The 72,089-nt window shown below is 40.0% G+C and overlaps 1 long non-coding RNA gene across 1 annotated transcript; it reads left to right on the forward strand.

Annotated features, from left to right (window-relative positions):
• The first annotated feature begins 26,523 nt into the window (after positions 1 to 26,523).
• On the forward strand, positions 26,524 to 49,265 carry LOC128639776 (uncharacterized). Its single transcript, XR_008399256.1, has 3 exons — positions 26,524 to 26,607; positions 41,179 to 41,257; positions 49,144 to 49,265. It is a non-coding gene; the product is annotated as an uncharacterized LOC128639776 (long non-coding RNA).
• Positions 49,266 to 72,089: the final 22,824 nt, after the last annotated feature.

The following is a 72,089-nucleotide window of genomic DNA, read 5'->3' on the forward strand; positions in this document are numbered from 1 at the left end:
TACAGTTAACATCAACTAGGGCTCTGCAGGAACTATTGGATGATCTCAAGACAGTTCCAATAATGCTAGTGATCATAATTTCATTAAGCATATTTTTCCCCTGATTTTTGGTGTGCTTGGTAATCGTCTTTAGTTCTTATTTTGTGGGTTATAACAATTCTAACTGTGCCACACTTTTCAATCAATCACAATTTTTTTTAACTAAACACATGCCAACCATAATTCAGTGCGAAGTTTATTTCAACATAGATACAATTATCATTCGTATTAACAACCAATGAGAATTTATAACACATTTTACTAATTGCACAACAAAAAAAAATATAAATCTCATATTAGTATTAGTATTGAAAAATATTGCTATGATGGCATCATGCTTTACCCTAGAAAAATATTAATTGTTTGTGGCCACCTTAGAGCCACTATATATCTACCTATTGGTAGGAGGGAGAAGAACCCACATTAAATGGATGTCATGTGGAGTGACATCACAGATATTTTTAACTTGACATTGCAGAATGAAAAATCTGTTCCGCAATGTCGGAAAAGAATTTCCAAAATCAAAAAGAAGATTTTAATAAAGAAAAAATAATTACTCAAATTTAAAAAACTAAAAGCTAAGAACATAATTGAAAAATTTCAGCGACCAAAATTTAAACAGTATGAAAAAGATTTCCTGAATCTTTTGAGGTCGGAAAATCCATTTTCCGACATTTCACAACAGATTAATATTTGTTTTGAGGGTCCATAACATCGCTTTAATTTGGGTTTTGTGTCCCCCTCACATACCACAAATATTGGACAAAATGTACACGGTGAAGATGAGCATTCAACAGGCAAGAACCTTTTTTTTTTTAAATGTCCATTTTCAAATTATGTACAGATCGTTTGGCTACAAAATATGTTTAACTTGCATTTCAGACACTGGATTATGGCAAAATTTTTCAAGACTCATTTGTGCCAGAAATGCCAGATTTCACTATAGTGATATCTAATTCCTCCGGTAACATCATATCTAATTAACTATTTACAATGTAAAATGTCAAACATTAAGAAATAAAAATATAAATGAATTTACAGACATAGACATATATTTATATTTTTATTTGTGATTGCGGATTTTTAGTAATTAACACTTTGTTTAAAAAATTATATTTACATAGATGAAAACATATCTGAGCAGAAAGAAATCACAAAGGATGAAGGTATGCAAAATATTAACTATGAAAAACTATATCCTACTACCTTTAAACTACTTACTCTTAACTCTTAACTAGTTACTAATATCTATGAACTACTAGCTAATCTATACTATCAAAATCCTTCTAATAATAAATAATTCAGGGTACTTTTCCATTACCGGAACGCAACTTCCAGCAAATCACAGCATAGATTTTTTTGTCTGATATTGCCAAAGTACTGTAGAAGCTGAAATTCGCACATCTCTACTCTCTGGGGGATTCAAGGGGGGTGAAACGTCAATCCACAAGTTTCACTCAGGGTGGATGCCATAGTATGGGTACAGAGCACCGCCGATCCTCTGGCATCCACCCCAAGTGAAACTTGTGGATTGATGGCTGGCACGTATGACTGTGTTGCGACAGAGTTGTACACGAGCAGGTGAACAAGCATAGTCAGGATCCATATTTGAATAGCCAAATAGCGAAGCCAATTATTTAATCAAAAGAGCAGTGCTACACAATGGTGATCAAAAAAGCAAGAACGGCCTGATAGGCCAAGTTGGTCATCTGGGACATTACCTATGTGAGCACCTTAGTAATGATTCTTGACCCTATGCAGATAAAATGTATTGAAAACATAGACGTCCAATTATCTAACCAGAGGTGGGAGCTGTGGTGAAAAATCTTGATATTTTCTTGATATCGCGGGCATGTGCATATTTCCAAGCAATTTGTATTATGAGTGCAGAATAACATTTTTCGTGGCCAATTGAAAAGATAGGATGCGTAATTTTTCCAAACCTTGCAAAGCTAAATTCACGATAATCTAGCCACCGCTGAACTCGTAATACGACTGGGTGCTAAAACTACGAAGCAGGCTTGTGAACGCGTGTGTAAAACCTTGCACAGTCTATAGCGCATCACTCATAATCTAGCCCTAGATGTTTGATTTTTAAATATTTAATTTCCTGCACATGCTCAGTCCACATTTTAATAAACCATATTTTTTCGTTGAATATAAAGTTACAAATAACGCTAAGTTCATTAAATTTGAATTTAAATTTGCAATGAAGAGAATTATGCATGTTAATTGTAAAATTCATTAGAATGCTATGAAATTCTTAATTGCACGGGTCACAAAAGAATATTATTGGTTTAGTGAAAAAACTCCATTCAATGATATTAAGCAGTCATCATCAGTACTGTATTCATTACCTGTTTTGGTTTACTTTTACTTTGCCTCCATGAAAATCCTTGTGAAAACCACTGTAAAGGCTCTTGCATAATAATATAACAAACCAAAAGGGGAAAAAATCGCTGGTCTATGTCAACACTGAATTATGTGATCAGGTGGCAAAAACAACAACAACAAAAACAAACAAACACAAATGTCCAAAGGAAAAGTCCCACTTTGTAGGTTTAATGGTGAGAGTACCTTAAACAGACAGGACCCCTTCACAGGCTCTGGATCAGCGAGAGAAACCTCTTCGGGCTGCTGGCATCCGCGGCTACAGTGCTCTCAGCATAAAGCCTTGCTGTCCAGCTCGCATCCAGACTGACCACCTAGGTCACAAGAATCTGTATCCTCGCTTCTTGCTACAGCCTCTTTAAAGTCGGACCCCTTCACAGGCTCAGGATTACCTTGAGAACATCTGCAACACTTGTATCCACAGCTCCTACGCTTACAGCATGGAAAAGCCGGGTTCTCCGCTCACACCCGATAAGTCCGCCCAGGTCACGAGGTAAGGGAAAGCGTCACTCACCACCACAGATCCGTCAAATGGAGCCACAAAAGAAAACAGTCACATATGGAAGTACTGCTGATCTAAATCAGGCTGAATAAAGTTCGTCCACCAAAAGGAAGAAAAGCAGCGATTTGTAAAACATCACTTTTATTTAACAAAGTTAAAATCCCATATATGGGCTGGGATCAGGTAAAAAAAAGACAGTATACGTGTTTCAGCGTGAAGCCGTACTCACTACTGTTAAAAGGCATATAAACATACCTGTTTAAAAAGGGTGTGCTAAACACCCATTGGATAAAAGGTGACACACCTATTATATAGACGTAATACCTGAAAAATGCTAGTAATTACTTAAGCATAAAATAAATTTTGCATCCTATCAACAATAATTCTACTAAATATACAGAGGAAACAATGGTAAGGTGTAAATACAATGAAATTCATATAATGGGAAAAGAACAAACCCCATGATAGTTGAAATATACAACAAGTTATAGAATGAATAAATAAAAAACTGAAAAACAAATAACAACAAACAAAATATGCTAAAGCGAAACAAGGATCTAAGGATAACCTGCATACTAAATAGTGAAAAAGTTACTAGGCTCAAAAAATAGCCGTTATTAATATTATTGTTAGAGAATGAGCCCTATTAGCTATAGAGATATATACATATAACATATGCACACACATATAAATATATATATCTATCCTATATTATAAAAGGCCAAGTGTTTGTCTGAAGCCGTCATGCGCAGTAGAGACAAACACTTGGCCTTGAGATAGGGAGCGCGAGGTACACAAACAGCTGTGAGGTCTGGGGAGCGCGAGGTAAGCTGATTGAAACAGCCTGTGGCAAGAGATATGGAGCACGAACTACTCAACAGCTGTGAGGTGTGCTGCGTGAGAAGCGGCCACGCGCTCCCCAGACCTCACAGCTGTTTGTGGCCGACGGGAGCGTTGCGATGGGGGCGTGGCTGGGCATCGCAATGGGCGTGGCCGGGCGGGTGCCGTCGCGACGGGGCGTGACCGGGCGGGGTCCCGCGATGTGAAGACTTCAAGACAGAAACACCAACAGAAAAACACTCCGCGCTAAATAGGCTGCCCTCCAAATTACAACCTCCTGTATACTGGCTACCACTAAATAAATAACAGTCTCAATGTAGGCCAGTGGTTGCCGTCTGCCCTCCAAATTACAACCTCCTGTATACTGGCTACCACTAAATAAATAACAGTCTCAATGTAGGCCAGTGGTTGCAGTCTGTTAGTATCAACACAATTGTTCAGATAAAGTACCTCCGTTATACACAGCCTGTCCTCCAAGGAAATAACAGGCTGGCTCCAATGCTGTACCCTAGAGTTTTTCCGTCAGATAGCCAGATCCACTGTGGCTCCAACACAAGACAGGAGCTCCGGTGTTAGCGTCCTCGCTTGCAAAGATCCTCTGAGACGCCCAGTGATGACGTCACGGCCACGCAATATGCGGCACTTCAAGACAGAACCAGAGAGGGAGCAGGAGAGGGGGGAGAAGTGCCAAAGAGGGGGGGAGAGAGAGCCAAAGGGGTGAGAGAGAGCCAAAGGGGGGAGAGAGAGCCAAAGAGAAGGGGGGGGGGAGCCAAAGAGAAGGGGGGGGGGAGCCAAAGAGAAGGGGGGGGAGAGCCAAAGGGGGGAGAGAGAGCCAAAGAGAAGGGGGGGGGAGAGCCAAAGAGAAGGGGGGGAGCCAAAGAGGGGGGAGAGAGAGCCAAAGAGGGGGGAGAGAGAGCCAAAGAGGGGGGGGGGGAGAGCCAAAGAGGGGGGGGGGAGAGCCAAAGAGGGGGGGGGAGAGAGCCAAAGAGGGGGGGAGAGAGTCAAAGGGGGGGAGAGAGCTAAAGGGGGGGAGAGCCAAAGAGGAAAGAGAGACAAAGAAGAGAGCAAAAGAGGGGAGAGAGACAAAGAGGGGGGAGAGAGAGCCAAAGAGGGGGGGGCAGAGCCAAAGAGGGGGGGCAGAGCCAAAGAGGGGGGGCAGAGCCAAAGAGGGGGGGGGCAGAGCCAAAGAGGGGGGGGCAGAGCCAAAGAGGGGGAGGGAGAGCCAAAGAGGGGGAGGGAGAGAGCCAAAGAGGGGGGAGAGAACAAAAGAGGGGGGAGAGAGCCAAAGAGGGGAGAGAGAGAACAAAAGAGGGGGGGAGAGCCAAAGAGGGGGGGGGCAAAGGGGAGGGGAGAGCCAAAGAGGGGGGAGAGAGAGAGCCAAAGAGGAAAGAGAGCCAAAGAGGAGAGAGAGCCAAAGAGGGGGGAGAGAGAGCCAAAGAGGGGGGAGAGAGAGCCAAAGAGGGGGGAGAGAGAGCCAAAGGGGGGGGAGCCAAAGGGGGGGGAGCCAAAGGGGGGGGGAGAGCCAAAGGGGGGAGAGAGCCAAAGGGGGGAGAGAGCCAAAGGGGGGGGGAGAGAGCCAAAGGGGGGGGGGAGAGCCAAAGAGGGGGGAGAGAGAGAGCCAAAGAGGAGAGAGAGCAAAAGAGGGGAGATAGCCAAAGAGGGGGGGGGAGAGCCAAAGAGGGGGGGGAGCCAAAGAGGGGGGGGAGCCAAAGAGGGGGGGGAGAGCCAAAGAGGGGGGAGGAGAGCCAAAGAGGGGGGGGGAGAGCCAAAGAGGGGGGGGGAGAACAAAAGAGGGGGGAGAGAGAGCAAAAGAAAGGAGGGAGAGAGCCAAAGAGGGGAGAGAGAGAGCAAAAGAGGGGAGAGAGAGAGAGCAAAAGAGGGGAGAGAGAGAGCAAAGGAGAGGGGGGAGAGAAAGCAAAAGAGAGGGGGGAGAGAAAGCAAAAGAGAGGGGGGAAGAGAGAGCAAAAGAGAGGGGGGAGAGAGCAAGGGGTGGGACCGCTGTACTGCAAAAAATGGCCCGTGTACACAGGCTTTAGTACTAGTATGTATATAAATGAATACACAACGTAAGAAATGGATGGACGGGTGGGAGCACTGAAAGAGCTAAAAGGGAGGGGGGGAATGCAAACTCAATTTAGACCTACTCCCAAAAGTTGATAAAGTCATATTCTGCATTAAGGCTACCTGGTAGACAACTTAAATATCCATAACATCTCTCTTTTGTCTAAGAGTCTCTGTATATCACCACCCCGTTTGGGGTCGGGTATCTTATCTATAGCTAGCCACCTAAAGCTTGAAACATTTTTGTCATATACTTGAACAAAATGTTGTACTATAGGTGAGGTTGATTTGCATACATTAATGGTCGACAGATGTTCCCTGATGCGAGATCTAATCTCGCGAGTCGTAAGTCCAACATATTGAACATTGCATAAAGTACATGTTATTAGATAAATAACATTGTTGGGCGTACAGTTTAGGCAATAGCTTATATCAAACGACTGTAACAGTAAGATGTAGTAACAGTAGATGTAAAAGTGTCAGAAATGACGATATAGTCACAAGCCTTGTACCTGTTGCTCCCACACCTAAACATCCCTTTGCTGGTCAACCAAGAACTAGTTGTGGCCCGAAGACTATTAAGTACTGTGGGGGACAAATAATTGCCCAAGGATTTATTTCTTCGATAAGAACATGTAATGCCATTAGCCACACAAGTCTATGAGTTTGTCCTCGGCCACAAGAAGTTTAAAGTGCTTTCTCACAATATCACATATTTGAGTGTATTCAGAACTGAAGTCTGTTACAAAAGTGACCTGTTTGTTGTCATGTGTAGTGTTAATTTTAGGTCTTTCTGATAGGAGAGTTTGTCTGTCTATTTCCTGTACTTTACGGGCGGCCCTTTTAATGACCTTCTTGGGATAGCCTCTTTTTTCTAAACGGCCTACCATGTCTCGTTTATGTTCAAGAAAGGCCTTCTCGTTTGAACAGTTCCTTTTAGCCCTAATCAACTGCCCTTTAGCTATAGAATAGGATACATGTCTGGGGTGGCAGCTACTGGCATGTAACACAGAATTACCCCAGATGGGTTTTCTGTATATGCTTGTTTCCACTTGTCCCTCTTCAGTGCCTCTTAATGTTATATCCAAGAAATTAATGGCTATCTCTTGTGTTTCTATACATATAGATATATATATTTATATGTGTGTGCATATGTTATATGTAAATATCTCTATAGCTAATAGGACTCATTCTCTAACATTAATATTAATAACTGCTATCTTTTGAGCCTAGTAACTTTTTCACTATTTAGTATGCAGGTTATCCTTAGATCCTTGTTTCGCTTTAGCATATTTTTTTTGTTGTTTTTTGTTTTGTTTTTCAGTTTTTCATTTATTCATTCTATAACTTGTTGTATATTTCAACTATCATGGGGTTTGTTCTTTTCCCATTATATGAATTTCATTGTATTTATACCTTACCATTGTTTCCTCTGTATATTTAGGAGAATTAATGTTGATAGGATGAAAAATCTATTTTATGCTTAAAGGGACATGAAACCCCAAATTTTTCTTTAATGATTCAAATAGAGAATACAATTTTAAACAACTTTCTAATTTACTTATATTATCTAATTTGTTATATTCTCTTTGTACCATTTGTTGAAGGAGCAGCAATGCACTACTGGTTTCTAATTGAACATATGGGTGAGCCAATGAAAATCGGTATTTATATGCAGTGACCAATCAGCAGCTAGAACCTAGGCTCTTTGGTGCTCATGAGCTTGCCTAGATAAACCTTTCAGCAAAGGATAACAAGAGAAGGAAGCAAACTAAATAATAGAAGTAAGTTAGAAAATTGTTTAAAATTGTATTCTCTATCTGAATCATGAAAGAAAAATTTTGGGTTTCATGTACCTTTAAGTAATTACTAGCATTTTTCAGGTACTACGTCTATATAATAGGTGTGTCACCTTTTATCCAATGGGTGTTTAGCACACCCTTTTAAACAGGTATGTTTGTATGCCTTTTAACAGTAGTGAGTACGGCTTCACGCCGAAATGCGTATACTGTCTTTTGTTACCTGATCCCAGCCCTCATATGGGATTTTAACTTTGTTAAATAAAAGTGATGTTTTACAAATCGTTGCTTTACTTCCTTTTGTTGGACGATCTTGTATAACAGTTTCTTATAGGTTTAATGTGTTTTATGCGTTTAACTAGATGTTTATAAATACATTTCTCATTCATATGATTTCTCAAATATGTTCTGTGTCTCTTCCTTCGGATTTCAAATTGCTTTGAAAATTATAATCAAAACAAAACTAAAATAACAAAAACAAACTTGAATTGCTTTACAAAATGTTTGTGTGGAATAAACCATTTTAGATAGTGAGCCTTGATAATGGAATCCAATTAACTCACATTTGTATTTCTATAGGGTAATTTGTCAAAGGGAGATTTATATGAGCATGTTGATAGTCTGAATGCATTGAATGAAAAAATAGATAGTGCATAAAATAGAATCTTGAGAAATGTTAAATGTGTAATTCTCACTGCTAAATAATTCCTGTTCTTATTATTAAAAATAAAAAACTTGTTTGTAGCCCATCAATGACTCAAGTAGGGACAATATGTTACTGTACCTGTGTGTTGGATTTAATAGTGCATGTTCTTCCCAGGCATCTTGCACTGGGAGGGGATGTTAGAATCAGGCACTGCACAGATGCTCAGACTACAGGTGAAGGAGACGTCAACTCAGATCAGACAGGGAAATGACAAGATCCTGGGGCAGTTGCTCTACAGAAACTACTGAAGTGCTCATTTTACAATCCCTGTGCCAACTGGCTCATTTCCTTCTGCTGAAAGCAGTGACGCAGTATCAAACCCATACAGTAGCATTTTCCATTTCTTTTTCAAAAGAATTACTAAAACATAGGTTAAAAATCTATTTAGATAGAATGCAATACCTACATACAAGCAGATAGACAGACAAACAGACAGATATAGACATAAAGAGTAGACAAACAAGCAGACAAGCAGACAGACAGATAACTAGATAGATCAGTGATTTTAGCTAGGTATAAGTAATTTTCCATCATTAAAAATCAAATTGATTGTTTATTACAACATAATTTTGGCAACATTAAGGAGACAAAAAAAAAGTATAAAGTTACCTTAATTGAACATAGTGATTAAAAAAATGCATAGAAATAAATTTAGAAATGAGTAAACAAAAAAAGAAAAATAAAGGAAAACTATTTAAGGTCAGACTACATGCAGCGGCAGCCACTATGAAAAATGATGTGACAGGAGACTTAACATTGTTACTAGGGTTGTCACCCAGCCAGTATATGATCCAACTTTTAGCCCAATCAAGCTATTTGTGTGCTATATGCAGGTCACTAAATAAATTATACTTAACGGTACTCGTTCCTACAAGCTAGTAGGGTGTCACTGGCCTGAGCTGTTATAAATGGGACATCTTAAGCCTGGCATTGACCCTGTTACTGTGATATACCTCTGCTGTTCATATCCCTAAAAAGCATTTACCCCTAACCGCCACTCTCAATGGCTACCAAACTACAATTAATCTTAACCGCAACCCTATCTACTTGTAAGCCCTAACAGCAACTGCCCCATTGCAATTAGTTAGATGTACAAGCCAATCTCCCCCATAGAACCCCCCAAACCCCTCCTATGCAACTAGGCCACCACAAAGCCCTCCGCATGATCCCTCCTACTGAACCCATCCCTTCTAAATGATCCACCCACTGCTAACCCCCATCTACATGTACAAGTAGCCTGTAATCAATCTAACTACCTACATGTCCCCCCTATCTGTAGACGTGATTATTAAATCCCCTCCCCCAAATATCCCAAGACAACCGTCTAGATATAAAAAAATCCTTAAAGTGCTCTTACCTGGAATTTATCATTATTCAGCATCTTCATTTTCATCCTTGCTGTGGTCTGGTTCTTCTTTGAATTTCCCCCTATGGTTAAAAAAAATAGGAGTGTTCATTGGTGAACCCAAAGTTAAGCAGATTCAATGGAAAATTAAACCAGTTACTTTTGCTTAGAAGTGGCTACAGTGCTTGAGTTGCTCAAATGTTGAGCTACTTGAGTATGATGGCTGTTATTGATAGGGGCAGGGCAGTTGCCACTATCATTAGCAGGTTACATAAAATCTAGGTTACAATGCATGTGATGACATGAATACTGAACACTTTATAAACGGCTAGATTATGAGTTTTGCGGTAAGAGCGGCTTGGTGCTAACTTGCAAGTTATTGTCACCGCTCACCTCCCTGTAGCGCTGCTATTACAGTTTTTCATAAACCCGGCGTTAGCAGGCAATAAGTGAGTGTAGAGCAAAATTGAGCTCCATACCGCACTCCAATACCAGCGCTGCTGTGAGCTGGTTTTACGTGCTCGTGCACGATTTCCCCATAGACATCAATGGGGAGAGCCGGCTGAAAAAAAGCCTAACACCTGCAATAAAGGAGCGTAAAGCTCCGTAACGCAGCCCCATTGATTCCTATGGGGAAAGAAAATGTTTACACCTAACACCCTAACATGAACCCCGAGTTTAAACACCCCTAATCTGCCGCCCCCGATATCGCCGAAACCTACATTACACTTATTAACCTCTAATCTGACGCCCCCGACACCGCCAGAACCTACATTATACTTATTAACCCCTAATCTGCTGCCCCCAATGTTGCTGCCACCCACCTACACTTATTAACCGCTAATCTGCCGCCCCCAATGTCGCCGCCACCCACCTACACTTTTTATCCCCTAATCTGCCATCCACAATGTCGCCGCCACCTACATTACACTTATTAACCCCTTAGCTGCCCCCAATGTTGCTGCCACCCACCTACACTTATTAACCGCTAATCTGCCGCCCCCAATGTTGCCGCCACCCACCTACACTTTTTATCCCCTAATCTGCCATCCACAATGTCGCCGCCACCTACATTACACTTATTAACCCTTAATCTGCCGCCCCCAATGTCGCCGCCACCTACATTGCAGTTATTAACCCCTAATCTGCCGCCCCAAATGTCGCTGCCACCCACCTACACTTATTAACCCCTAATCTGCCGCCCATAATGTCACCATCCCACCTACACTTATTAACCCCTAATCTGCCACCCCAATGTCGCCGCCACCTACATTACACTTATTAACCCCTAATCTGCCGCACCCAATGTCGCCGCCACCTACATTACAGTTATTAACCCCTAATCTTCCGCCCCCAACGTCGCCGCCACTATACTAAAGTTATTAACCCCTAACCCTAAGCCTAACCCTAACGTAACCCTAACCCTAACACCACTAACTTGAATATAATGAAAATAAATCTAAATAATATTACTATCATTAACTAAATTATTCCTATTTAAAAATAAATACTTGACAAGCAATAGACCAGGCAGGACTTAAAGGCGCTTTAGTTGAAATCAAAGAATAACTTTATTGGAAATCTTTAAAAGCATCCATAACGGAGCCTGACAGCTCCAAGACAAAGGTGTCTTAAGCGTTTCGGCTCTGGTTAGCCTTACTCATAGACATAAATATGACCCGGAACCACCAGCTTAAATAGCTAGTGTTCAGGGTCATAGATTGAAAGCAGCTGTCAGTACTGGATGAAAACGTCACTTAACATAATATAAGATACAGACATAGAAGGTAACAGTTGAGTGTTAAATGGTCAATTATTACATGCTGCTCTGTTATAAACTTAAACGTTTGAATTAGGTCTCAAATGTGGAAAAATAAATTCAATGTATTGGCATTACCACTAACCTGTGTTAACAGGCAGACTCATGTTACTGGGTGCTCTGTAGTCACAACATGACATTATATAAATCTGGGCAGGCAATAGTGCGTTTTAGGATCCAAAAGGGCTTGCTATAGGGCATGCGCTGAAAATGAAGATTATTTAATAAATAATAATATATACATGTATATATGCTATTGTATATACTTATATTCTCATGGTGGGTAACCTGACTTAATGCAAATACAGGAATGTAATAATTACTGCAGTCATATGATGCAGACCCCTAAAAATGGGATAACAATCAATATTAATTAATAAAAAATGTTTAGAAATTTACAAGTATAAACATTCTTATATTGTTAGTCAGCTAAATTGAATATGTATACACCTTCATAAAGCTTTATAACCTAGCTCTGTTGCCTCATTTAATATAATGTGAGTAAAAAAGCACTCCTATGGTAGTATTTTGTGTAGACAAAATTGAAGGAACCTAAGTGCACACAGTAATGTTGGTTATCTATAGACCTGAGCTGTTGTACTAAGGAAAATAAGCCATATGGCCTTCTGGTTTTTAGTTGGAATATCCAGAACGCTTCTTTGTAAAGGAGTTTACTTGTGGTATCCCCACCTCTCTCTGGGGTTCTAATTGGTTCAATGATCTGCCAGATAAAGTTATTAACATTTTTTCCATGTACATTGATAAAATGTCTGGCCAGGTCGGATACTTCTGCACCGTTCTCAATATTGTTAAGGTGCTCCCTGATACGTGAACGTACCTCTCTGGTGGAGCACCCTACATATTGCCTGTCACATTGTGTGCACTCCACCAGATAGACCACATTAGAGGAGCGACAATTGGTGCAGCTTGATAGATCAAACCCTCTTTGGGTAAACTTTGATTGGAAGTGTTTAGTTACTCTAGTGCGGCCACATGCAATACACTTGGCAAAATGGCATTTATAATGGCCTTTAACACTGAGCCAACTACTAGTTGTAGCTGGTTGTTTCCTTAGCATGCTTGGAGATAGCATGTTAGACAAAGTACAGCCCCTTCTGGCAGAAAATTTGCAACCCCTGCTTACATAGGCCTAGATTTAGATTTGGGCGGTAGCCGTGAAAACCAGCGTTAGAGGCTCCTAACGCTGGTTTTAGGCTACCTCCGGTATTTGGAGTCATTAAAAAAAGGGTCTAACGCTCACTTTTCAACCGCGACTTTTCAATACCACAGATCCCCTTACGTAAATTGCGTATCCTATCTTTTCAATGGGATTTTTCTAACTCCGGTATTTAGAGTCGTGTCTGAAGTGAGCGTTAGAAATCTAACGACAAAACTCCAGCCGCAGAAAAAAGTCAGTAGTTAAGAGCTTTCTGGGCTAACGCCGGTTCATAAAGCTCTTAACTACTGTACTCTAAAGTACACTAACACCCATAAACTACCTATGTACCCCTAAACCGAGGTCCCCCCACATCGCCGCCACTCGATTCATTTTTTTTAACCCCTAATCTGCCGACCACCACCTACGTTATACTTATGTACCCCTAATCTGCTGCCCCTAACACCGCCGACCCCTATATTATATTTATTAACCCCTAACCTGCCCCCCACAACGTCGCAGCCAGCTACCTTCAATAATTAACCCCTAATCTGCCGACCGCAAAGCGCCGCCACCTATGTTATACTTATGTACCCCTAATCTGCTGCCCCTAACACCGCCGACCCCTATATTATATTTATTAACCCCTAATCTGCCCCCCTCAACGTCGCCTCCACCTGCCTACACTTATTAACCCCTAATCTGCCGAGCGGACCGCACCGCTATTATTATAAAGTTATTAACCCCTAATCCGCCTCACTAACCCTATAATAAATAGTATTAACCCCTAATCTGCCCTCCCTAACATCGCTGACACCTAACTTCAAACATTAACCCCTAATCTGCCGACTGGAGCTCACCGCTATTCTAATAAATGTATTAACCCCTAAAGCTAAGTCTAACCCTAACACTAACACCCCCTAAGTTAAATATAATTTTAATCTAACGAAATTAATTAACTCTTATTAAATAAATTATTCCTATTTAAAGCTAAATACTTACCTGTAAAATAAATCCTAATATAGCTACAATATAAATTATAATTATATTATAGCTATTTTAGGATTAATATTTATTTTACAGGTAACTTTGTATTTATTTTAACCAGGTACAATAGCTATTAAATAGTTAAGAACTATTTAATAGCTAAAATAGTTAAAATAATTACAAATTTACCTGTAAAATAAATCCTAACCTAAGTTACAATTAAACCTAACTCTACACTATCAATAAATTAATTAAATAAAATACCTACAATTACCTACAATTAAACCTAACACTACACTATCAATAAATTAATTAAATACAATACCTACAAATAACTACAATGAAATAAACTAACTAAAGTACAAAAAATAACAAAGAACTAAGTTACAAAAAATAAAAAAATATTTACAAACATAAGAAAAATATTACAACAATTTTAAACTAATTACACCTACTCTAAGCCCCCTAATAAAATAACAAAGCCCCCCAAAATAAAAAAATGCCCTACCCTATTCTAGATTACTAAAGTTCAAAGCTCTTTTACCTTACCAGCCCTGAACAGGGCCCTTTGCGGGGCATGCCCCAAGAAGTTCAGCTCTTTTGCCTGTAAAAAAAAACATACTATACCCCCCCCCCAACATTACAACCCACCACCCACATACCCCTAATCTAACCCAAACCCCCCTTAAATAAACCTAACACTAAGCCCCTGAAGATCTCCCTACCTTGAGTCGTCTTCACCCAGCCGAGCCAAATTCTTCATCCAAGCGGAGCAAGAAGAGGTCCTCCATCCGGTAGAAGTCTTCATCCAAGCGGGGCAGAAGAGGTCTTCCATCCGATTGAAGTCTTCATCCAAGCGGGATCTTCTATCGTCATCCATCCGGAGCGGAGCGGCAGGATCCTGAAGACCTCCGACGCGGAACATCCATCCTGGCCGACGAATGACGGTTCCTTTAAATGACGTCATCCAACATGGCGTCCCTCGAATTCCGATTGGCTGATAGGATTCTATCAGCCAATCGGAATTAAGGTAGGAATATTCTGATTGGCTGATGGAATCAGCCAATCAGAATCAAGTTCAATTCGATTGGCTGATTGGATCAGCCAATCGGATTGAACTTGATTCTGATTGGATGATTCCATCAGCCAATCAGAATATTCTTACCTTAATTCCGATTGGCTGATAGAATCCTATCAGCCAATCGGAATTCGAGGGACGCCATGTTGGATGACGTCATTTAAAGGAACCGTCATTCGGCTAGTAGGCGTCGGGAGAAGAGGATGTTCCGCGTCGGATGGAAGATGATGGCTCCCGAAGAAAGAAGATTGAAGATGCCGTTGATAGAAGACTTCATCCGGATCATGGACCTCTTCAGCTCCCGCTTGGATGAAGACTTCAGCCGGATCATGGACCTCTTCAGCTCCCGCTTGGATGATGACTTCAGCCGGATCATGGACCTCTTCAGCCCCCCGCTTGGGCTTGGATCAGGACATCGGAGGAGCTCTTCTGGATCGATCGGTGAACCTGGTATGGTGAAGATAAGGTAGGAAGATCTTCAGGGGCTTAGTGTTAGGTTTATTTAAGGGGTAGATTAGGGGTATGTGGGTGGTGGGTTGTAATGTTGGGGGGGGGGTATTGTATTTTTTTTTTACAGGCAAAAGAGCTGAACTTCTTGGGGCATGCCCCGCAAAGGGCCCTGTTCAGGGCTGGTAAGGTAAAAGAGCTTTGAACTTTAGTAATTTAGAATAGGGTAGGGCATTTTTTTTATTTTGGGGGGCTTTGTTATTTTATTAGGGGGCTTAGAGTAGGTGTAATTAGTTTAAAATTGTTGTAATATTTTTCTTATGTTTGTAAATATTTTTTTATTTTTTGTAACTTAGTTCTTTTTTATTTTTTGTACTTTAGATAGTTTATTTCATTGTAGTTATTTGTAGGTATTGTATTTTATTTATTGATAGTGTAGTGTTAGGTTTAATTGTAGATAATTATAGGTATTTTATTTAATTAATTTATTGATAGTGTAGTGTTAGGTTTAATTGTAACTTAGGTTAGGATTTATTTTACAGGTAATTTTGTAATTATTTTAACTATTTTAGCTATTAAATAGTTCTTAACTATTTAATAGCTATTGTACCTGGTTAAAATAAATACAAAGTTACCTGTAAAATAAATATTAATCCTAAAATAGCTATAATATAATTATAATTTATATTGTAGCTATATTAGGATTTATTTTACAGGTAAGTATTTATCTTTAAATAGGAATAATTTATTTAATAAGAGTTAATTAATTTCGTTAGATTAAAATTATATTTAATTTAGGGGGTGTTAGTGTTAGGGTTAGACTTAGCTTTAGGGGTTAATACATTTATTAGAATAGCGGTGAGCTCCAGTCGGCAGATTAGGGGTTAATAATTGAAGTTAGGTGTCGGCGATGTTAGGGAGGGCAGATTAGGGGTTAATACTATTTATTATAGGGTTAGTGAGGCGGATTAGGGGCTAATAACTTTATTATGATAGCGGTGCGGTCCGGTCGGCAGATTAGGGGTTAATAAGTGTAGGCAGGTGGAGGCGACGTTGTGGGGGGCAGATTAGGGGTTAATAAATATAATATAGGGGTCGGCGGTGTTAGGGGCAGCAGATTAGGGGTACATAAGGATAATGTAAGTAGCGGCGGTTTATGGAGCGGCAGATTAGGGGTTAAAAATAATATGCAGGGGTCAGCGATAGCGGGGGCGGCAGATTAGGGGTTAATAAGTGTAAGGCTAGGGGTGTTTAGACTCGGGGTACATGTTAGGGTGTTAGGTGCAGACGTAGGAAGTGTTTCCCCATAGCAAACAATGGGGCTGCGTTAGGAGCTGAACGCGGCTTTTTTGCAGGTGTTAGGTTTTTTTTCAGCTCAAACAGCCCCATTGTTTCCTATGGGGGAATCGTGCACAAGCACATTTTTGAGGCTGGCTGCGTCCGTAAGCAACTCTGGTATCGAGAGTTGAAGCTGCGTTAAATATGCTATACGCTCCTTTTTTGGAGCCTAACGCAGCCTTTATGTGGACTCTCAATACCAGAGTTATTTTTATGGTGCGGCCAGAAAAAAAGCCGGCGTTAGCTACGCGGGTCCTTACCGACAAAACTCTAAATCTAGCCGATAGTCTTTTAGACTATCTTCTGCTGTCAAAATGGGAATGTGTCTATTTATAATGTCACAAATTTGTTTCTATTGGGAACTGTACGTAGTGACAAATAGTGGTTTGGACTGGTCAAAAGTGTTTGCCTGTTGCCTATTCACATTTTGTGTAAGCATACTATTTCTATCCATTCTAGTTACCTCAAGGAGGGCCCTATTCACAGTTTTTGTTGCATACCCTCTTTCTGACAGGTGAGATTTAAGAATCTCAATCTCTCTCAAAAAATCGGCTTCATTGGTGCAATTGCGTTTGATACGCATAAACTGCCCTTTTGCTACACCGAAGCCTGTATGTTTGGGATGGTTGCTACGAGCATGTAGCAACGCATTAGACATAATAGGCTTCCTGTAGAGACTCGTGATCACCTTACCAAGTTCGGGATCGCCTTTAAGTGTAAGGTCTAGATAAGGAATTTGGGTAATTTCATGTTGGAAATTGAACTGGAGGTTAAGATCATTTTGATTGATGTACTGGACAAAATCTTTCATTTGTTGTTCAGTACCTGTCCATACTATCAAAAGGTCGTCTATGTACCGTTTGTATATTTTAATGCAGTCCTTAAAGGGGTTACTCTCTGCATAGACGTGGGACCGCTTCCACCAAGCCATAAAAATGTTGGCGTACGACGGGGCGAACTTAGCCCCCATGGCGGTCCCACGTCTCTGCAGAAAGAACTCACCCTCCAACTTAAAATAATTGTAACTCAGGAGAAAGTCTAGGACCCTCATGATATATGCTATTAATGAGGTATCATAGTTACTCTGATTTTTGAGGAAAAATTCAACCGCTCTTAGGCCATCCTGGTGGGGTATTGCCGAATAGAGACCCACCACATCTATGGTGAGCCATGAGCAATTACTGTCCCAGTTTACCTGTGTTAGAAAGTTCAAAAGGTGCTTGGTATCCTTGAGGTAGGATGGGATCTGTAGGACAAGAGGCTGGAGGAGGGACTGCACCCAACTGGATGAACGCTCAAATAAGGAACCAATGCTGGAGACTATCGGTCTTCCTTTCACCGCTACTACAGATTTGTGTACTTTGGGTAGGTGATGGAAGACCGATATCACTGGACGGGAGACAAAGAGATATTCTGCTGTATCTGTATCTAGAATACCCTCCTCCAGTCCATCATCCAACAGATCCCAGAGCTGTTTTTTGAAACCCTCAGTGGGATCTCTACTCAGTTGTTGGTAGACGCTCTCATCATAGAGTTGCCTGTGTGCCTCTAGGTTATAGTCAACCCTGTCCATAATAACAATACTCCCACCCTTGTCCGAGTCTTTAATGACTATGTCTTTTCTAGCACTCAGATCTTTCAAGGCCTCTCTCTGTGGAGTGGTAAGATTAGGGTACGTCCTTTTATGATTCTGTGAGAGACTTATTAAGTCTTCTTCAATCCTTTTATGGAAGGCTTCCAGAAAAGGGCCACGTTCCCTAGTTGGATAGAACACTGAACGTGGTTTGAATCCTCCATGTGAGGTTTTAAGTCTCTGGGTATCTACTGTGGACTCTAAATAGAGATCCTGTAAATTAACCACATCACAGGTGTCTTGGAAGTTAACCAGATCAAAAATCTCCTGATTAGTGGGAGTAGTACTAGATGTTACATCAATATTGGTGGGAGAGTCATTGAGGTGTGGGAAGGTATTCGACGTTGATCTATTCCAAAAAAAATTCTTTAGGTAAGATCTCTTATCATTCTGTTAACGTCCACTATGGTGTCAAACAAGTTAAAATCACTTTTAGGTACAAAACCCAGACCAAGACCCAGAACTTGTGTTTCTGATTCATTTAATGTTATGGACGATAGATTGATTATTTTTAGAGTGTGTATTTGATTTCCTTTACAAAGAAGCGTTCTGGATATTCCAACTAAAAACCAGAAGGCCATATGGCTTTAACATTGAGGGTGATATAATTAATTTTTGGCAGCGAGAAAAGTAAATACCCATCAATAGTTCAGATGGATACAGCCCTTTGATACAGCCACCTCGGCGAAACGTGTCAGTGGCATCCCCCTCTCTTCCCTTCTTGTTGTTTTTAAATGCTTAGTCTACTACCAAATTAATAATGACTACCTAATATTCAAAGATATTTTGACTGCTCTGGCGGCCTTAATCTACTCTGACAACGGTGCTCAGTAGAATAGGCCTGACAACTGACAGTATCCAGTATTATTTTCAAACAGCCGGTATAGGTGTTCTATAACTAAAAGCTCAGACACCCGGTTATACTCATTAGCCATTTACAACGGTAATAATAAGGTATAGCAGTTATGCTTTTCCTTACTAAGATACTGGGTTTATCAGGTATTTAACTTAACAAGATTTGAAACTCAGTCTCTATTTACGGTATTAACAAGGTATAGAAGTCAGGCTTTTCCTGACTAAGACACTGGTGCAATCTAGTATTTAGCTAAAACTCAGTCGCTATTTACGGTAATAACAAGGTATAGAAGTCAGGCTTTTCCTGACAAAGGAACTGGCATAATCTAGTATTTAGCCACCAGGTGATCCATAACTTAGTCGCTACTTACGGTAATCCTTTGACATAGGCACTTTTTGACTATCTATGTCAATTTAAAAACACAATTAATTTAAAAACACAATAATTAATCTATGGTAATAACAAGGTATAGGTGTCCAGATTTTCTGGATACAGCTATCTATGGTAAATACAAGACATAGGTATTACACTATTTATGACTTAACAAGACAGAAATGTCCGGGTTTTTTCCTGACATAACTACTATTCTATAATTTTATTAGATATACCTGTTTGATAAATTACAATAACCTATGATATAGGTGTCTAATATTTTTGGAATATATCAGAAATCATATAGCAACATTTGGTTCAAGTGACTTTGTGGCTCGGTAGGACTGTTTATCTTATTACAAATCTAGGTACAGATGTAGATATATTTTATCCACCTTTAACAAAGATTATTTGCTCTGGTATGGTTAGACCATCTAAGGATGGGATATCATAGTTATTAGTAGGTACTATTTTTCTGGTATTTCCAGACTCCTATATAAAGGGTCACCAAGTACCACTATCAGATAAAGATACCCAAAGTCAGTATATCTAGGAAACAATACAATCAATTCTAATAAGGCTAATACTTATTTTTGCTTGATTTCCTTACTAACGGTATAACGTTACACACAAACAGATAGTTTGTTGGGCAAGAATTCTAGCCTCATAAATATCCATCTATTGTACCTTTGAGAATCAAAGTTAAACAACTGCACACACCACGTTCCAGTACCACTAATAAATATAATTTTATCATGTAATATAGTGGCCTGAGATACCCAGCTATCACTAAAGGCGAATCTATGAGTATCTAATTTTGTACTAGTGGTGAGTTATTCATATATGAGACTAAATCAATATCCCAACAGGGTTTTCTAGTCTCCAAAGAGCCAGTATAAACTTTTCCTGGCTCCATGGTAGTAGACTAATATATTATTTTAAAGTTTGTGTATAATCTCAGTTTTTAACATTATTTAGTAAAAGTTATATTTTAGTTTATTTCTTCAACCACTTTTTCAAACGTTCATGAGTGCTATATTTGTACCCTGTTATCAGTTCTTCACTGATTTGCTGTATAGATTGTAAATCGGTACAAGCACCAATCCCTAATACATTACTATTTAAATAATTAGTATTAAATATATGAATTTTCTTTCAAACGGGGAACGTTTATCATTTCTGAGTAGGGCCATTGTTTCTTCCCTATGACCTAATCTAATAGCCCTATCAAAATAAAAAAGCCCCCCAAAATAAAAAAAAAACAAAAAAAACCCTAGCCTAAACTAAACTGCCAATAGCCCTTAAAAGGGCATTTTGCAGGGCATTGCCCCAAATAAATCAGCTCTTTTACCTGTAAAAAAAAATACAAACAACCCTCCAACAGTAAAACCCACCACCCACACAACCAAACCCCCCAAATAAAAACCTATCTAAAAAACCTAAACTCCCCATTGCCCTGAAAAGGGCATTTGGATGGGCATTGCCCTTAAAAGGACATTTAGCTCTTTTTCAGCCCAAACCCTAATCTAAAAATAAAACCCACCCAATAAACCCTTAAAAAAAACCTAACACTAACCCCCGAAGATCCACTTACAGTTTTTGAAGACCAGACATCAATCCTCAACGAAGCGGCAGAAGTCTTCACCCAAGCGGCAAGAAAGCCTCAACGAAGCGAAGCCGGGAGAAGTCTTCATCCAAGCGGGCCGAAGTCTTCATCCAAGCCGGCAGAAGTCTTCATCCAGACGGCATCTTCTATCTTCATCCATCCAGCGCTGAGCGGCTCCATCTTCAAGACATCCGGCGCGGAGCATCCTCTTCTTTCCACGGCGACTGAACAATGAAGGTTCTTTAAGGGACGTCATCCAAGATGGTGTCCCTTGAATTCCGATTGTCTGATAGAATTCTATCAGCCAATCAGAATTAAAGGTGAAAAAATCCTATTGGCTGATGTAGAAATAGCCAGCCAAGTGATAAATTATTGCTCCACTTGTAATTAAGTCCTTTGTGGTTCCTATTATGATGTTCTACCACGGCAGCATCAGAAGATAAGTATCCAAAATACCCCTAAACTAACGAGCAATTGGTGGTCTTTGCCGCTCGTTTTATGAGATTTTAAGAGCTATTTATACAATATTTGGAAGGTTTTTTTACTGGCAAAAATAAGTTTATTTTATTATATATATGTTATATATTATAATAATGTCTTTTGTTTCAGTACTATTGGGCTAAGATTTCTAAACCTTTAAATAAATTCTGTGCTACATAACAAAGTGTTTTTATTTGAAAATATACAGTATATATATATATATATATATATATATATATATATATATATATATATATTCCAAAAGTAATGGTCGCACTCTCAGGTCTTTTAGTGAAAAAACGTAGTAAATTTTAATGAAACGTTTTCGGGGTAATCTACCCCATCATCAGCATAAACATACAGTGCATCAAACAAACTTAAATAGAAGCATGTTGCTCATTGACCAAATCAAAACTAAATCAAAAATACCTGTGTGTGGAAATTTCTCAGTGTGGTGACGCCAAACAGTGTGTGTGTGGACCGCATATTTTGCGTTCCACTGTGAGGACCGGAAGTGTAAAGTGTAGTATTATATCCGGTATCCTCGATTTTATAAAAGACTTATAGTGTTATTGTATACATACAAGTATACTGTGTTACTTATTTTAAGTTACTAAATGTGTAATAATGTTTCAATCTCTGTGTCATTATTGACAGTGTATCACACTCTTAGTGTATTGTTGCATTTGCGTACATTTATTTAGCCAGTGCCTTATACACTGCTCCTAGGCTCATATATACATATGTACATTACTTCCTGTTATCTAAATTACATCTCTCTTACTCGCGTGTTACTACTGCCTGTTGCGATGATCTGCGTGACAGGTTCGATAGAACTTGCTGTCATATTATAGTTGTCATAGTAACCATTTGTTGTGCCAGTTCTACTTAGGCGGATTGATCTATTGGTTTACCTGTCTCAGATTACACGTTATCCTATAGCCGGTACATTTTGCCTTCATGTCTCACTATTAACCTGGTTTGCATACATCTACATATCTCTTATGCTCGTCCTAGAGTGTATTAGTTAAAGGCATATATAGGGGCTAAACAGTATTCTCTGGCTCTTATTGTATATAGTATCTATATATTATCTCGAGTATGGTACATGTATTTCTAAAGCTGGCTTTGTGGATTATGTGGTAGGTCCCCCCAGTTGGACCTAGATAACAGTGAAGAAAAATAAAAGCATCAAACCATCTAACATGGATAGAAGATACAAAATTAAATAAATAAATAAATAGCAGCCTCTTTATTGCTGCTGCATTACACACTTAACTTAAGTAATGTATAGTTGGTTTTGATCTTGTTGTAAATTATACTGTATCTATCTCTCTTGTGCCTGTATACACTTTACATCTAATACACACATCTTAGCTCTCTTAATGTATAATAAAGAAAGCTATTGTTGTCTTATAAGTCCAGATAGTTGCTCCGTGTCATATTGCTTATATAGTGATGTCCATCCTTAATGCAACCTTTGGTTTCATCGTAGTTAGACAATCCTAGTACAGTGTCCCTATTTCATGATGTAGGCACAACCTGACCCTAGGGTGTATGGGGTATCCTCCTTAGTTGCATGGTTGATGTCATCTCTTGTCATGGTTATGTGCCCATGGTTCCACGGCCTGTGGCTTATCTGATGTTCCTATCGGTTATTCTCCGCACCTTGAGATTGTCACCTTAGATTGGTGTTAGTGGATGAGCCACAGGCAGTAGTAACACGCGAGTAAGAGAGATGTAATTTAGATAACAGGAAGTAATGTACATATGTATATATGAGCCTAGGAGCAGTGTATAAGGCACTGGCTAAATAAATGTACGCAAATGCAACAATACACTAAGAGTGTGATACACTGTCAATAATGACACAGAGATTGAAACATTATTACACATTTAGTAACTTAAAATAAGTAACACAGTATACTTGTATGTATACAATAACACTATAAGTCTTTTATAAAATCGAGGATACCGGATATAATACTACACTTTACACTTCCGGTCCTCACAGTGGAACGCAAAATATGCGGTCCACACACACACTGTTTGGCGTCACCACACTGAGAAATTTCCACACACAGGTATTTTTGATTTAGTTTTGATTTGGTCAATGAGCAACATGCTTCTATTTAAGTTTGTTTGATGCACTGTATGTTTATGCTGATGATGGGGTAGATTACCCCGAAAACGTTTCATTAAAATTTACTACGTTTTTTCACTAAAAGACCTGAGAGTGCGACCATTACTTTTGGAATATTGATTACATGTTGGCACCCAGGCGGATGACCATTGGAGGGTAACACTGTGTAACTGATGGGTTTTTATATATATATATATATATACTAGTCCTAAAGCCCGTGTACACGGGCATATTTTTTAAGTACCACGGTTCCAACCCTTGCTCCCTCTCTCTCCCCCTCTCTTTTGCACTCTCTTTCCCCCTCTCTTTTGAGCTATCTCTCTCCCCCCTATTTTGCGCTCTCTCTCCCCCCTCTTTTGCTCTCTCTCCCCTTCTTTTGCTCTCTCCCCCCTCTTTTGCTCGCTTTCTCTCTCTCTTCCCCCCTCTTCTGCTCTCTTCCCCCTCTTTTTCTCTCACCCTCTTTTGCTCTCTCCCCCTCTTTTGCTATCTCTCTCTCCCCTATTTTGCTCTCTCTATCCCCTCTTTGCTCTCTCTCTCCCACCAATTTTGCTCTCTCTATCCCCTCTTTTGCTCTCTCCCGCCTCTTTTGCTCTCTCTCCCCCCTCTTTTGCTCTCTCCCCCCTCTTTTGCTCTCTCTCCCCCCCTCTTTTGCTCTCTCCCCCCTCTTTTGCTCTCTCTCCCCCTCTTTTGCTCTCTCTCTCTCCCCCCTCTATTTTGAGCTCTCTCTCTCCCTCTCTTTTGCGCTCTCTCTCTCCCCACTCTCTTTTGAACTCTCTCTTTCTTTTGCACTCTCTCTCTTCCCCTCTTTTGTACTCTCTCCCCCTCTTTTGCGCTCTCTCTCCCCCTTCTCTTTTGCGCTCTCTCTTCCCCCTCTCTTTTGAGCTCTCTCTCCCCCCTCTCTTTTGAGCTCTCTCCCCCCTCTTTTGAGCTCTCTCTCTCCACCCTCTCTTTTGCACTCTCTCTCTCCCTCTCTTTTGAGCTCTCTCTCCTTCTCTTTTGAGCTCTCTCTCTCCCTCTCTTTTGCGCTCTCTCCCTCTCTTTTGCGATCTCTCTCTCTCCTTCACTTTTGAGCTCTCTCTCTCCCTCTCTTTTGCGCTCTCTCCCCCCTCTTTTGAGCTCTCTCTCTCCACCCTCTCTTTTGCACTCTCTCTCTCCCTCTCTTTTGCACTCTCTCTCTCCCTCTCTTTTGAGCTCTCTCTCCTTCTCTTTTGAGCTCTCTCTCTCCCTCTCTTTTGCGATCTCTCTCTCTCCTTCACTTTTGAGCTCTCTCTCTCCCTCTCTTTTGCGCTCTCTCTCCCCCCTCTCTTTTGTGCTCTCTCTCTCCCCCTCTTTTGTGCTCTCTCTCCGCCTCTTTTGCGCTCTCTCTCCATCTCTTTTGCGCTCTCTCCCCCCTCTTTTGCTTTCTCTCCGCCCCTCTTTTGCTCTCTCTCTCTCTCTTCCCCCTCTTTTGCTTGCTTTCTATATTTCTCTCCTCTTTTGGTCTCTCCAACCTCTCATGTTGGCCACGCCCCTTCCGTGTGTGCTCCTGTGAGACCACGCACCTTGCCACACCCGCGAGGCCACATCCCCTTGCCACGCCTGTCGACCACGCCCCCATCACGGCATGCCTGGCCATGCCCCCAGCAGGCACCTTTCGCAGTGCGCCCTCCTCTGCTGATCAAGGCCAGGTATGTTTGTCCTCTGCAGTCTCTACTGCGCATGACTGCATCTGACAAACATACCTGGCCTTTTATTATATAGGATTCAACTGTTTGTTACAATTTTCTTTAAGCAGAAAAAAAAAAAATAATTGGAATTGTTTTTACAAGAATTATCTTGATAGTTAATTTGGCAATGTTTTATCTGGTTCCTTTAAACATAAAGAACAATACTGGTGCAGAAAAGGCATTATATCTATTCAGAGTCTTTATAATATATAATCATACTTCAATAAGCCATCTCTTTTAGCTTCTATCAGGCTTGAAGTTAGTTTCAATCCAGGTAAGGACCCAGTGGCCGATACTTATCTATAGGTACATTGCCCCAACACACTAGATGGAATCAAGGTCATAACTCAAATACAAAATCCAGTGTAGAGGCAAAGATTAGGACCGATTTACAAGTACAAAAGAGTCACTTACTGGATCTGGAGATGAAATAGGAAAACAGACCAGGCATCATGCCTGCTGTAGGCTGTTAATACACAATGCAGGATAAATACAAGTTCTGGCTAAATACAGATATGCTCTGAGAGGAGAGCATAGTACACGCGCTCAAAAAGTCAATAGTCATGTGCTTTACTGTGCTGGGAGCCGGTCACTGATTTCATCTTACCGGTAATCCTTACCTGATTCCCAGGGTTTTACTGTGAATTCACTTAATATTTGTATAATGGATGTCTGGGGATTATATGTTAAATGCAGTGGAGGCCGTAGGGGGTTAATTAAAATACACAAAAGCTTGCATGGAATATTGTGCAGGAAACCACTGGGGCTGACAGGGCACATTTGAGGAGGGTGGTCCAGTACAAGTTGTAGTCAGGAGCTCCCAGATTTAAATGAAAACAAAACACAGCACATAGTAAAGTTAAAGGGCCATAATACCCAAATGTTTAAACACTTGAAAGTGATGCAGCATAGCTGTAAAAAGCTGATTAGAAAATATCACCTGAACATCTCTATGTAAAAAAGAAAGATATTTTCCCTCAAAAGTTCCTCAGTAGCCACCTCCCATTGTAAAGGATTTCTAAGCAGCATATTAGTGTGTCTGTCCCATGACAACTGAAAGGATGAGCTTCGTGCACTCTCATATTATTTCACCAATCAGGTAAAGGAAGCTTACTATGAAATCTCATGAGAGTTAAGTGAAATCTCATGAGATCACAGTAAGAGTTCATGACCTCAGCACTGCTGATGCTGATTGGCTGCTGTTCATTTCTTCATTTTTTTTAATTTTTTTACCTGTAGCTGGGAGCAGTTGAGTATAACTTTTTACACAGAACTTACTCTGCTGAGCTGAGGAGATTGTGAGGTAAAATATCTTCCTTTTTTACATAGAGATACTCAGGTGATATTTTCCTGTCAGCTTTTTACAGTTATACTGCATCAGTTTCAAGTGATTTAGCATATGAGTATTATGTCCCTTTAAAGCTGCTCTTAGTGCTTCAACTTTAATCACGGAAGCAGTTCAGGCACAAATCACCATTCAACAATCTAACAAACTGTCTGGGGTCAAGTTATTTACATCGGCATGCAGCTGAGCTCACAGAAATGACGGATCCAGGAAAGTACGTTTCTATAATACAATGGTCCTAGTGCCCTTTCCTGAATGTGTTCTGTATATGTGTGTGTATGAGAGTGTATAAATATGTATGAGTGTTTGTAAATATGTGTATAAGTGTGTGTGTGTGTGTGTGTAAATATATGTGTGTATAAATGTGTGTGTGTATATAAATGTGTGTATGAGTGTGTGTATATACATGTGTGTGTGTGTGTAAATATGTATGTGCATACATGTGTGTGTATGAGAGTGTATAAATATGTATGAGTGTTTGTAAATATGTGTATAAGTGTGTGTGTGTGTGTGTGTAAATATATGTGTGTATAAATGTGTGTGTGTGTGTATATAAATGTGTGTATGAGTGTGTGTATATACATGTGTGTGTGTGTGTAAATATGTATGTGCATACATGTGTATGTATGAGAGTGTATAAATATGTATGAGTGTTTGTAAATATGTGTATAAGTGTGTGTGTGTGTGTAAATATATGTGTGTATAAATGTGTGTGTATATAAATGTGTGTATGAGTGTGTGTATATACATGTGTGTGTGTAAATATGTATGTGCATACATGTGTGTATGAGAGTGTATAAATATGTGTGTATGTAAATGTGTGAGTGTGTATAAATATGTATATGTGTGTGTGTGTGTAAATATAGGTGTGTGTGTGTGTATGTAAATATATTTGTGTATGAGTGTGTATATAAATGTGTGTGTATAAATATGTATGAGTGTGTGTGTAAATATGTGTATGAGTATGTGTGTAAATATATATGTGTGTATGAGAGTGTATAAATATGTATGACTGTGCGTGTGTAAATATGTGTATAAGTGTGTGTGTGTAAATATATGTGTGTATAAATGTGTGTGTGTGTAAAAATGTGTGTATGAGTGTGTGTATATAAATGTATGTGTGTGTAAATATGTGTATATAAATGTAAATATGTGTGTATGAGAGTGTATAAATATGTATGTGTGTGTGTGTAAATATGTGTATGACTGTGTGTGTGTGTATAAATGTAAATGTGTGTGTATGTATGAGAGTGTATAAATATGTATGAATGTATATGTGTAAATATGTGTATGAGTAAATATATATGTGTGTATAAATGTACATGTGTGTGTATGAGAGCGTATAAATATGTATGAATGTGTAAATATGTGTATGAGAGTGTATAAATATATATGAATGTGTGTGTGTGTAAATATGTGTATGACTGTGTGTGTGTAAATATGTGTGTGTGTATAAATGTAAATGTGTGTGTATGTATGAGAGTGTATAAATATGTATGAGTGTATGTTTGTAAATATGTGTATGAGTGTTTGTGTAAATATATATGTGTGTATAAAAGTACATGTGTGTGAATGAGAGCGTAAAAATATGTATGAATGTGTAAATATGTGTATGAGAGTGTATAAATATGTATGAATGTATGTGTGTGTAAATATGTGTATGACTGTGTGTGTGTAAATATATGTGTGTGTGTATAAATGTAAATGTGTGTGTATGTATGAGAGTGTATAAATATGTATGAATGTATATGTGTAAATATGTGTATGAGTGTGTGTATAAATATATATATGTGTGTATAAATGTACATGTGTGTGTATGAGAGCGTATAAATATGTATGAATGTGTAAATATGTGTATGAGAGTGTATAAATATGTATGAATGTGTGTGTGTGTAAATATGTGTATGACTGTGTGTGTGTAAATATGTTTGTGTATAATTGTAAATGTGTGTGTATGTATGAGAGTGTATAAATATGTATGAGTGTATGTGTGTAAATATGTGTATGAGTGTGTGTGTATAAATGTAAATGTGTGTGTATGAGAGTGTATAAATATGTATGAGTGTGTGTGTAAATATATGTGTGTCTATGAGAGTGTATAAATATGTATGAATGTGTGTGTGTGTAAATATGTGTATGACTGTGTGTGTGTAAATATGTTTGTGTATAATTGTAAATGTGTGTGTATGTATGAGAGTGTATAAATATGTATGAGTGTATGTGTGTAAATATGTGTATGAGTGTGTGTGTATAAATGTAAATGTGTGTGTATGAGAGTGTATAAATATGTATGAGTGTGTGTGTAAATATATGTGTGTCTATGAGAGTGTATAAATATGTATGAGTGTTTGTGTGTAAATATGTGTATTAGTGTGCGTGTATAAATGTAAATGTCTGTGTATGAGAGTGTATAAATATGTATGAGTGTGTGTGTAAATATGTGTATGAGTGTGTTTGTAAATATATGTGTGTATATGAGAGTGTATAAATATGTATGTGTGTGTGTGTAAATATGTGTATGAGTGTGAGTGTGTAAATATATGTGTGTATAAATGTGCGTGTGTGTGTAAAAATGTGTGTATGAGTGTGTGTATATAAATGTGTGTGTGTGTAAATATGTGTGTGTATAAATGTAAATATGTGTGTATGAGAGTGTATAAATATGTATAAATGTATGTGTGTAAATATGTGTATGAGTGTGTGTGTAAATATATATGTGTGTATAAATGTACATGTGTGTGAATGAGAACGTATAAATATATGTATGAATGTGTAAATATGTGTATGAGAGTGTATAAATATGTATGAATGTGTGTGTAAATATGTGTATGACTGTGTGTGTGTAAATATGTGTGTGTATAAATGTAAATGTGTGTGTATGTATGAGAGTGTATAAATATGTATGAGTGTTTGTGTGTAAATATGTGTATGAGTGTGTGTGTAAATATATATGTAAACACAAAAGAAGAGAGAGCGCAGCCACGACTCACGGTAAAAGTTTTTAATATATCCTTACTTCGCAAACAAACATATTGCACTTACAAACGTTTCAATAAAAACAGGCGTCTCTTGGTTTACTTTAATCGTCCGTTACTGTGGTATGGTTGATCTGTCCTTTTTCGCTGTATGCGTTCACTCTTTGGCGTCCCTCGAGTTACGCTCCTTCCAATTGCTTTTTTATTTGTAGCGGTGCTTTTTTGACTAACTTTTCTGTGCCGTCTACGCGTTTCTTCCGTCTTCTGCGGACTTTCTCAAGACTCTTTGGCAGTGTATGAAATGTTCGCGGGGATCCACGATTTAAAAGTCCGTTACTCCTCCCCTCTCCAATGACGTGGCCCAATTGGCTCTTTAGAAATTTCTACGCCCACTTGCACAGTTCATCGGGCAATTGTGTGAAAGAAAGGTAACAATGTTATTAACTACCTATTTCGTACATGTCATCTCCTTACATTTACCTCACGCATATAACGCGCTACAGTGTACCTTTTACATATAAGTTAAAAATAAACCATAAAACATATCTAGATAAATGGCATACGTATGAAACACTTCTACAACCTAATGTTCTACATTAGTGTCTACATTAAACCTATTTAAAACTATTTTAAACTATTAAAAACAGCAGCATGAAATTCCCTAATAATTTACCTATGTACCTATGTACCTATACTCGATGTTTGAATATTTAAAATCTAATGTATAAACCCTAGCTCTCATATCGGTTCTACTTATGTGCAGCTTCTATTCTTGAAAAGGTTACTTGATCTATCTTATAACATAAAGGCTTGAAGATCCAAGTCAATATTTAACCCCTTTGGAGCCAGACTTTCTAATATGTGAATCCATTTCGTTTCCTTCTTTCTTAATATAGTTAATCTTTGATGTGGATTTGAATCTATGGGAACTATTTCTAAAATGCTAATCTTTAGACTGGTGGGATCTTGTCTGTGGTGGGTTCTAAAGTGTTCAGATACACTGTGGGTTTTTAACCCCATCTCAATGTTGTTTATGTGTTCGTAACACCTCCTTTTTATTTTTCTCTTTGTTCTCCCTACATAGATCACCCCACATTTACAGGTGAGACCATAAACTACATATGTAGATTGACAGGAACCTCGTGAGGTAATCGGTATAGTTTTGGTATGGTTCCAATTATCTATGGAATCTCTATTCCAGATAATGGGGCACATGCAACAATTCTTTCTACCACACCTATATGTCCCAGGTTTTTGTACAACCCACTGATTTAGGGTGCCAGAGTTCCTTATATTGCCCCCTATCGGGCCTTTTAGTTTTGACGGTGCTAGAATATTTTTCAAATTTCTGTTCTTTTTGAAGACTACATTGGGTTTATCCTCTATAGCTTCTTTCAACCAAGGATCTGCCTTTAATATTCCCCAATGTTTCTGTAGTGTCTTTTTAATAAATCCAGCACCCTCGTTATATGTCGTGATGAATCTTACTTTCTTATTCAGGTCATTTTGATCTGGTTCTTTTTCCCTTTTGGGGAATAATAATTCCTCCCTTGTACACTTCTCGTTATGTTTCCTAGCTGCTCTAATGCTATCTCTTCCGTAATCTTTTTCAATAAATTTCTTTTCTAAGATATCTGCTTCATGGTTATAATCCTCTAATTCAGTGCAGTTCCTGCGGATTCTGCGGAACTGTCCATTTGGGATGTTCTGCTTCCAGGAATTCTTATGCCCACTATTGGCATTTAGAAAGCCATTACTGTCCATTGGCTTTCTATAATTCCTGACTTTAATAGATTTTGACACTTGATCAACAAAAAATTCAACATCTAGGAACTCAATTTTTTCCTTCGACATTTTACTTGTAAACATTAGGTTGTATTGATTGTTGTTCATGTGTTTCACAAAATCTTGTGCAATTAGACTTTCTCCTCGCCAAATAATAATTATATCGTCGATATATCTCAGATATTGAATTATATTGTCTGAGTAGGGGTTATTAGCCCATACCATGGACTCTTCAAACTGCGACATATACATGTTCGCATATGATGGAGCCATTGGGGTACCCATAGCGGTCCCTTGGATTTGTTTGTAAAATGAATTATTGAAACTGAAATAATTATTGCAAAGTATAAATCTAATACTGTCTTCTAAGAATTTTAGATGTTCCTTTATTATTCCACTACTTGACCCTGCCTGCTTGAAGGCTTCAATGCCCTTTTCGTGGGGGATGTTCGTGTACAATGAAGTAACATCGCACGTAATCCAGAAATGGTCGTCCTCCCACTTTTTACCTTCTAATGCTATTATAATGTCAGGTGTATCTTTGATAAAAGACTTAATTTTCTTGACCATCGGCTGCATAAAATGATCTATATAAGTAGACAAATTGCTGGAAATAGAATCTATGCCTGAAATTATGGGGCGCCCGGGTGGGTTTCTTGGGTCTTTATGTATTTTGGGGATATGATAGAAAATGGGGATTTTTGGATGTGGGTTGTAAATGTAGTTAAATTCATCATTGTTGAGAATTCCTACTTTCTTTGCCTCTATTAGGATCCCAAACAACAATTTGTTAAATTCTATTGTAGGGTCCTTGTCCAGCTTTACATATGTGTCAGTGTCCCGTAACAATCGATATGCCTCATTAACATAATCCTCCTTATTCTGCACTATAATCCCTCCCCCTTTGTCAGCCTGTTTTATAACTAATTGATGATTCTGTCTTAATTTATTTAACGACTGTCTTTCTTCCTTTTGCAAATTGTCTTTAAATTTAAATTTTTTGTTATGGTTGCCAGACTCAAAATATTTATTTAATTCCTCTGTAAGGAGTGAGTTAAATACCGGAATATATTCTCCCTGTGTATGAACAGGGTTAAAAGATGAAGGCCTCTTAAACTTACTATGTACAATTCCTGGTTGATCTTCATGTAAACTGAGGTTCATTAGCTCTTGTGTGTTGTCATTCTGACTATCTACTTCACTTTCATTTGTATCGAGTTGTTTCAGCGTTTTTAGTGCCTCTAGGTCCTCTTTGCTCCAAGTATTTGTGTTTCCGTTTTCCATTTCTACCACCTTATAGTGATTCACATTTTTTGCATAATATCTCTTTAAGTTTAATTTCCGTATAAATTTCTGTAAGTCGATATACATTTCAAACTTATTTGGTAGTTTTTTAGGTGCAAACTTCAATCCTTTATTTAGCAAAAGTATATCTGAATTACTTAAATTTACATCCGAAAGATTAATAATATTTTCTTTAGCTTTTCTGATTAGTTCTTCTAAGAACTAATCAGAAAAGCTAAAGAAAATATTATTAATCTTTCGGATGTAAATTTAAGTAATTCAGATATACTTTTGCTAAATAAAGGATTGAAGTTTGCACCTAAAAAACTACCAAATAAGTTTGAAATGTATATCGACTTACAGAAATTTATACGGAAATTAAACTTAAAGAGATATTATGCAAAAAATGTGAATCACTATAAGGTGGTAGAAATGGAAAACGGAAACACAAATACTTGGAGCAAAGAGGACCTAGAGGCACTAAAAACGCTGAAACAACTCGATACAAATGAAAGTGAAGTAGATAGTCAGAATGACAACACACAAGAGCTAATGAACCTCAGTTTACATGAAGATCAACCAGGAATTGTACATAGTAAGTTTAAGAGGCCTTCATCTTTTAACCCTGTTCATACACAGGGAGAATATATTCCGGTATTTAACTCACTCCTTACAGAGGAATTAAATAAATATTTTGAGTCTGGCAACCATAACAAAAAATTTAAATTTAAAGACAATTTGCAAAAGGAAGAAAGACAGTCGTTAAATAAATTAAGACAGAATCATCAATTAGTTATAAAACAGGCTGACAAAGGGGGAGGGATTATAGTGCAGAATAAGGAGGATTATGTTAATGAGGCATATCGATTGTTACGGGACACTGACACATATGTAAAGCTGGACAAGGACCCTACAATAGAATTTAACAAATTGTTGTTTGGGATCCTAATAGAGGCAAAGAAAGTAGGAATTCTCAACAATGATGAATTTAACTACATTTACAACCCACATCCAAAAATCCCCATTTTCTATCATATCCCCAAAATACATAAAGACCCAAGAAACCCACCCGGGCGCCCCATAATTTCAGGCATAGATTCTATTTCCAGCAATTTGTCTACTTATATAGATCATTTTATGCAGCCGATGGTCAAGAAAATTAAGTCTTTTATCAAAGATACACCTGACATTATAATAGCATTAGAAGGTAAAAAGTGGGAGACGACCATTTGTGGATTACGTGCGATGTTACTTCATTGTACACGAACATCCCCCACGAAAAGGGCATTGAAGCCTTCAAGCAGGCAGGGTCAAGTAGTGGAATAATAAAGGAACATCTAAAATTCTTAGAAGACAGTATTAGATTTATACTTTGCAATAATTATTTCAGTTTCAATAATTCATTTTACAAACAAATCCAAGGGACCGCTATGGGTACCCCAATGGCTCCATCATATGCGAACATGTATATGTCGCAGTTTGAAGAGTCCATGGTATGGGCTAATAACCCCTACTCAGACAATATAATTCAATATCTGAGATATATCGACGATATAATTATTATTTGGCGAGGAGAAAGTCTAATTGCACAAGATTTTGTGAAACACATGAACAACAATCAATACAACCTAATGTTTACAAGTAAAATGTCGAAGGAAAAAATTGAGTTCCTAGATGTTGAATTTTTTGTTGATCAAGTGTCAAAATCTATTAAAGTCAGGAATTATAGAAAGCCAATGGACAGTAATGGCTTTCTAAATGCCAATAGTGGGCATAAGAATTCCTGGAAGCAGAACATCCCAAATGGACAGTTCCGCAGAATCCGCAGGAACTGCACTGAATTAGAGGATTATAACCATGAAGCAGATATCTTAGAAAAGAAATTTATTGAAAAAGATTACGGAAGAGATAGCATTAGAGCAGCTAGGAAACATAACGAGAAGTGTACAAGGGAGGAATTATTATTCCCCAAAAGGGAAAAAGAACCAGATCAAAATGACCTGAATAAGAAAGTAAGATTCATCACGACATATAACGAGGGTGCTGGATTTATTAAAAAGACACTACAGAAACATTGGGGAATATTAAAGGCAGATCCTTGGTTGAAAGAAGCTATAGAGGATAAACCCAATGTAGTCTTCAAAAAGAACAGAAATTTGAAAAATATTCTAGCACCGTCAAAACTAAAAGGCCCGATAGGGGGCAATATAAGGAACTCTGGCACCCTAAATCAGTGGGTTGTACAAAAACCTGGGACATATAGGTGTGGTAGAAAGAATTGTTGCATGTGCCCCATTATCTGGAATAGAGATTCCATAGATAATTGGAACCATACCAAAACTATACCGATTACCTCACGAGGTTCCTGTCAATCTACATATGTAGTTTATGGTCTCACCTGTAAATGTGGGGTGATCTATGTAGGGAGAACAAAGAGAAAAATAAAAAGGAGGTGTTACGAACACATAAACAACATTGAGATGGGGTTAAAAACCCACAGTGTATCTGAACACTTTAGAACCCACCACAGACAAGATCCCACCAGTCTAAAGATTAGCATTTTAGAAATAGTTCCCATAGATTCGAATCCACATCAAAGATTAACTATATTAAGAAAGAAGGAAACGAAATGGATTCACATATTAGAAAGTCTGGCTCCAAAGGGGTTAAATATTGACTTGGATCTTCAAGCCTTTATGTTATAAGATAGATCAAGTAACCGTTTCAAGAATAGAAGCTGCACATAAGTAGAACCGATATGAGAGCTAGGGTTTATACATTAGATTTTAAATATTCAAACATCGAGTATAGGTACATAGGTACATAGGTAAATTATTAGGGAATTTCATGCTGCTGTTTTTAATAGTTTAAAATAGTTTTAAATAGGTTTAATGTAGACACTAATGTAGAACATTAGGTTGTAGAAGTGTTTCATACGTATGCCATTTATCTAGATATGTTTTATGGTTTATTTTTAACTTATATGTAAAAGGTACACTGTAGCGCGTTATATGCGTGAGGTAAATGTAAGGAGATGACATGTACGAAATAGGTAGTTAATAACATTGTTACCTTTCTTTCACACAATTGCCCGATGAACTGTGCAAGTGGGCGTAGAAATTTCTAAAGAGCCAATTGGGCCACGTCATTGGAGAGGGGAGGAGTAACGGACTTTTAAATCGTGGATCCCCGCGAACATTTCATACACTGCCAAAGAGTCTTGAGAAAGTCCGCAGAAGACGGAAGAAACGCGTAGACGGCACAGAAAAGTTAGTCAAAAAAGCACCGCTACAAATAAAAAAGCAATTGGAAGGAGCGTAACTCGAGGGACGCCAAAGAGTGAACGCATACAGCGAAAAAGGACAGATCAACCATACCACAGTAACGGACGATTAAAGTAAACCAAGAGACGCCTGTTTTTATTGAAACGTTTGTAAGTGCAATATGTTTGTTTGCGAAGTAAGGATATATTAAAAACTTTTACCGTGAGTCGTGGCTGCGCTCTCTCTTCTTTTGTGTTTGCAGTTCTTTTCCAGTCTGATACACTCCTTAGTGTTCAGTGAATCGAGCAGCAGCGCCACACTTACAAGACCACAGAGGAGAGGAGAACGAAGAGGAACAAAAAGAAGTTTCCGCAGATCGAAAAGAATTTTCTACCATACTCCCTGAGACATTAAGGTAACACAGACTTATATTACAAAACCCAACAATATACATACATAATTTTTATGTGGGGGTGTCTATCTCATTAATTGTGATCAAGCATTTGCAGTAAAAGGCTATCGTTCAATAAAGATTATGTATTGAACTTTTAATAAAGATAGTGGCAATTGATATTGGTTTTTAATAAAATTTATTCAGGGTACTGTTAGCGCTGTTTTTTAGAAAGTGTGTTAGTGTAAATATATATGTGTGTATAAATGTAAATGTGTGTATATGAGAGTGTATACAGGTATACCCCGCTCATACAGCGGGTTAGGGACCGGAGCCCCGCTGTAAAGTGAAAACCGCCTTAAAGTGAAACAAGGCAGTTTTAGCTTGCTTTTCAGTGTTTAAAATCTTAAAAACATGTTTGAACTAACATATATTAGGGGTGCAATAGTGCTACGTTTAGCTTAACACTAGCACAGCAAGTATTCAATAAATACTGTACCTGTAAAGTAGTCAGTGGCGTCACTAGGGTTGGTGTCACCCGGTGCGGTAAGTTATGGTGTCACCCCCCCCCCCCCAGAAAGCAGACACACACAAAAACACAGGCAAACACACATACAAACACTCAGACACACTTAAAACATACTCAGATGCACACACAAACACTCGGAAACACACTCAGACACACACACAAAAACACACACACAAAAACACTGAGACACACACACACACACACACACAAAAACTCAGACACACACATACAAAATATGTAAACTGCACTGCATTAATTATGAAGCTCATGCCTAGAGCTGCTCCCTGGCTCAGCAGAGCATCAAATGAAAGATAAACAGAGCACTCTAAAAATAAATCAGTAAAGAAAAGTTTTAGGTGCAAACAATGAAAATTCTGCTCTCTGACTCTGTTCCAAGTCTGTCAGTGCACAGCCCCGGGCCGCGTGCCTACCGCTTCTTATGGCCAATCACCTCTGCACTCTGCCCACCCCCAGACCCCCACCCACCCTCCTACCTGTTCAGTGTGCACTTAGTGTACCGTAACCGTAATGGTCTGGTGGGCATCATACGTGGCTCCTTCACTTTAAAGACAGTGTCAAACAGTCATGCGGTCAGGTGCCAGGCATCCCCTCATGATTTGCCAGTTCCCGTTTAGAGAGACAGCACAGCAGTGAGTGACTCCACTGCTCCACATGTCACTGAGCAGTGAGCACAGATAGGCAGGCAGGTTTAGGCTAGCTGCGCAACTTTGCAAGCCCCACGGCATGCCCACAACATTCATAGCGAAATTGGGCAGGGGAGAAGCAAAGTACAAACAAGCAAAAGCAGCCGGGAAAACTATTTGTTGAAATTGCAGCACTGGCTCAAGGGGCAAAAAAATTGTGTGTCTACATCTTCCCCAGTCCCACCAATGTTCACAAATGCCAGCCCCTCTAATAAAAAAAAATCTATGCATCTCAACATTGTATTTCTTTGAATTTTTTTTTTTTTTGGTGTCACCCCCTGGTGGGTGTCACCCGGGTGCGGCCCGCCCCCCCCCCGCCGCCCCCTAGTGACGCCACTGAAAGTAGTGACAATTACTGTAGTAAAATTTGCCAGACTATAGCATTGAGACACAGATTGTACTGCAATGCAGTTAACTGAGTGAACTAAGCATAACAAAATGGTGCCAGTCACTTTTCTCGCAATCTCACAATGATTTACAGCACTGTTTCAAAATGCTTGGAGGTTGAACAAAGCGCTGTATTAGCGAATCGCTGTAAAGTGAAGCACTGTAAAGTGAGGTATACCTGTAAATATGTATGAGTGTGTAAATATGTGTGAGTGTGTGTGTAAATGTGTGTGTATAAATGTAAATATGTGTGTATGAGAGTGTATACATATGTATAAATGTGTGTGTAAATATGTGTGTGTATAAATGTAAATGTGTGTGTATGAGAGTGTATAAATATGTATGAGTGTGTATGTAAATATGTGTATGAGTGTGTGTAAATATATATGTGTATGAGTGTGTATATAAATGTGTGTGTATGAGGGTGTATAAATATGTAGGAGTGTGTGTAAATATGTGTAGGAGTGTGTGTGTAAATATATGTGTGTGTATGAGAGTGTATAAATATGTATGTGTGTGTGTAAATATGTGTATGAGTGTGTGTGTGTGTAAATATATGTGTGTGTATGAGAGTGTATAAATATGTATGTGTTTGTGTGTAAATATGTGTATGAGTGTGTGTGTAAATATATGTGTGTGTGTATAAATGTAAATGTATGTGCATGACAGTGTATAAATACTGTATGTATGAGTGTGCGTGTGTAAATATGTGTATGAGTGTGTGTGTAAATATGTGTTTGTATAAATGTAAATGTTTGTGTATGACGGTGTATAAATATGCATGAGTGTGTGTGTAAATATGTGTGTGTATAAATATGTATGAGTGTGTATGTAAATATGTGCATGAGTGTGTGTGTGTGTGTGTGTGTGTGTAAATATATATGTGTATGAGTGTGTATATAAATGTCTGTGTATGAGTGTGTAAATATGTAGGAGTGTGTGTAAATATGTGTATCAGTGTGTGTAAATATGTGTATGAGTGTGTGTGTGTGTGTAAATATATGTGTGTGTATGAGAGTGTATAAATATGTATGAGTGTTTGTGTGTAAATATGTGTATGAGTGTGTGTGTAAATATATGTGTGTGTATAAATGTAAATGTGTGTGCATGACAGTGTATAAATACTATGTATGAGAGTGTATAAATATGTATGAGTGTGTATGTAAATATGTGTATGAGTGTGTGTGTAAATATATATGTGTATGAGTGTGTGTGTAAATATATATATAAATAAAAATAAATAAATAGTAGTAATGATAACAATCTTCAATAAAGTCTATTAAGATTTTTGTTTTTACAACCAGTTGTGATATGACCAGCTAGAACACAATCAACTTCTAAGGGGTCAATCACAATCTATCGGCTATCTGCTCCCGATTCTGGGCTTGTTTCCATTTAGCTGTAATTTGGCTTGCGTGCGCTCGCAAACTGATAAATATGCTGTCGGAAGCAATATTGTTTATCGACTGCTTCCAATGGCACGTTATACCTCAATATCGGCAGCTGGACTCTGGCTGACGAAAAAAACATTGCATCCTATAGAAAGTAATAGAAGCCGTTAATCGATACATTATACCAGGTTTCCAGTGAAAGCGCAAGCCGTTAATACACTGTTGGAGGCTGTCAATACATTGAGAAATATTACACCCAGCTCAACTAGGTGTAAAGGAGGAAAAAGAAGCTTTTTGAGGCCTGTTTCTCATTGAAATTGCAAATCCTGCAAACATTTATGAGTGTTTCAATGTAGAAATAAGATTATATATGCTACATTTATTGGTCCTATGTATAGGAGTATTTGTACCTATGTTTTCATTGAAATATCAATATGAATGTATACAGAAAAATAGATGCAAGCATATATCACCTATTCCAAATGCAACCTTTGCCCAGGGATGCTATATGTATTCGTAATACATATATAAATATAATTATTTCTAATAATAATCTTCGCCTACATGTATATATGTATGATAATTGTATATATATATTTGACATATAAATCATATAATTACAATAATTACTTTTAAATGTTACGATAAAGGCTGATATATTTAAATTGAAAAATATTCTAACTACATTCAGTGTCTTTGAATTTCTAACTACATATTGAATTTCTAACTACATATATGTAGAAATTATAGTTTATATAAAAAATAAAAGTCATGAGTAAGTATATACTTACAAACTGCTCCTTAAAGTAAGGATTAGAGGAGTTGAAGATAAGCCCCCCCCCCTCCCCCCACATGTTATTCATTGCAATCACCAGTTTCACATATGTTAACCAGCAACACACAGCTATAAAAAAAGACCACACCTAGCCTAACCTCAGAACAGATATTTAAAAATGCAGGGTGAGAGAGAAGCTGAGAATGTTGAAGGTAGACATCATAGCCCCGACATCCCCAGAGTGAGGCTGGATATAGAAAGCCTGAATGAGCAGCAGGTGGTTGAAAGTTTCAGGCTCACCAGGGAGCAAATATATCAGTTATACGCTATGTTGCAAGACAGGCTGGAAAGCCAGGGCTATTCAAGCAGGACTGTCCCTGGAATGACCAAATTACTAGGGACACTTCATTTTTTGGCTTCTGGGTCATTTCAGGTGACAGAGGGCATTGTAACTGGGGTGCATAAGTCCGCATTTCTCACAAGTGCTTGATGAAATTTATGACATATGCAGGAATTTTATTCCCCCCCCCCCACATCACCCAGAGGTTGGCGTGATATTAAGAGGGACTTTTTTCTTTTAGGTGGCATACCCAATGTTCTTGGGGTCATTGATTGCACTCCCATTGGCCTAAGTAAATTTGAAGATTATGTGCAGATTATATGCAATGTAAACATGCGCTTATTAAATGTTGTGGCAGGGTTCCCAGGAAGTAGCCATGATGCCTACATCTTGAGGAATTCTGGTTTGTGGAGATTATTTTAGACAAATCAAATGCCTGAAGGACATCTCCTCCGTAAGTGTTTATTAATATATTATGATGCCTTCATGTGTCCAATGTTTTGTCATTTTTCCGTTGTATTGCTTTATAATCCTTTATGTATGTTTCTAAGGGGGTGTAATTGTTTAAATAAATAAAATGTTAATCATTTCAAAAGATCAATAGTAACTATGTCATAGTAAGACATATGCATAACATTATTTTATATCATACATTGCTTTATTTTTTATATGTGTTTATATATATTATATGCATTCATATTTCAGCTGATTCTGCATATCCCCTTAAAAAATGGATTTGGACACCATTGAAGGAGAACCAGGTTGTTGGGCCTGCTGAATTAAGGTAAAATATATTTCTTTGCTGCCCTTGTATGGCAGAAATATTGAATGTGTCACTATAAGCTGTGTTTGCACACACCCATGTGTTGCTTGATATGCCCCTGTGTGTGTGTGTATATATATATATATATATATATATATATATATATATATAGATATATATATACAGTGGGGCAAAAAAGTATTTAGTCAGCCACCAATTGTGCAAGTTCTCCCACTTAAGAAGATGAGAGAGGCCTGTAATTTTAATCATAGGTATACCTCAACTATGAGAGACAAAATGTGGAAACAAATCCAGACAATCACATTGTCTGATTTGGAAATAATTTATTTGCATATTATGGTGGAAAATAAGTATTTGGTCACCTACAAACAAGCAAGATTTCTGGCTCTCACAGACCTGTATCTTCTTCTTTAAGAGGCTCCTCTGTCCTCCACTCATTACCTGTATTAATGACACCTATTTGAACTTGTTATCAGTATAAAAGACACCTATCCACAACCTCAAACAGTCACACTCCAAACTCCACAATGGTGAAGACCAAAGAGCTGTTGAAGGACACCAGAAACAAAATTGTAGACCTGCACCAGGCTGGGAAGACTGAATCTGCAATAGGCAAGCAGCTTGGTGTGAAGAAATCAACTGTGGGAGCAATAATTAGAAAATGGAAGACATACAAGACCACTGATAATCTCCCTCGATCTGGGGCTCCACGCAAGATCTCATCCCGTGGGGTCAAAATGATCACAAGAACGGTGAGCAAACATCCCAGAACCACAAGACCTAGTGAATGACCTGCAGAGAACTGGGACCAACGTAACAAAGGCTACCATCAGTAACACACTACACTGCCAGGGACTCCTGCAGTGCCAGACGTGTCCCCTGCTTAAGCCAGTATATGTCCAGGCCCGTCTGAAGTATGCTAGAGAGCATTTGGATGATCCAGAAGCAGATTGGGAGAATGTAATATGGTCAGATGAAACCAAAGTAGAACTGTTTGGTAGAAACACAACTCGTCATGTTTGGAGGAAAGAGAATGCTGAGTTGCAACCAAAGAACACCATACCTACTGTGAAGCATGGGGGTGGCAACATCATGCTTTGGGGCTGTTTCTCTGCAAAGGGAACAGGATGACTGATCCGTGTACATGAAAGAATGAATGGGGCCATGTATCGTGAGATTTTAAGGTGCAAACCTCCTTCCATCAGCAAGGGCATTGAAGATGAAATGTGGCTGGGTCTTTCAGCATGACAATGATCCCAAACACACCGCCCGGGCAATGAAGGAGTGGCTTTGTAAGAAGCATTTCAAGGTCCTCGAGTGGCCTAGCCAGTCTCCAGATCTCAACCCCATTGAAAACCTTTGAAGGAAGTTGAAAGTCTGTGTTGCCCAGCGACAGCCCCAAAACATCACAGCTCTAGAGGAGACCTGCATGCAGGAATGGGCCAACATACCAGCAACAGTGTGTGACAACCTTGTGAAGACTTACAGAAAATGTTTGACCTCTGTCATTGCCAACAAAGGATATATAACAAAGTATTGAGATGAACTTTTTATATTGACCAAATACTTATTTTCCACCATAATTTGCAAATAAATTCTTTCCAAATCAGACAATGTGATTGTCTGGATTTGTTTCCACATTTTGTCTCTCATAGTTGAGGTATACCTATGATGAAAATTACAGGCCTCTCTCATCTTCTTAAGTGGGAGAACTTTCACAATTGGTGGCTGACTAAATACTTTTTTGCCCCACTGTGTATGTATATATATATATATATATATATATATATATATACTAGTGATGTCGCGAATAGTTTGCGGATGGCGAACATATGCGATATTCGGTCCGCCCCCTATTCGTCATCATTGAGTAAACTTTGACCCTGTACCTCACAGTCAGAAGACACATTCCAGCCAATCAGCAGCAGACCCTCCCTCCCAGACCCTCCCACCTCCTGGACAGCATCCATTTTAGATTCATTTGGAAGCTGCATTCTTAGTGAGAGGAGGGACAGTGTAGCTGCTGCTGATTTAATAGGGAAATCGATAGCTAGGCTAGTGTATTCAGTGTCCACTACAGCCCTGAAGGACTCATCTGATCTCTGCTGTAAGGACAGCACCCCAAAAAGCCCTTTTTAGGGCTAGAACATCAGTCTGCTTTTTTTTTTTCCTGTGTAATCTAATTGCAGTTGCCTGCCTGCCAGCGTGTGTGTCAGGCTCACAGCGTATACTGTGCCCACTTGCCCAGTGCCACCACTCATATCTGGTGTAACAGTAGTGTACATTTAAAAAAAACAACACTTTTTTGACTGTGAAATAATAGCAGACAGCTGCCAGTACCCAAGATGGCCGCCAATAAGGCAGATGGGGAGGGTTAGAGAGCTGTTTTGGGGGGGATCAGGGAGGTTGGGGGCTAAGGGGGAATGCTACACCACAGCATATGTAAATATGCTAAAAAAAAATAAAAACATTTTTAAAACCTTTTATTTTAGTACTGGCAGACTTTCTGCCAGTACTTAAGATGGTGGGGACAATTGTGGGGTGGGGGAGGGAAGGGAGCTGTTTGGGAGGGATCAGGGGGTCTGATGTGTCAGGTGGGAGGATGATCTCTACACTAAAGCTAAAATTAACCCTGCAAGCTCCCTACAAACTACCTAATTAACCCCTTCACTGCTAGCCATAATACACGTGCGATGCACAGCAGCATTTAGCAGCCTTCTAATTACCAGAAAGCAACGCCAAAGTCATATATGTCTGCTATTTCTGAACAAAGGGGATCCTAGAGAAGCATTTACAACCATTTGTGCCATAATTGCACAAGCTGTTTGTAAATAATTTCAGTGAGAAACCTAAAATTGCGAAAAAATTTAAGTTTTTTTTAAATTTGATCGCATTTGGCGGTGAAATGGTGGCATTAAATATACCAAAATGGGCCTAGATCAATACTTTGGGTTGTCTACTACACTACACTTAAGTTAAAATTAACTCTACAAGCTGCCTACATGCTCCCTAATTAACCCCTTCACTGCTGGGCATAAAACACGTGTGGTGCGCAGTGGCATTTAGCAGCCTTCTAATTACCAAAAAGCAACGCCAAAGCCATATAAGTCTGCTATAATGGCATGTCTAGCACACAGTGTTGGGGCAAGGGTCTATCTGACCACTGATACCTGGTCTGCAAAGCATGGTCAGGGCAGATATATCACCTACACTGCGCACTGTGAAGCGGGCGTAACCCTTACACTACCTGATCGATACAACATCATACCTGATGTTTTAAAGCACGTTATTCCAAACAATTTAGGAATGTTAGGTGATTTATGCCCTTTATGGATTAAAACCAGACTCTGCATCAACTATGTAATTTTCCATGGGAGTTTTGCCATGGATCCCCCTCCGGCATGCCACAGTCCAGGTGTTAGTGTCCAGGTGTTAGTCCCCTTGAAACAACTTTTCCATCACTATTGTGGCCAGAAAGAGTCCCTGTGGGTTTTAAAATTCGCCTGCCTATTGAAGTCTATGGCGGAAGTTCGCGTTCGCTGTTCGCGAACCCAAATTTTTATGTTTGCGACATCACAAATATATACTGTACATATCTATCTATTTATCTATCTATCTATCACAGACATAACAATGTTGTACTGAGTGCCTTTAAAGGGACAGTCCGAATCCCAATCATCTATTATGAATCTCTCTGCTTGAATATAAATATATTTATATATGTAAAAAGGTTTAAAGAGTCATAAGATCAAACTGGGAATGTAGTTAGCTCATTAGGATTTGATTTGTCTTCGCATTAAATATTATAATCATATTTCTTGTTGTTTTAATACAGATTTAATGAAGCACATATCAGAACACGGGCTATAATAGAAAGACTCTTTGGTGAAATATTTGAACCTGGGGCGCGATCCGATATAGATCGCAGTTTGCGGCGCAAGCGAGGGAACCGGCGTCGCCCGCAGTTTCAGCTCGCAACTCGAGCTATCCCATATAAGTCGCCGTCAGATGCTAACGTGCCGTAAGTCTGACAAACCAGCGATGTCCAGAAATCTGCGCAAGTACAAATTTCTGGTGTCGCCAGTGACTTGCGGCACGTTAGAAACTGCCGGCGCCTATAAAACCTGACTAAAGTCTAAAACACCCGCACTGTCTAACACGCCTCCCTAACATAGCCCGACACGTCTAACACGCCTCCCTAACATAGCCCGACACGTCTAACCCTCTATCCGCTATCCCCCCTCACTATCCTAACAATAAAATATGTATTAACCCCTAAACCGCCGCTCCCGTACCCCGCCGCAACCTAATAAAGTTATTAACCCCTAAACCGCCGCTCCCGTACCCCGCCGCCAGCTATATTATATCTATAACCCCCTAAAGTGAGCCCCTAACACCGCCGCCATCTATATTAAAATTATTAACCCCTAATGTAAGCCCCTCACACCGCCGCCATCTCTATTAAAATGATTAACCCCTAATTTAATCTACCTACCCCGCCGCCAGCTATATTATCTATATTAACCCTAAGTATATTATAGTTAATATAGGTATTACATTATATATATTAACTATATTAACCCTAATTATATTAGGGTTAATATAGTTAATATAGTTACTATAGTATTTATATTAACTATATTAACTCTATCTAACCCTAACACCCCTAACTAAATTTATATTAAATTAATCTAATTCATTTATAAACTAAAATATTCCTATTTAAATCTAAATACTTACCTATAAAATAAACCCTAAGATAGCTACAATATAATTAATAATTACATTGTAGCTATGTTAGGGTTAATATTTATTTTACAGGTAAATTGTTAATTATTTTAACTAGGTATAATAGATATTAAATAGTTATTAACTATTTAATATCTACCTAGTTAAAATAATTACCCAATTACCTGTAAAATAAATCCTAACCTAAGTTACAAATACACCTACACTATCAATAAATTTAATAAACTACAAACATCTATCTAAAAATACAATTAAATTAACTAAACTAAATTACAAAAAAAAACAAACACTAAATTACAAAAAATAAAAAAAAGATTACAAGATTTTTAAGCTAATTACACCTATTCTAATCCCCCTAATAAAATAATAAACCCCCAAAATAAAAAAAATTCCCTGCCCTATTCTAAATTAAACAAATTTCAAAGCTCTTTACCTTACCAGCCCTTAAAAGGGCCTTTTGTGGGGCATGCCCCAAAGAATTCAGCTCTTTTGCATACAAATACAATACCCCCCCCCATTACAACCCACCACCCACATACCCCTATTCTAAAACCACCCAAACCCCCCTTAAAAAAGCCTAACACTACCCCCCTGAAGATCTCCCTACCTTGTCTTCACCACACCCGGGCCGAACTCCTGATCCGATCCGGGCGATGTCTTCCTCCAAGTGGCAAAGAAGAATTCTTCCTCCGGCGATGTCTTCCTCCAAGCGGCAAAGAAGAATTCTTCCTCCGGCGACGTCTTCCTCCAAGCGGCAGCAAAGTCTTCATTCTTCCGGCGGCATCTTCAATCTTCTTTCTTCGCTCCGCCGCCGCGGAGCATCCATCCCGGCCGACTGCTGATCGGAACAGCCAATAGAATGCGAGCTCAATCTGATTGGCTGATTGGATCAGCCAATCGGATTGAACTTGAATCTGATTGGCTGATTCAATCAGCCAATCAGATTTTTCTAACTTAATTCCGATTGGCTGATAGAATCCTATCAGCCAATCGGAATTCGGCGGGCGCCATCTTGGATGACGTCATTTAAAGGTACCTCATTCGTAGTACAGCAGTCGGCCGGGATGGATGCTCCGCGGCGGCGGAGCGAAGAAAGAAGATTGAAGATGCCGCCGGAAGAATGAAGACTTTGCTGCCGCTTGGAGGAAGACGTCGCCGGAGGAAGAATTCTTCTTTGCCGCTTGGAGGAAGACATCGCTGGAGGAAGAATTCTTCTTTGCCGCTTGGAGGAAGACATCGCCCGGATCGGATCAGGAGTTCGGCCCGGTGTGGTGAAGACAAGGTAGGGAGATCTTCAGGGGGGTAGTGTTAGGCTTTTTTAAGGGGGGTTTGGGTGGTTTTAGAATAGGGGTATGTGGGTGGTGGGTTGTAATGGGGGGGGGGATTGTATTTGTATGCAAAAGAGCTGAATTCTTTGGGGCATGCCCCACAAAAGGCCCTTTTAAGGGCTGGTAAGGTAAAGAGCTTTGAAATTTGTTTAATTTAGAATAGGGCAGGGAATTTTTTTTATTTTGGGGGTTTATTATTTTATTAGGGGGCTTAGAATAGGTGTAATTAGCTTAAAAATCTTGTAATCCTTTTTTTATTTTTTGTAATTTAGTGTTTGTTTTTTTTTGTAATTTAGTTTAGTTAATTTAATTGTATTTTTAGATAGATGTTTGTAGTTTATTAAATTTATTGATAGTGTAGGTGTATTTGTAACTTAGGTTAGGATTTATTTTACAGGTAATTGGGTAATTATTTTAACTAGGTAGATATTAAATAGTTAATAACTATTTAATATCTATTATACCTAGTTAAAATAATTAACAATTTACCTGTAAAATAAATATTAACCCTAACATAGCTACAATGTAATTATTAATTATATTGTAGCTATCTTAGGGTTTATTTTATAGGTAAGTATTTAGATTTAAATAGGAATATTTTAGTTTATAAATGAATTAGATTAATTTAATATAAATTTAGTTAGGGGTGTTAGGGTTAGATAGAGTTAATATAGTTAATATAAATACTATAGTAACTATATTAACTATATTAACCCTAATATAATTAGGGTTAATATAGTTAATATATATAATGTAATACCTATATTAACTATAATATACTTAGGGTTAATATAGATAATATAGCTGGCGGCGGGGTAGGTAGATTAAATTAGGGGTTAATCATTTTAATAGAGATGGCGGCGGTGTAAGGGGCTTACATTAGGGGTTAATAATATTAATATAGCTGGCGGCGGTATAGGGGGATTAGATTAGGGGTTAATAATTTTTATATAGGTGGCGGCGGTGTAAGGGGTCAGATTAGGGGATAGATAAGGTAGATGACAGCGGTGTAAGGGGTTCTAATTAGGGGATAGATAAGGTAGATGGCGGCGGTTTTAGGGGCTCACAGTAGGGGGTTAGTTTATGTAGATGGCGGCGGGGTCCGGGAGCGGCGGTTTAGGGGTTAATAACTTTATTAGGGATTTCGGGGGGGGGGGGGGGGGGGATCGCGGTTGACAGGGAGATAGACATTGCGCATCGCGTTAGGTGTTAGGTTTATTTTAGAAGATCGCGGTTGACAGGGAGATAGACATTGCGCATGCGTTAGGTGTTAGGTTTATTTTAGAAGATCGCGGTTGACAGGGAGATAGACATTGCGCATGCGTTAGGTGTTAGGTTTATTTTAGCAGCTAGTTTAGGAAGTTACGGGTCTCCAATAGTCAGCGTAAGGCTTCTTACGGCTGCTTTTTGTGGCGAGGTGAAAATGGAGTAAGTTTTCTCCATTTTCGCCACGTAAGTCCTTACGCTGCATATTGGATACCAAACTGCGCGGGTTTGGTATACCTGCCTATAGCCCAAAAAACTACGGGCGACGGCAGATATATACGCGCGTAACTTCTAGGTTACGCCGTATATGTGATACCAAACCCGCGCAAATATTGGCGTCGCCGGCTTTTGCGGGCGACGATTTTTATCAGATCGACCCCCTGATGTCATTAATCATCCCCAACCACTCAATGCCCATTTGGAGAGAACTGCAACTATTCAAGAATTATTTTCAGTTACTTTTGTAGTATTGTAATGAGACCTTTTAGATATTGATTAAAATGTTTTTTAATAATACACTTGTTTTCTTTTAATGTTTTACAGATTGAAGATTGTCATTGTTACAGATTCTCAGAAATGGAATACAACTCCCCTCCCTCTCACACCCTCTCTCCTCATCCCTATATTAGCACTTCTTCCCTAAATAAATGTGTACTTTACTCAAATATAGTCATGATGAATGTTTCCTTATTTCCAGCTATGTACTAATTAATGCATTCATCTTTAAAGGGACCTAAATATATATCTTCTCTTATGATTTATGTATAACATAAAATTATCTAAAATCTCATTTAATTCTATTCCAAATATTACTTTGTTCTGTTGGTATCATTTGTTTAAAGATCAGCAATGCACTCCTGGATACTAAAACATGAGGACATGGGTGAGCCAATGACAACCAGGATATATATGTTGCCAACAATAAACAGCTCCAACCTAGGTTCTATGCTGCTCCTGATCTTACCTAGATAAAAATATCATCAAAGGATAATAAGAAAATGAAGCAATATAAATAATATAATTATATTAGATTTCTTAGTAAATATATAAGTTCTAGCTAAATAATGGCATCAAATGTTTGTGTTATGTCACTTTAAATTAAAGGGATTATGTATTCACAATTAAACATTCAGGAATCAGATAAGGAATTCAATTCCAATCAACTTATATATGTACTTATAATCAATTTAATTTTGTTATCTTTCTTATTTTAATTATGTATTTAAGTTTAGGAGGCGTTCCATTTAATGTTCAGCACCTGTGGTGCACTTGCTGATTGTTGGCGACATTTAGACAACAATCATCAAGCGCTCCCCATGTTCAGAATCAAAATGGGTAGATTCCTAAGCTTACATTCCTGCTTTACAAATTTACAGATGATAATTAAGTTAAATAGAAAATAGGAGTACATATTTAAGTATATTAATACTGCATGCTCTGATTCATAATTTTAATTTTGAATAGACTATCCCTTTAAGAAATATGTCATATCATAATTTTAAAGAGACAAATACAGATATAATATAATCCTTAAAATAAACATAGATTTTCAATACATACAATCCCCTGAGATTGCACACTTGAATGGCATGGTTACCTGATAGAAAATAATATAGAAAAAGAAGTCAAAGGAAATCATTTGTTTATCATGAAGATGAGTTTTAATATTACAGATTTACCCTCAATCATATGTAATTTTAAATGTGAAAATCATTGAACATATTTATTCAATACAAAAATGATGACACATTAAAGTATAATGTGGCATAGTACTAATATTTATATAAATATATGTAATATCATGTCTGATGACATAATATTGAACTATATTTTCCAATTTGGATTAGAAAAATATATGCATATTTATGAGATGGAAATCGCAAGTGCTTCATACAAAAAAATTAGATATTAAGGCCTCTAGTTATCAAGCCGTCTACTTACCTGCCTTCGCCGGCCCCAATACACCCGCCTAAGCTCGCCTCACATCTCCGCCGCGGACCTGAATACGCTCACCAAAGTTATCAAAACAGCTGTCAAAAAGCCGCGCACCAAGTACGGGGCGATGAGCAGCGGACTATGATAGTTATCACTCATCCGATCTCACTGCTCTTCGGCTTTTTCCCAGCTTTATTGATAAGCTGTCACTAAGCACCCACACTAAACTACACTGTTCTACCCCCTATACTGGCGCCCCCGGAGCCCCCCGCAACTAAATAAAGTTATTAACCCCTAAACCGCTGCTCCTAGACCCCGCCGCAACTATAATAAATGTATTAACCCCTAAACCACCGCTCCGGACCCCGCCGCTGTGGTGACATTTTATAACAGGAATTTTGGAATATAGCTCACAGATTTTATAACTTGCAATTCACATAGCTGGTTTATTCAAGTAGTTCTTTTGTCTAGTGTCTGTCTAGGTGGACACTCCCAATGGCCTGTGAGTGGCATTTGATAAGCCACTCCCTTTTGAATTGAGGTATAAAATACTGTAACACCAGAACCTCTGTCTCTTTTGTATCCTGCTCTTGCTAAAAGATAGATGATGTTGGACACAGAGAATCTGGCTAAGTATTTCTGGGATAAAATTCTGTGTAGCAGTATTGAACAAATTGGGGTTAGTGTAGTAGAGTTGCCCTGTATTAATTAAATTTTGGACTGTTTATCTGTAAAAAAAAATAAATATATATATATATATATACCTGTAAATATTTATCTTATTATTATTAACATATATTGATTCCTAAATAAACTGTTTGGCAAATAATGGAGGCCCTCTCATAGAGTTTATTTCACAATTTATCTGTGTTGGTTTTAGTGGTTTCACCATAGAGATTTAGTATATTATATTTAGTAGAAGGTAAAGATATTTTAAATGATAACCACAGCCGCCACCTACATAATACCTATTAACCCCTATCCTGCCCCCCCTATACCGCCGCCCACTATAATAAATTTATTAACCCTATCCTGCGGATCCCGGACCCCGCCGCAACTAAATAAATTGTTTAACCCCTAAACCGCCGCTCCCGGACCCCGCCGCCTTACCTATAAAATAAACCCTAATATAGCTACAATATAACTAATAATTATATTGTAGCTATTTTAGGATTTATTTTTATTTTACAGGCAAATTTAAATTTATTTTAACTAGGTACAATAGCTATTAAATAGTTATTAACTATTTAATAGCTACCTAGATAAAATAAAGTCAAATTTACCTGTAAAATAAAAACTAACCTAAGTTTCAATTACACCTAACACTACACTTTCATTAAATAAATGATTCCTATTTAAAATTAAATACTTACCTGTAAAATAAACCCTAAGATAGCTACAATGTATTTAATAATTACATTGTAGCTATCTTAGGATTTATATTTATTTTACAGGTAACTTTGTATTTATTTTAACTAGGTACAATAGTTATTAAATAGTTATTAACTATTTAATAACGACCTAGCTAAAAGAAATACAAAATTACCTGTAAAATAAATCCTAACCTAAGTTACAATTAAACCTAACACTACACTATCATTAACTTAATTAAATTAATTAACTACAAATACCTACAATTAAATACAATTAAATAAACTAACTAAAGTACAAAAAATAAAAAGATATTACAAGATTTTTAAGCTAATTACACCTAATCTAAGCCCCCTAATAAAATAACAAAGCCCCCCAAAATAAAAAAATGCCCTACCCTATTCTACATTACAAAAGTTCTGAGATGGAAAACTGTAATCAAAACATAAACAGAGGCGCCACATGTGTAGGTCAACAGATACCACAAAAACCAAACTGAACAAGATGCAGGGTACTCACAAACGTGAAGGCACTCTCTTGTGCCTATTAGAAGCGGGCTGGTATTCAATCAGCAAACCAGCTGGCTGTGTGAAGGAATCCCCGTCGTGATATCTGGTAACAGTGGATCTCCTGAACGGCAACCCTTGCCTGGATAGCTTCCTACGAATTTGGAACAGGGGAGAAAGGCTCAACAGCCCTTGGGTTACTTGAAGGGAGCTTGATAAACACACCAGTCTTGGTAAGTAGTAAAACTAGCATTTATTGTACAAAATAAAATTGCCAGCAATGTAACACATTACAGCTGGGTGTGATAAAATCAAATCTCCTATAGCATATAGAGATAGAAAGCGACGCGTTTCTCGGGGGTAACCCCGTTTCCTCAGGCTCGATTTTAACACACCCAGCTGTAATGTGTTACATTGCTGGCAATTTTATTTTGTACAATAAATGCTAGTTTTACTACTTACCAAGACTGGCGTGTTTATCAAGCTCCCTTAATGTAACCCAAGGGCTGTTGAGCCTTTCTCCCCTGTTCCAAATTCGTAGGAAGCTATCCAGGCAAGGGTTGCCGTTCAGGAGATCCACTGTTACAAGATATCACGACAGGGATTCCTTCACAAAGCCAGCTGGTTTGCTGATTGAATACCAGCCCGCTTCTAATAGGCACAAGAGAGTGCCTTCACGTTTGTGAGTACCCTGCATCTTGTTCCGTTTGGTTTTTGTGGTATCCGTTGACCTACACATGTGGCGCCTCTATGTTTTGATTACAGTTTTCCATCTCAGAAGTTGCATCACTTGTGAAGTGAAGACCGAGAGCTGCCTTTTCCTCATACGGACTTTTGTGGGACTGTCTACATATACCTTTCACATTGGCCACTACCCAGTGCCACGTGTGTATATATATATATATATATATATATATATATATATATACATCCATTTGTTTATTAATAATTCTTTTAATTATTTTTGTATTTTATATTTTGTTTTCTCCATATACTTTTTTTTATGTATTTGGTGTTTTTAAATGTAGATCTAACACTTGGGTAACTTTTACCACTGTTGCTTAGCGCCTCCTATAGGTGATCTGTGGTATTACCAGCACAGATCTTCCAGTTTTTTAATACATTACAAAAGTTAACAGCTCTTTTACCAGCCCTTAAAAGGGCCTTTTGCGGGGCATGCCCCAAAGTAATCAGCTCTTTTGCATGTTAAAAAAAATACAACCCCCCCAACATTAAAACCCACCACCCACATACCCCTACTCTAACCCACCCGAACCCCCTTTAAAAAAACCTAACACTAACCCCCTGAAGATCTCCCTACCTTGAGTCGTCTTCAGCCAGCCGACCACTGATGGAACAGAAGAGGACATCCGCAGCGTCCGAAGTCATCATCCAAGGGGCGCTGAAGAGGTCTTCCATCCGATAGAAGTCTTCATCCATGCGGCGTCTTCAATCTTCATCCATCCGGAGCGGAGCAGAGCCTTCTTCAAACGAGCCGACGCGGAGCCATCCTCTTCCAACGACGCCTACCTGACTAATGGATATTCCTTTAAGTGACGTCATCTAAGATGGCGTCCCTCGAATTCTGATTGGCTGATAGGATTCTATCAGCCAATCGGAATTAAGGTAGGAAACAGCCAATAGAATGCGAGCTCAATCGGATTGGCTGATTGGATCAGCCAATCGGATTGAACTTGGAATCAATGGGATGTCGGGCAGCAGCGAACATGAGCTTTCGCTATGGTCAGACTCCCATTGATTACTATGGGAACCGCCACCTCCAGGGAGGCGGATTGAAAACCAGGTATGCTGGGCCGGAAAAGTGCAGAGCGTACCTGCTAGTTATTTGATAACTAGCAAAAGTAGTCAGATTGTGTCAAACTTGTGTTCGGAACATCTGGAGTGACGTAAGAATCGATCTGTGTCGGACTGAGTCCGGCGGATCGAAGATTACGTCACTAAATTCTACTTTTGCCGGTGTGTAGGGCTTGCTAACTTAGGCGAATCAGCCTCGCCACAAATACGCTGCGGAATTCCAGCGTATTTGAGGTTGACGGCTTGATAACTAGAGGCCTAAATCTCTGTAAATAATTTAAAAAGAAAAATACTGATTAATGCCTGCGGAGGCATTTGGCCTTTGGAGGAGAGGTACTTGGGGTGGAAGTGTGGCGTCTTGTAGTTGTTGTGAGCTTGATCTAACCTAGTTATCAAAGCCTACAGACCGGAAAGTGTTGAAATTTGTGACGTAACATAGGATCCACCAGTCTCAATCCGACGCAGATCGATGCTTAAGTCATTACAGATGTTCCGAATACAAATTCGGCTCTATTTGACACCTTTTCCCTTGACAACTTTTCCCAGTTATCAAATTTCTAACAGGTACGCTTGCGGATATTCCGGCCCAGCGTACCTGGTTTTCAATCTGCCACCCTGGAGGCCGCGGATGCCATAGGAATCAATGGGAGTCTGAAAGCACCGAAAGCTTATGTTCAATGCTGCCAGATATCCCTTTGATTTCTATGGTTGAAAACAAGTTACGTTACAACTAACAATCTAACATAAGCCCCGAGTCTAAAAACCCCTAATCTGCTGCCCCTGACATCGCCGCAACCTAAATAAAAGTTATTAACCCCTATCCGCCGCTCCCCGACCCCGCCACAACCTAAATAAACTTATTAACCCCTAAACCCCTGGCCTCCCACATCACTACCACTAACTAAACCTATTAACCCATAAACCGTCAGCCCCCCACATCGCCATAAACTAAATTAAGCTATTAACCCCTAAACCTAACAACCCGCTAACTTTAAATTAAAATTACAACATCCCTATCTTAATATAAATTAAAACTTGCTAGCACTTAATCAGTGGCTAGTACACTGCAAAACGACACACCTCCTAAGGATCTCCCCTTGGTAACTTGGTAACAAAGAACTTTCACGGCTACAGCAGAAGGTGCTCATAGAGCTGTTGCCAAGGGGAGATCCTTAGGAGGTGTGTCGTTTTGCAATGTACTAGCCACTGATTAAGTTCTAGCAGGCGAAATTGCACTGGTCACAGCACAGTGCCACAGATTTTGGTAAGCTCATTACCTTTCAGCATTTAATCACATTTATGAAACGTTATCACGCTATGTGGCGCCCTCTTTCTATCTCTATTTTCTAACAGTGTTATCCCTGCTCTCTGGGACCAAGAGGAGTTGCCTTCACCAAGAATTATCAACTGGGACTACATTCTATGGACACTAGCTGTTACGGCTATACATGAAAGCTGAGTACGGTAGATCCGTCATATGATACAATTAAGAGTCATACTTCTTATCTCAAAATATATTTTCTCTGACAGCGTGCCTTTGTATCCCCTTCTGGGATATCACAGTTCATAAATTAAAACTTACCTGTAGAATAAAATTAAACTAATTTTAAACAATTAATTAACCTACCGTAACTATTATACTACAATTAAATTAAACTACCAATTAAATAAACACATATTACATTTACATACACATTACATATTATATTACATATTATAAAAACCTAACCCTACTAAAATTATTTAAATATACTATTAAACCTTATTAAAAGTACTAAATTACCAAAAAAGAAACACTAAGTTACAAAACCCCCCACTAAATTACAAAAAATATAGAACCACATTATCAAAAATAAAAAAGAATTACACCTAATCTAATAGCCCTATCAAAATAAAAAGCCCCCCCCCCAATAAAAAAAAACATAGCCTACAATAAACTACCAATGGCCATTGCCCCAAAGAAATCAGCTCTTTTACCTTTAAAAAAAAATACAAACACTCCCCAACAGTTAAACCCACCACCCAACCAACCAACCCCCCAAATAAAAAAACCTATCTAAAATAACCTAAGCTCCCTATTTAGCTATTTTACATGCCCTGACCCTAATCTAAAATTAAAACCCACCCAAAAAACCCTTAAATAAACCTAACACTAACCCCCAACGATCCACTTACAGATATTGAAGTCCCGCTTGAAGGATCCATCGAGCCGGCAAGAAGTCTTCATCCAGGCGGCCTTTTCGATCTTCATCCAGCCGGCGAAGTCCTCATCTTTATCCAGATGGCATCTTCTATCTTCATCCATCCGGCACAGAGCGGGTCCATCCTCTGAATGCGGACAGCAATACGCTCTTCGTTTTCAGCATTGCACCAGCAGCTCACAAGAGCTGCTGGTGCAACGCCGCCCCCTGCAGACTCGAGGTCAATGGGCACCAGCAGGGAGGTGTCAATCAACCCGATTGTACTCGATCGGGTTGAATTGTGGCGATTCCTGTCCGCCTCATCAGAGCAAGCGGACAGGGTTATGGAGCAGCGGTCTTTAGACCGCTGCTCCATAACTTGTGTTTCTAGCGAGTCTGAAGACTCGCCAAAAAACACGGGCCCTCAAGCTCCGTTCGGAGCTTGATAAATGGGCCTCAGAGTATGCAATTTTAGGCAACTTTCTAATTTACTCCTATTACCAAATTTTCTTCCTTTTCTTGGTATCTTTATTTGAAAAGCAAGAATGTAAAGCTTAAGAGCCAGACCATTTTTGGTTCAGAAACTGGGTTGCTCTTGCTTATTGGGGGCTAAATGTAGCCACTAATCACGAGTGCTAGCCAGGGCACTGAACCAAAAATGTGCCAGCTCCTTAGCTTACATTCCTACTTTTTCAAATAAAGATACCAAGAGAACAAATAAATATTGATAATAGGAGTAAATTAGAAAGTTGCTTAAAATTGCTGCTCTATCTGAATCATGAAACAAAAAAATGGGTTTACTATCCCTTTAAGTTAATGTGCAAATCAGACTTTGCACCATGTAAAACATTACTCAACCTACCTAGGTTTGTTTTTCCACTGATGTTTGAACACAATTGATTAATAACCATATGTAAAATAGGAACATTTTATATTCTGTATTACACATGTGCATGATTACATTGATATTTCAAGCACAACACCTATGTATATTTCCGATGTTAACATATTTATTAAAAATAAAACATTTATTACATATGATATTTAATATTCACCTTCATGGACTTCTTCAGCTTGCACTGATGTGTCCATTGTCCCTTTGCATCCTAGGACAGCTTCACCAGAGATGACATTAGACAGCATCTCCTCCCATGACTTCAGATGAATCCGCTTACTATTACCACCACCTGTCCCACGTGCATATTTAGCTTGCTGTGCCTTCTTTGCCTTGGTTTCCCTCCTGCGGTCGTGGTAGCGATGTTTTATGCTGGCAGTAGGACGATTGCGGCCTAAGCAGCTGACTGCCACTCGTATCTCCTCCCACAACTTATTCCGGACACTCGCCCTCAGGTTAGGGTTCTCCAGCTGAGGTGCCCTCTCCAAGTAGGCCTCAACCAGAGTCTCCTTCTCCTCCTCTGAGTACCTCTCCTCTCCTAGCCTGCCCTTCACACCTGAAGGGCCAGCAGACACAGACTCTCCCTCCTGTGACTGGGGACCAGCCCTCTCTCCCTCCTCTGTCCCTGCAGGCTGTGACAGGCTACCACCAGCCCCACCCCCCACTTGCCACAGTCGGACCCATTTTCCCTTTTCTTTGTGTTCCTAGTTGAGGCTGACTCCTCCTCTCTCCTCCCACTTCCATCTTCCACCCTCTCTCCTTCCCTCCTCTGCCAGGGTTTCAGGAAGGACAAGTCCTCCACCCAAACATCGGCCCCTAGACCTGCCCATACTACTCCCTATGTCTCCCCTCCCTCTATCCCCCCTCCACTGCTCTCCCCCTAGCCACCCCCTCCTAACTCCACTAGGCCTATCCATCCCTTTCTCCTTCCTCCCTAACTCTAACCTAACACTAAAGTCCCTAGCTTACCTAACCTACACTAATTCACCTAACTAAACCCTAAATTAAATATCCCCAAAACTAACTACCTAACCTATCTAGACCCTAACTATCTCTAATCTATATCCCTGCAAATAAAAAAAATGTGGGGGTGAAATTAAACAAAGGGATGTACTGTAAATGAAAAAAGGGATAGGCTAAATAGTTAAACAAAAAATAAATAGCATTAGAACAAAATTTAAGCAAAATAATAAGAGATGTAAATTAAAAAAGGGATGGGTTAAATAGTCAAATGAAAAAAATAAATTATTAAAAAATAGAAAATATATGAAATAGAAATAAAAAAAAATAAAAAATATGGGATGTGGACTTCCGGTGGGGCGGGCTTAAGAGCAGCAGCGCGAGTGTGAAGCTCTGTGCCCAATACATCTAACTTGAGTGTTTTGTATAGGCTTCAGCCTTAAACTTTGCCCGAGCCTCACTGCCCTTGACAGTCATCGTGTCTGGGCACTGAAGAGGCGGTAATCTACCATCTTCCCCCACGGAGGTCCGAGAAGTACCCTGGAGTTGGACGGCTCTCTTGGCGGGAGCAACAGCGGCCATCTTGGTGGGCTGAGACGGAGAGGGTAGGAGCTGTGCACACAACTGCTGTGTGAAGCGGACACAGTGAACCGGCTGGGAGGAGTGTCTCCGGTTAGCTACTATAGCTGAAGCGGGTGCCGCTTACTTCGGTGGTGCCAGAGGAGCGGTCACACATACCCAGGTGACACAGGACACACACCGCTACTGGAGACCTGCGAGGAGAGCAGCGGTAAGCATCGGAGGGCGCTGCAACCTTGCCCCACGCTGTGCTACAATACAGGAGAAGAGCGCTACTACCCGACCTGCTGACCGGCCCGGTATTGCGGTATATGCTGGCAGGGGGCCTTCCTGGTCTATATCGGGGTGCATCTTGGCTGATGCTGACACATGGACGGTGACGGCCCTTGCAGCGGCGGTGGGTAAGAATTCAATATTGCCTGACAGCCACTCTCCATTACTTATTGACGCCTTGCTGTGACAGTTTGTGGATTGGGGCCCCCCTGCTCTTGGGAGCATTAAATAATAGGACAAGCAAGAAGGCCTGAGAGACCCCTAGGTTTGGGACAAATAGTAGAGTGAGCTTCCCACAACACCCATGATATAACTGGGACATAACTCTAACCCATACACCTGTGGAACAGACACATGGGGCGGCCTCCAACCCCATTTTTCTTTTCTTTTTCCTCCATATCATCGAAGTCCCTACTTAGGAGGCATCAGGGAGCGATTGAACTAAGGCTGAACTGCAGTGCATCTACTTATTTGTTGCTGCAGAACCCTGCTTGTACACATACTAGAAAGAGCAAGCTTTGTTTTTACACTACTCCCTAAGGACTATCAAGCTAAGTGACTGCTGGTGCCTGTGAGGTTAACAGAATATTGGCATGGTGGAACATAACCTTTCTTGGCCACTTAAAGATTAACTTCTCTGCTCACGGCTTGTGATATATTATTCTCTACAGGGCCCACACTGCTCAGTACGAACTGTGACCATTACTCACAGCAGTGGCCCTAGGGCCACGTGAGTGGAAGAAGGCTGAGAGGGAACTCTATGTGACAACTGCTTTTAATAGTATTGATGTGACTAACCCTCCTTTTTCTCTCTACAGGCTTACTGTACTCTCTGAACTGGTGATTTAATAGATACTATGTTTTGTTCATCCTTGTATTTGGGGTAAAAATAAGTTTGAGCCTAAGAGATTCTTCTCACAGTATAAACGTACAGACCTAACCTCCCTTCTGCTCCTATATCATAGGTTACACTGGGAAGGCTGCATTTAATGTGACCTTCACAATTTTGCTGTTCTTTTGGTAAGGAATCTGATGTACAACATATTTTAAAACATAGTTGTGTGTGTACATGGAGAAATATCTTATACAGGACCCAATGGCGAACCGCAATAAGAATGCAGAGCGCAGAGCCAAACAGGGATCAGAAGCTGTAAGTCAGGGACCCTCTTATGAGGTTCAACAAGATCACACTTTACTTGACCCACACCCAATAGTTAAGCAGATTTATACCCTGTTTTTGCCCAAAATAGAGAATCTCCAAAAGGGAGTAGATACCCTGGCAGAGGAGGTGAAGCAATTCTCCACTAGAGTAACTGAAGCAGAGACCAGGATCTCTGACCTTGAAGACACCCAGGTTGCTACCACTAGTAAATTAGAGGCCCTAGAAAAACACTCCTTAGCTTTGCAGCAAAAAATTGATGACCTCGAGAATCGCTCGAGGCGCAATAATGTTCGCCTACTGGGGCTCCCTGAACCGATTTAACCTACAGAGATTTTAAAATTTGTGGAGACTGTTCTACCATCACTGCTAGATATCCCAACTGAAAGGTTAGTGGGGAGTGTTGAAAGGGCACACAGAGTAGGCCCAGAAAGACCCGCCATGGATCATGATGCTCAGGCCCGCCCAATAATAATAAAGTTCCTCCACTTCCAAACTAAACTTTTTAATTTAATAATAATTAATAATTATAAGGGCATATAGGAAAGTAGAGAATCTAACCTATGATAACTCCGGGCTCCTGCTGTTTCAGGACTATTTGGTAGACCTGATGAAGAGGCGTAGAGAATTCTCTGCGCTATGCTCCAGATTACATCGTGAGGGTAGACAGGCTTACTTGCTGTACCCTGCCAAATTGAAAATCTCAACCTCGAGGGGGGGCCCAAATTCTTTGATTCACCAGAAACAGCGCAGGCATTTCTAGATATAGAATATGGAGGAAGGAGCCCAGGCAGAGCAAGGGGTGGGGAGGGTTGGGAGATTCTGACATACTTGTAATGTTTACGCTTTCTTTAATACAATGCTTTCAATGGCTACAGCAGCCGAAACCAGAAATCTGTTGCCTAATCTCTGGGCAAACCTGTTGACACCTGTTGAGTTTAGACTGTATATAAGTTTAATGTTTGAGTTCTTGAAATTACTTATAGTATCCATACCGAAACCAAGGCCCAATAGCACGGGCTTCCTTCCTTATGCTATGTTTACTCTGTTGACGTTTACCCATCTTATGTCTATGTTTTCTGAGATCACTGAATATTGTTTGTTAAACCCACTATGTTGTGTCAGGGTCACGCAGGGAGCATGGTGTTATACGGTTGGGAATCTGGTAGGATGGTCACCCACTGGTCTATCTGGGTTACAACTGCAACCACTACTTGGGGGTTGGGATAGCCTTCCCCAGGACCTACAGCGTGGCCTCTTTAGATTTGGTGTAAAATGTATGTTAAGCAAGCTAGGTTGTAGCAAACTGCTCATTGATATAGGATGTTTTGTTAACACCTGGTTGACACTCTGTTCATTGTTGTCCCTTTGCAGCATACGAGAACCTGTATTACATTGGGGAATAGGAGTCTATCAAGAGGTATGTAACAGCATGAAGAATCTCTACCCTCCCCCCCCCCTCTTTTTTTTTGTCTCTCTTTCTCTCTCGAGGTACCTTATTTAATACTATAATTTAATATATACTCCTGGAATGTGGGGGTATCCACTCCCCCGTAAAGAGAAAGACCATACTTACTCAATTGAGGAAAAAAAGAGCGGATGTCGCGTTCTTGCAAGAGACGCACCTGACTGACATTGAGCATGCTAAGCTAGAGAGAGACTGGGTGGGAAGAGCTGATTTTGCCTCATACAAGAGTGCCAGCCGGGGTGTTGCAATTTTATTTGGGAAAAAGCTAGAACTCAAAGACCCAGATGGCCGATACATTGTTGTACAGACCACAATAGCCAATAAAAAATATGTTTTATGCAATGTTTATGCCCCCAATCAGAGGGATAGGACGTTCTGGGAAAATTTGATTGGAGTCCTGACTCCCTTTTTGGGCTCTGCCCTCATCATTGGAGGGGATTTTAACTTGGCTCCCAACCCGCAGTGTGACAGGCTTAGGGACACCTCTAGGGCCACTACTGGAATGCATGTTAAGTCGGATGGTAAATTTGAATTGGAAATATTTCAAGCTCTAACTTCCTCACTGGATGTTGTTGATATTTGGCGCAAGCTAAACCCGGATGGAAGGGATTATACCTGTGTTTCCCGGGCTTTGCCCACAATGTCCCGCATTGACATGTTTCTGACCTCCAACTCTAGGAGAGGTAATGGTGCCTGACTACGCCCCTATGGGGCTCTTCCTCTACGCTGTAGATCCGCCAAGCGAGAGGCGAACTCTCAGGTTCCCACAATACCTAATCACATCCCAAGAGTTCCAACAATACATGATCAAAAGTTAGGGATGATTTCCACTCTACCAATGCGCAGCATCTTGCAACACCCGAGCTCTTCTGGCAAACTGCGAAGGTGGTGCTTGCAGGGAACATTTTAGCCTTTCTTTCACGCAAAAGGAAAGTACATGCAGAGAGATTGGAAGCACTCAGAAATGACTTGGCCGCCGCCTATCTAATCTATCGTAATGGGCCCACGAGGTTGCATCACCAAAAATACATTGCTGTCAAAAATGAATATGATGCGCTTCTGGCCTATCAGACATCTCAGATCCTTTTAAGGACCAGAGGTAAATACTACAGGTATGGTGATAGGTCGGGTAGGTTGTTGGCTTCCTTGGTCAATCTAAAAACCTCGAAACGCTTTATACCTGCCCTCAGGGAGGGAGACAGGGTGGTCAGAGGACCCAAGAGAATAGCGGAGGCATTTGCCTCTTACTACTCTCGGCTTTACACCAGTGACCAAAACTGTCCCGATGAGGTCCTGAGAGATTTCTGGAGCTCCGATCACTTACAACAGATCTCAGACGATCAGTTGGACAAACTGAACGCACCTATCTCTAGGGAGGAAGTGGGTAAAACGATTTCATTGCTAGCCCTGGGCAAAGCAGCCGGACCTGATGGGCTGCCTTTTGAGTTTTATCGTATGTTGAAACCACAGGTAGTCCCAGTCTTAACGGACCTGTTCGCGAAATACTTTTTGGCGGCCGATACACCATCCAGTTCATTTTCAGCAGCGTACATTACCCTCATCCCTAAGGCGGGAAAAGACACTCTTTTCCCTGAGTCTTATAGACTATAAGATTCTTACGAAGCTACTAGCAGAACACCTTAAATTCATCTTGCCAGAGTTAATCCATGAAGACCAAACTGGCTTCATGCATGCGAGATCATCAGTGGTTAATATCCGCCGAGTGCTGCAATTGACTCGTTACTTTTGGAATAAAAATCACAATGGCTTGGATAAAACGCTCCCAGAGGCCTTTTCTGCTGTCCTTGGACGCAGAAAAGGCCTTTGATAGGGTAGAGTGGAGCCACTTGTTTCACACTTTGGCCAAATTCAACATCTCAGGTCCCTTTACATCTTTCCTTAAAAACTTATACTCCTCCCCCGTTGCTAACATATGCGTAAACAACACATTCTCCCCCAATGTGACTCTGGGACGAGGCACTAGACAAGGCTGCCCCCTGTCACTGCTGCTATTCAATATGGCTCTGGAGCCGCTGGCAATAAAGCTGCGCCAAGTTTTCCCAGGTATCAATATGGCAGGGGTCCCCCAACAGTTGGCACTATGTGCAGACGACATGATGTTGTTTGTGCAGGATCCGACGCTGCATATCCCTCCGATTCTGCAAACTCTAAGTGACTTTGGCTCCTTCTCGGGGTACAAGGTCAATATGCAAAAATCAGAGATCTTGTGATTAAATAAGAAAAAAGGCAGTGAGCATGACTATCCGTTCGTACTGGCCCCCCAGAGTCTAACATATCTTGGAATCCACATTCCTGTCAATCCCAATAAGATATACTCTATGAATTTAACTCCCCTATGTGCCAGGCTATGTAGCCTGATGAGAAGCTGGAAGTCCCTTTCTTTGTCGCTGGCAGGTAGGATTAGCTTAGTGAAGATGGTAGTTCTTCCTCGCCTCCTATACCCGCTACTCATGCTGCCACTGTTATTGACAAAATCAGATGTGAAGCTATTGAATGCGGCAACACAATTCTTTGTCTGGAGGGGGGGCAAACCTTGAATATTGGCAGATAAACTATCCATGCCGTACCTGAAAGGGGGTCTCTCCCTGTCGGACTTTAAGCTTTACAACTGGGCAGCCCTGGTCCGCTTGGTTTTGGACTGGCAGGTAGATAAGCAACATTTGTACAGACCCAGCTTGGAACGTGCTGCTCTTGGGGGAATCTCCCTAGCATATCTACCACACATGGCAAAATCGGGAGCGGCTAAACTAGTGGGCATAAACTTGCTATACCGTGACCCATTAAGAGCCTGGCACCAGGCACATCAATTTTTGAGAAAAAGTTGTCATAGCTCGGTCTTTCTTCCCCTCCACAATAATCCGGATTTCCCAGCGGTCGTAGATATGAAGCCCTTTGATTACTGGGAGAAGCTGGGTCTGAAATCGGTGGGATCTTTGCTGGAACCTCTAATTCAGTCGGTGAAATCCTTTTCTATGCTGCAAAGGGAGTTTAATCTTCCGAATACCCACTTTTAGGCCTATTTGCAGGCGCGTCACTATCTGAACATGCTGATTAGAGATAACCCGGATTTCTGGGATGGTTCTCCTTTTCGACTTACACAATCCCTTTTTAGGATGGGCAGATTCTCTCTATCAGAGATCTATCAAACCTTTCTACAGGAAAGACTGTTGAAAATACAGTCGTCTGCCGTGGTGGGATGGGAGAGAGAAACGGTCCTGGGGGTTACAGTGGAGGAGGCCCAGGGAGCACTGGGGAAAGTTAGAAAGGTGACTCTTTCTGTGAATCTCAGGGAAACCCAAACCAAATTTTTACATAGAGCTTACCTGACCCCTAAAAGACTGGTCAAGTGGATACCTACTTGCCCTAATAAATGTTCTAAATGTTCTGCGGAAGCCACGGGTCTGTTGCACTGCATATGGGATTGCCCAGTGATAAGGCAATTCTGGCACCTATTACAATACTGGATCAACAAGAAATTGAAGGTCCCGATTTCGCTCAATTCCACAAATGTCCTATTTCTGAATTGGGGTGCTCAATATAAGCATTGTGACTTGGAACTGACCCTGACTATCTTACTCGCACGAAAATGTATCCTAAACCATTGGACCAAGAGAACAAGACCTACTATAGCATACTTTTGTAACATCTTGAAAACGCACTTATTTATAGAGCAGGTAGACACCAGGGTAGATGTCGGTAACAGGCTTAATCTGTTTCTAAGGAAATGGCGCAGAATGATTTTGACCTTTGAACTTCAGATTCAGAGACAGATTTTACTACCGTTCCAACACTCTGAGATTTTCTTGGAGAACTCCTTGAGAGGCGAGTGGGCACACATACTTTATCGTAGGAACCCCTAAGCTCGCGGGAGGAGAGGGAGTCAAGAGAGACAATAACACCCTTTCTTCTCCCCTTTTTTTTTTTTTTTTTTCTTCTCCCTTCTTCTTCTCTTTTTCTTTTTCCCCTCTTCACGCTGTTCACTAAGAGGAATCTTAAAGAGCTACCTGAGAGGGAGCTCTAGGTTTAGGACTACAGGGTAGGGGAGGGAGTTTTGACAGTTGGGGTGGAGTTTTTGGGTCTAGGGGGGTGGGAGTGGGGGGAGTGTTATAAAATACAAAATCTGTGAGAGATAAGCACATATGAGAAAGGTGCATGGCATCTATATGTGAAAAACATCTGAACTAAAGTTGTGTTGAAAGACTAATATATGACAATGTGCCCAAATGTGTTGGGGCTTGATTCTTCTGTTATCATAATGTCTGATGTAATTATGGCTCTTCATGTGTGTTACTCTCAATAAAAAGAATTTAAAAAAAAAAACAAAAAAACATAATTTATGCTTACCTGATAAATTTATTTCTCTTGTAGTGTATCCAGTCCACGGATCATCCATTACTTATGGGATATTAACTCCTCCCCAACAGGAAGTGCAAGAGGATTCACCCAGCAGAGCTGCTATATAGCTCCTCCCCTAACTGCCATTACCAGTCATTCGACCGAAAACATGCAGAGAAAGGAAAACCATAGGGTGCAGTGGTGACTGTAGTTTAATGGAAAAATTACCTGCCTTAAAGTGACAGGGCGGGCCGTGGACTGGATACACTACAAGAGAAATAAATTTATCAGGTAAGCATAAATTATGTTTTCTCTTGTTAAGTGTATCCAGTCCACGGATCATCCATTACTTATGTGATACCAATACCAAAGCTAAAGTACACGGATGACGGGAGGGACAGGCAGGCTCTTTATACGGAAGGAACCACTGCCTGAAGAACCTTTCTCCCAAAAACAGCCTCCGAAGAAGCAAAAGTGTCAAATTTGTAAAATTTGGAAAAAGTATGAAGAGAAGACCAAGTTGCAGCCTTGCAAATCTGTTCAACAGAAGCCTCATTCTTAAAGGCCCAAGTGGAAGCCACAGCTCTAGTAGAATGTGCTGTAATTCTTTCAGGAGGCTGCTGTCCAGCAGTCTCATAGGCTAACCGTATTATGCTACGAAGCCAAAAGGAGAGAGAGGTAGCCGAAGCTTTTTGACCTCTCCTCTGACCAGAATAAACGACAAACAGGGAAGACGTTTGTCGAAAATCCTTAGTTGCCTGTAGATAAAATTTCAGGGCACGGACTACATCTAGATTGTGTAGCAGACGTTCCTTTTTCGAAGAAGGATTAGGACACAAAGATGGAACCACAATCTCTTGATTGATATTCCTGTTAGTGACCACCTTAGGTAGGAATCCAGGTTTAGTACGCAGAACTACCTTGTCTGAATGAAAAATCAGATAAGGAGAATCACAATGTAAGGCAGATAACTCAGAGACTCTTCGAGCCGAGGAAATCGCCATTAAAAACAGAACTTTCCAAGATAACAACTTGATATCAATGGAATGAAGGGGTTCAAACGAAACCCCCTGTAAAACATTAAGAACTAAGTTCAAACTCCATGGTGGAGCAACAGTTTTAAACACAGGCTTGATCCTAGCTAAAGCCTGACAAAAAGCTTGAACGTCCGGAACTTCTGACAGATGTTTGTGTAAAAGAAATGGACAGAGCTGAAATCTGTCCCTTTAAGGAACTAGCGGATAAACCCTTTCTAAACCTTCTTGTAGAAAAGACAATATCCTCGGAATCCTAACCTTACTCCATGAGTAACTCTTGGATTCGCACCAATATAAGTATTTGCGCCATATCTTATGGTAAATCTTTCTGGTAACAGGCTTCCTAGCCTGTATTAAGGTATCAATAACTGACTCAGAAAAACCACGTTTTGATAAAATCAAGCGTTCAATTTCCAAGCAGTCAGCTTCAGAGAAATTAGATTTTGATGTTTGAAGGGACCCTGGATCAGAAGGTCCTGTTTCAGAGGTAGCGACCAAGGTGGACAGGATGACATGTCCACTAGATCTGCATACCAAGTCCTGCGTGGCCATGCAGGCGCTATTAGAATCACTGATGCTCTCTCCTGTTTGATTCTGGCAATCAATCGAGGAAGCATCGGGAAGGGTGGAAACACATAAGCCATCCCGAAGGTCCAAGGTGCTGTCAAAGCATCTATCAGAACCGCTCCCGGATCCCTGGATCTGGACCCGTAACAAGGAAGCTTGGCGTTCTGTCGAGACGCCATGAGATCTATCTCTGGTTTGCCCCAACGTCGAAGTATTTGGGCAAAGACCTCCGGATGAAGTTCCCACTCCCCCCGGATGAAAAGTCTGACGACTTAAGAAATCCGCCTCCCAGTTCTCCACTCCCGGGATGTGGATTGCTGACAGGTGGCAAGAGTGAGACTCTGCCCAGCGAATTATCTTTGATACTTCCATCATTGCTAGGGAGCTTCTTGTCCCTCCCTGATGGTTGATGTAAGCTACAGTCGTGATGTTGTCCGACTGAAACCTGATGAACCCCCGAGTTGTTAACTGGGGCCAAGCCAGAAGGGCATTGAGAACTGCTCTCAATTCCAGAATGTTTATTGGTAGGAGACTCTCCTCCTGATTCCATTGTCCCTGAGCCTTCAGAGAATTCCAGACAGCGCCCCAACCTAGTAGGCTGGCGTCTGTTGTTACAATTGTCCAGTCCGGCCTGCTGAATGGCATCCCCCTGGACAGATGTGGCCGAGAAAGCCACCATAGAAGATTATTTCTGGTCTCTTGATCCAGATTCAGAGTAGGGGACAAGTCTGAGTAATCCCCATTCCACTGACTTAGCATGCACAATTGCAGCGGTCTGAGATGTAGGCGTGCAAAGGGTACTATGTCCATTGCTGCTACCATTAAACCGATCACCTCCATGCATTGAGCTACTGACGGGTGTTGAATGGAATGAAGGACACGGCATGCATTTTGAAGCTTTGTTAACCTGTCTTCTGTCAGGTAAATCTTCATTTCTACAGAATCTATAAGAGTCCCCAAGAAGGGAACTCTTGTGAGTGGAAAGAGAGAACTCTTCTTTTCGTTCACCTTCCATCCATGCGACCTTAGAAATGCCAGTACTAACTCTGTATGAGACTTGGCAGTTTGAAAGCTTGAAGCTTGTATCAGAATGTCGTCTAGGTACGGAGCTACCGCAATTCCTCGCGGTCTTAGTACCGCCAGAAGAGCACCCAGAACCTTTGTGAAGATTCTCGGAGCCGTAGCCAATCCGAATGGAAGAGCTACCAACTGGTAATGCCTGTCTAGAAAGGCAAACCTTAGATACCGGTAATGATCTTTGTGAATCGGTATGTGAAGGTAAGCATCCTTAAATCCACTGTGGTCATGTACTGACCCTTTTGGATCATGGGTAAAATTGTCCGAATAGTCTCCATTTTGAACGATGGAACTCTTAGGAATTTGTTTAGGATCTTTAAATCCAGGATTGGCCTGAAAGTTCCCTCCTTTTTTGGGAACCACAAACAGATTTGAGTAAAACCCTTGTCCCTGTTCCGACCGTGGAACTGGATGGATTACTTCCATTAATAAAAGCTCTTGTACGCAGCGTAGAAACGCCTCTTTCTTTATTTGGTTTGTTGACAACCTTGACAGATGAAATCTCTCTCCTGGGGGAGAGTATTTGAAGTCCAGAAGGTATCCCTGAGATATTATCTCTAGCGCCCAGGGATCCTGGACATCTCTTGCCCAAGCCTGGGCGAAGAGAGAAAGTCTGCCCCCCACTAGATCCGTTCCCGGATCGGGGGCCCTCAATTCATGCTGTTTTAGGGGCACCAGCAGGTTTCCTGGCCTGCTTGCCCTTGTTCCAGGACTGGTTAGGTCTCCAGCCTTGTCTGTAGCGAGCAACAGATCCTTCTTGTTTTGGAGCAGAGGAAGTTGATGCTGCTCCTGCTTTGAAATTCCGAAAGGAACGAAAATTAGATTGTCTAGCCTTAGGTTTGGCTCTGTATTGAGGCAGGGCATGGCCTTTACCTCCTGTAATGTCAGTGATAATTTCTTTCAATCCGGGCCCGAATAAGGTCTGCCCTTTGAAAGGTATATTAAGAAATTTAGACTTAGAAGTAACGTCAGCTGACCAGGATTTTAGCCACAGTGCTCTGCGCGCCTGAATGGCGAATCCGGAATTCTTAGCCGTAAGCTTAGTTAAATGTACTACGGCATCTGAAATAAATGAGTTAGCTAACTTAAGAGCTTTAAGCCTGTGTGTAATCTCATCTAATGGAGCTGATTCAAGTGTCCCTTCCAGAGACTCAAACCAAAATGCTGCTGCAGCCGTGACAGGCGCAATGCATGCAAAGGGTTGCAATATAAAACCTTGTTGAACAAACATTTTCTTAAGGTAACCCTCTAACTTTTTATCCATTGGATCTGAAAAGGCACAGCTATCCTCCACCGGGATAGTGGTACGCTTAGCTAAAGTAGAAACTGCTCCCTCCACCTTAGGGATCGTTTGCCATAAGTCCCGTGTGGTGGTGTCTATTGGAAACATCTTTCTAAATATCGGAGGGGGTGAGAACGGCACACCGGGTCTATCCCACTCCTTAGTAACAATTTCAGTAAGTCTCTTAGGTATAGGAAAAACGTCAGTACTCAACGGTACCGCAAAATATTTATCCAACCTACACATTTTTTCTGGTATTGCAACTGTGTTACAATCATTCAGAGCCGCTAACACCTCCCCTAGTAATACACGGAGGTTTTCCAGCTTAAATTTAAAATTTGAAATATCTGAATCCAATCTGTTTGGATCAGAACCGTCAGCCGCAGAATGAAGCTCTCCGTCCTCATGTTCTGCAAGTTGTGACGCAGTATCTGACATGGCCCTAACATTATCAGCGCACTCTGTTCTCACCCCAGAGTGATCACGCTTACCTCTTAGTTCTGGTAATTTAGCCAAAACTTCAGTCATAACAGTAGCCATATCCTGTAATGTGATTTGTAATGGCCGCCCAGATGTACTCGGCGCCACAATATCACGCACCCCCCGAGCGGGAGATGCAGGTACTGACACGTGAGGCGAGTTAGTCGGCATAACTCTCCCCTCGTTGTTTGGTGAAATGTGTTCAATTTGTACAGATTGACTTTTATTTAAAGTAGCATCAATACAGTTAGTACATAAATTTCTATTGGGCTCCACTTTGGCATTAGCACATATAGCGGATCATGCAGGAAATACAATGAGCTTCTGACTGAATTTTTTGACCTCCCCCTCACACACAACAGTGAGAGAGATCAGTAAACTGTCATAAATTAAATAAAACAACTGCCAAGTGGAAAAAATAATGCCCAAAACATTTTATTCACCCAGTACCTCAGAAAATGAAACGATTTTACATGCCAGCAAAAAACGTTTAACATAAATTAAGTGTTATTAAAGAGCCTGTTGCCAGTCCCTGCAAATTAGGCTAAAGTCTTATGCACACAGTATAATTCCAGTGAAGTGCCATTCCCCAGAATACTGAAGTGTAAAATATACATACATGACAGCCTGATACCAGCTGCTGCTACTGCATTTAAGGCTGAGTTTACATTATATCGGTATGGCAGAATTTTCTCATCAATTCCATTGTCAGAAAATAATAAGCTGCTACATACCTCTTTGCAGATTAATCTGCCCGCTGTCCCCTGATCTGAAGTTTACCTCTCCTCAGATGGCCGAGAAACAGCAATATGATCTTAACTACGCCGGCTAAAATCATAGTAAAAACTCAGGTAGATTCTTCTTCAAATTCTACCAGAGAAGGAATAAAAACACTCCGGTGCTATTATAAAATAACAAACTTTTGATTGAAGGTATAAAACTAAATATAATCACCATAGTCCTCTCACACATCCTATCTAGTCGTTGGGTGCAAGAGAATGACTGGTAATGGCAGTTAGGGGAGGAGCTATATAGCAGCTCTGCTGGGTGAATCCTCTTGCACTTCCTGTTGGGGAGGAGTTAATATCCCATAAGTAATGGATGATCCGTGGACTGGATACACTTAACAAGAGAAATATGGGATGTAAATCAAAAAAGGGATGGGTGAAAAGTAAGTGTAGAGCCAAATAGGCTTGCAGCGGCATAAGGGTTAAGGCTTTCAGGGAGAGTGAAGACAGAGAGGAGTTTTTTGTGTAACTTGCAACAATGTTGCAGGGGCAGGGAGTTGCTTACCTTTCTTATGCTGGTGCCTGCAGTTCCTGTTCCTCTTTGATCCTGGACAAGAAGCTTGGCCCTGTGGGTCGTTTAAGCTATGTTAAGAGTATTAAGAGTTATGTGTTTCCCTCACCCTCTTTCCTAGGATCCACATGGTAAGCCTTTAATCCCTTAAGTAAGTGAAGAGCCAAATAGGCTTGCAGCGGCATAAGGGTTAAGGCTGTCAGGGAGAGTGAAGACAGAGGGGAGTTTTTTGTGTAATTTGCAACAATGT

This window comes from Bombina bombina, chromosome 1 (assembly GCF_027579735.1).
Source record: "Bombina bombina isolate aBomBom1 chromosome 1, aBomBom1.pri, whole genome shotgun sequence".
Classification (NCBI taxonomy): Eukaryota; Metazoa; Chordata; class Amphibia; order Anura; family Bombinatoridae; genus Bombina; species Bombina bombina.